A 70,397-nucleotide genomic window follows, 5' to 3' on the forward strand; every position below is an offset into this window, starting at 1 on the left:
TTATATACATTATTGATAGATCGATGATACATCATAAATACATCATTTATTATAACTTCTAAAATCAAGCTCCAACTCATAATAATTATTTTAAACAAATAATTTATAAAAGGACTGATACTTTGTAAATACATCGTCGATACATTATTTTCAATGAACAAAAATAATTCAAATATCCCTATTTAAAGGACCCATTATGACAAAACCACATCCTCAACTAATCCAAGTTTATGAGTTGTTGGAGACCTGAAATAGATTCATCCAATAATAAAAATGCAGTTTATTGCCAATTAGTGAAATTGGTTGATTAATTAACCAAATAAAATCATAAAAACTGAAATTTAGTTACAAATATGTTTTGATGCATAAGAGATACATAAAAGATACATAAATGATACATGTTTAATTAATTCGGATACGCTGACACGCGTTGACGCGTGAGTGGCATGCTTTTCTGACACGCGTGTCAGACGCGTTACTGACGCGTTTTTACAGCTGTTTGACAACTGTTCACACGTTTTTTTCACTTTTTTTTTCAATTTAAGTGTGCCATGTGTCTATTATTTAGTGGTTGGCTAGAAAATGTAAACTTTCTCCTTATTTTGTCATGAATGTAAAGAATTTGGATTTTGGCTATTTGAGTAATATTTGATCTATTTTTGAATATTTTTGTTTTTTTCCCTTTATTTTATATATAATAATGATTTTTTTTAATTTAGGAGGAAAAACACTTGTTGAAAGAATTGATGGTATGATTTAGAGATCACCAGTGACTATCACTATAAATTTAAAACAAATAAATAGATAAATTTCGGATAAATCAATAGAAGAATAATTAAAATATGCAAAAGAATTTAACTTTATTAAAAAATGAAACAAACTCAATAAAAATGGATTTTGAATTTTGAACACGAAATTTCAAAAGACTCAATCATAGGCTTACTAAGCATCACTACTAAAATTAAAGTGAAAAGTATCAATTTCGGAGATAGGGGCAGAACAGTAAAACCGCAGAGAGCGCCCGGTTGAACTGAAAAGACTGACAGTCGCGTCCTGTCAGCACTTTCTATTTTCTTTTCTTTTCTTTCTTACTGGTTACACCAAACCAAACAAGCCTCTCAACGCCTCCGCGACACGCCCGCCTTCACCGCCACCTCCACCGACGCCATTACCACAACCACCGCCACTACCACCATTGTGCACTGTACGATTTTTTTCGGCTTTTCTTTAAATGTTCAAATATTACTATTATTATTTATTATCATGTAATTTTTCTCTTTCGTATATGTTACTATTTTTAGTTAAAATTTCCGTCTTACTGCTACTCAGCTTACACTCCCTTTCACTTTGCTTCAGGTTTGGAAATGGACGATCCACCATTGAAATTGGATGAAAGTTTGCATGGAGGTCACTTTTTGTTCAATTTATGTTGCCTATATGTATACATACTGCTCCTTAACATGATTAGATTAATTTATGATAATTACAAATAGGGGAAGACATGTACTGCATTTTTTATGATGTTAATTTGGGGTTTGAAAAGTAAATACATCATTAATTATGAAATGGCATTTTGTAACAGTTTTAACATGTAGTACTTGTGTTTTTTGTTTTGGTAAATAATAAATGCATGCATTCATTGTTGAGTTCCACATTTAAAAAATTCTTTTATAAATTAAATGTGGTTTAAAAAAAAAACCATTGCTAAGTTTCAGTTTTTGCAGATTACAATCATTTTGTTTTGCTCACCAAGGATACGAAACCTATATGCCGAGCGCAGTGCTTAAATCCACCTGTTAAACTGTATGTTTGTTTTCTCTAATTATTATCATAATCATGTCCTTTTGCATTATTTAGTAAAGCTTCTAAATACCGATCAGAGAGTTTAACTATAGCTGTTCTTATTGCCATTTGTATGATTATATCATTATAACAATAACAACGACGATGGTAACAACAACATAGCCTTATTCCCAAGTTAATTGGGCTGTTTATGATGCTCATGAAAACTGATGAATAATTACCGAAAATTTATATTTCCTTCTATTATATGAAGCCTGATTTTAATGCAGTAAAATATTGCAGGTTGATGAAGGAATTTTTTTGTTACTGTTTACTTAATTAGACCATATAAACAAAATGAAAATTACCACGTGAAGTTGTCCTTTTAAATGATAGATTTTTGCACTGCACATGCTTATTTTTAAATATTCAATAGGCCTCAAAGTTGGAACTTACATGAAATTATTCCCAAAGTTGAGGCTAAGATCCCTGATGATTTACCTCATTGCTTCCTACGGCCTGCTCCTGAGTGCAGTCGTGACAAACATGAGTGGCATAGATTTTTGTCTTATCTTCAGAAGCGAAACATGGTAAATAGCTTTCTTTTAACATTCTTATTCTTGTGTCTTTTATGCATATGAATCCCTTTGCATGAACTCATTTTTCTCTTTTGACTCGCAAAAATGCAATATGAGGTTGAAATCATGCCCTTTGTTTTTCCTTTGATGATTAGATAGTAGAGAATGGTGTAGTATTATGATAAAGATATTGGGAAACATTTGTACCCTTCTCACTCTCTTTATGAATTGCTATCCTTTAATCTAGTTTTCTTTTCGTTTGGATTTTTTCATTTGATTTCATTTCTAGTTAAATGGATCCGTAAACTTTTCTTTCTGCATGATAGGAGAATCCAGATAGAGATATTGTTTATTTTGTTCTCGAAATCATTTTTTTGGTAGTGCTAATATTTATCTCTTTTGTAGGTTGGAATAGCAAGATTTGACTTCTGCAATTTCTATGTACTTCCTCCTGCTGAAGCTGACAACTTCAGTGATGTTAGAGTTGCATATCAGAGAATATCCGATAATTATGTTCATCAAAAGCATTGTGAATCAGGTGCATTATCATGTTTGTTTTAAGCCGTTTCTTTTGTTGTTATGTGGGATGGGATTAGTCTGTATATATTATTGTCATGGTAGTGCTGTATACTAGATTCAGTTTCTACTTCGTATTACCCTATCCTTTTATCTTTGATTATGGAAAGGACTTTCTCAGATTTTGTCTCTACTCTCCAATTCTGCCATCCACAGTTGTCGATAGGATTGAAGCATGTCAATTTGCTGGGGGTAACTTGGATCCAATTGAGACTTGTGGCAATAGCAGCACCATGTCTCCTCGCAATGTTGAGAAGTGTACTTCCAGGAAAGGTGTGCAAATGAAGACAACAGATCCGGGTATTGCTGAAGATAATGCTACATCTTATCTCAGGCTTCCACAGTCAGTTGATGATCACCTTCATCATGAGACAACAGTAAAACATCGGGCTCATGCAGTTAAACTGAACAAGCCATTGATGAAAAATTACGTGCGGGCAGACCCAAGCTATCTACAAACTCTTGGTCACGCGCATTCGGGCTGGATATTTGGTGCAATCGCTGAGCTTGTTGATAATTCTAGGGATGCCAAAGCAAGCAGGTAATTTAATTGAGATTCCGTTTTGGATTTTTTCCTTGCTAATCGAGTCAATGTTGTTTTATCATTACTACATTTATAGGTAGCTGTAGTTTTTTTTTCTAGTGCGCATCTTACTTGCAGTGGATGTTGACAGGTTGGATATTTCTATTGAAACAGTATTTTCAAAAAGATCTGGCAAAAAGATCCCCATGTTATCAATTATAGATGATGGTCATGGGATGACCCATCAGGAGGTCATGAGAATGACATGTTTTGGCCACAAGCAGCCTGATGCAGATGATATAGATCGCATAGGAAGATTTGGTGTTGGATTTAAGGTAGCCTCTATTCTTTTTCCAGTGCTGGATAGCAACATTCTTTTGATTGATGATGAACAATGCTATTTTGGTTGAATGATACTAGTATTATAAGTTTTTAACTATAATGTTCTATTATAGTAGTCTGTATTTATTATTTGATTATTGCATAAGCTGAATTGTTTGTCTTTGAGATGTGCCTAACTTGATTTGGATGTTGATTTGTCAGACTGGAGCGATGAAGCTTGGTAATGATGCTCTTGTCCTTACTCAGACTAGTAATTCCAGATCTATAGCCTTTCTCTCACAATCCTTAAATGAAGGAAAAGATGTATGGGTTTATGGTTTTATTATATCTTGTTTGCTATTTTTAATAAGATTCTATTGTTCTTATCATCTTTATGTTGGTTCTGTAGAATCTAGAGATTCCCATTGTAAGCTACCTTAGAAAAGGACAACTTATGGAGGTCGATACGGATATCCAATCTGAAGCTTTAGCAAAGTGCAACCTGAAATCCATTAAGGAATTTTCACATTTTGATAAGTATCTGATTGGTGAAAAAGCAGGCAAGTTCCTTGACAACTGCACCGGAACACAAATATACATATGGAACTTGGATGAATGGGGCTCAGATTACTGTCTGGATTGGACCACTGGACTGAATGGTGGAAGCACCTTTCACCAAGGTGACATCCTTATCCGTTCAAAAAGGGTCAGATCTCGTCCTGGCCAGATGACTCAAAAGGTTATGAATTAGCATCAAAGGTTTCATATAACATTTAGTGAATGCTTTCTGTATAAAAATCAAAGTTTCCGACTTCTTATGAGAAATTATTTTGTTGTTGTATGAGTAGCTTGCATAGTGTATAAACTACTGGCAAATTAAATTGAAGAAATCATATATATAATGTGTTGTAGATCAAGAAAAGGTGAGGAAACCTGTAATGTATTTATGCAGGGCAACGGTGCCTTATTCGTTGCATCCTCAAACTATGCTAGCATTATAACTAGTAATTATTTAAGAAGATTGACATTCTTTATGGTCTCGTTTATTTTTATTATCACACTTACATTTCATATTTCTCTGGTTTCAGGTGCCCTTAGATTATTCACTCAGATCTTATCTGGAAGTCATCTTTTCAGTTCCACGAATGAGAATTTATGTTCAAGGTTCCTTGGTAATTGTCAATTTTTATGAAAGTGATATAATATTTTTTGTTTTCGGCTTGTATGTTTTATATTTAGGGTAAGCCCTTGAACAGGTTAAAAGTCGACCATTGGCAAAATCCTTAAATATGACTTGTGAAGCGACAGATTATATCCTGGGAAAACCTGTTCATTTAACGCTCGGTCGTAGTCAATTAGAGTACGAACAAGCAAACTGTGGGATATTTTTATATTGGCATGGCCGCTTAATTGAGGTAAAGCTGCATCATGATATGATTTTATCTGTCAATGTCTATTGCTGCTTCTATTTAATTTCTACTCTTTCCTCTTTGATATTTATCATTTTCAATCTCATTGCGGCCCTTGGTAAATGCTTAAGCTTCCTGTAATTTTTCCTTTGTGTATTTGTTTGTGAAATTCTTTACTTAGATCATTGTGATGTGCATGCTTATTAGTTTGTTCAAGCTTAAATAGTTGTCAGCCCTTAGCTTTATGTACTTTGGATTGAAGTTACTAATTAAGTAATCTCTTCTTCATTTAAATTTTTTTCTTTCTTGTTCTTGACCGGTTTATACAAACCATGTATTAGTAAACCATCTCAGTGACCTTCTATAAATTAGTTTTGAGTTACACTTTTGAAACAGGTTTTACTTATGATAGGTGGATTCATAGGAAGTGTGCAGTCTAGAAAGTATGTATAGAACATAGTATCTATAATTGTATGGCCTTCCCTTTTTGGCAAGTCGCATACTTTTTGGAGCTTGGCTTTTAAATTAAGGCTCTTGTGTCCCTTTGACTTGTGTTTTATCATACCATATTGATCTGCTACGCATACATCTTTTTCCCTTTGTTAGGCTTACAAAAGAGCTGGTGGCATGGTGCATGGAGAGGCGGGACGAGGCGTGATTGGTGTCATAGATGTTACTGATCTAATGGTGGGCATGTGTGTTTTGATTAGGTGTTTATCTATTTTATTTAGGCACAATTCTATCTGGCAACAAGATTTTTCAAACAGAAGCTATACATGCTTTTAAGATACAAATTACTATTTCATCTTAAAAAAGGTTAAGCATTCCTTTTTCTATTTGTTCAAATCTTAAAGGAATGTGCTTGTTATCACTTATCACTAAAATCAGTACAGCTGGCTTTAACACTTGTTGTACATGGATACAACTTGAACTATACTTTAAAGCTCATGTTTCATTGCATTTTAACCTTTGGCTACTATTCCAGTATGGATATGTTATATATTAAAAGGTTTCAAGTGTTAAAATGATCTTTCTGTCTGGAGATTACATTTTAAACTGTTTGGTAGAATAGATCATTTTCAGATGTGATTACAGATACGAGATTTTATTCGAGGTCTATTGAAAATATTATGCCAAAATATTTAGAATGTGCCTCTATGGAATTGTTACTTGTATTGGACAAAAATTAAAATGTGCAATTTTTTCAACAATATGTATCAGCAAGTCAAGTGAAGAATGCACCGTCTAGCTAGTTACAAGTCTACTAAAGTTGCAAACCTTTAATACAAAGAAATGCTACTTAATTTCAAAAATTCAAAGCTACTTATGTTGAACTAACGCTGCATTTTTACCTTCTTTTGTAGGATAATGGGACTGGACGTGTTTGGGTACATAGTAACAAGCAAGGTTTTCAGGATTGCGAGCCATATGTTCTACTGGAGAATTGGCTAGGGAAAAAGGTTGATGAATATTGTGATAAAAATTTGGATCCGGTGCAGCTGGTAAGACCCTTCATTTGCTATTTTCCACGAGATCATAATTTTTTTAATGCAAGGTTAATTTGCAGCTTTTAAGTAAATGTTTAATTGGTATTTTCCTTGTTAATGACTCAAAACTAAAGGACAACTTAATCGATGAGTCATTTGAAATTCCGGCCACATATTATGTGCCAATTTTCAGCAATAACTATGTCCGCCATTCACTTTTAGAAAACAGAAAAGAATCTTAAGTTTAATGGACTGTGTTTTACCGTCTCCTCAAGTTAAGTTCTTTATTTTGGCAGAAAAAATGCGGTGTCCTGTACAAGCCTGATCATGAGTGGGTTCAGTGTGACAAGTGTAGAAAGTGGAGGATGTTGAGACCTGAATATGATATCAAGGATTTACCTCTAGAATGGTATATATACTTGATGACCTTCTCATACTACTGCTTATTTGTGCTCTTTTTATCTGTCATTTTCCATCAACTGCATCTTTGCTTTTATGGTATTTCTCCCGTAGTATTTACAATGCTGTAGTTTAAGCTATTGCTGTTGGATTTTTGTATGTACTTGTTCAATGAAGCATTAATTTTAGATATCTTCGACAAGTTGAGATAATTATCCAGCAATATTTCCTGCACTTCATATGAGGAATGCCTGCATTGTTAATGCTATTCTGTGTCTTGTCTACTTTGTATTATATTTAAGGATTGTTTGATTATGCCCTTATCATTTCAGGTTTTGTTATATGGAACCTTTCAAAGGATCATGTGAAACACTTGAGCAAAAGGTTGAACGCGGGGTGATTACAGTGTCCACAAAACGGTCTGGATATGATAGAGAAGATACCGAAGATGATGCGATAATTACATCTGAAGGTATCTATCAGAGTCTGTTAAGCGTAATAACTATACAAACACATGAACAAGATTTTACTAGTAGTCGTGATAGGGTGTGCAAAACTGAATAACCAATGAAAAAAAAAGTTAGTTCGGTTTTAGAATTAAGGCTATGTTTGGTTCATGGAATAGATCCGGAATAGAATAGTCATTCCGTACAAAATAACTATCCGTTGCTCTGTTTAATGGAATAGTAACTCTATGGAATTGTTATTCCATGATTTTATGGAATAACTACTCCTCTCAAAAGTAAAGAATAACTATTCCATTCCTCATGGGATAGCTATTCCATTCCTCATGGAAGCTATTTCATTCCATGAATCAAACATAGCCTAAGTTTAATTTACCTTCGGTACAAGCCAAACCGACTGGTCTTATCTGATTTGAAATATTTAAGTTTTTTGTAAAATTGGTTCAGTTTGGTTTTGAAAAAAAATATATGGTTTGGTTTGGTTCGAATGCACACCCCTAGTTGTGAACGTTTCCTACTATTGTTTTGGTGATTTGCCTTGTAGGAAATAGTGATGAAGATAATGAGCAGAAAAAGAAGATTGTGAAGCAAGGGTTAAAGAGGAATAGAAAGGGACATCCTAGAGCTTGTAAGAAGGTATAGATTAATTGAAGGATATGAATTGCAAATTTTAAACTTTTTGTTGCATTTGTAAATAGGGAAGATTACTTAAACAACTCTTCAAAAGTAGCTATGCATCCATTTACCAAAAACAGATGGCATATATCACTAATTAAATGCTTCCAACAGATGAAGGCTTCATATCATTTGGCAAAGGTAAATATTAAAAGAACAACATTGTTAAGCTCAAGTTCTACTAATTTTATTCTTGAATTCCGTTAATAATATTTTTGATTAAAAAAATAGAGGATTGTAAATAACTTGTTAACATTCATATTATGTGTCTTTTAAAAAAGAAATAGATATGATTTTCTTGATAAAAAAGGACTTGGATATTATAAGCAAGGGGAAAATAAATTTATGTCTATATGTTTACATAATTGAGAGAATTAAAGAAACATTCTTGAGTTTTGACTTTGAATAAACTATTTATTTACTTTTTCTTATTAAAAGAATTATTAATAAATAATTCTCATTAGTATCCAATTTTTATAAGCTACTTATCTATATATTTGTCTAATTTAGTATTTTGACTTGTGTTTTTTTCCTTGAAAGTTAAACGAGAGTTTTAATTAGCTAGTTATAGACATCGTATTTATTAATTAACAATTCAAAATGACTTGACTATCAATATTTTATGGTTAGCTATTAAAAAAATAAAATGTTTGATTGTTAAGTAAAATTTTAACTCACATCTCTTTTACTTTTATGATATTACATAGATTTCAAAATTTTGATATAAAAAGATCTCTTTAATTTTTATTTTAACATATCAGTATTTTAAACTAATAAATTTAATCAAAAATAAGTCTAATTTATAAAAAATTAAGTTACAATTCATTATAATTTTTAATAAAATAAAAGGTACTGTAGTAATTATTAATACATTAAATTAAGTGATTATAATTTATGTTGAAAAAAAAAGAGAAAAATTAATAAGTACCCTACATGACTATAATTAATTAGATTTTTACTGTTAACTAAAAAAAAGTTGATGACATACTTTTTAAGTTTCTAAATTGCACAAATAACTTTATGATATTTGAGGATTACTGTCAACTATAAAAAAGGAAGGAAGTGGTTATAAGAATTAAAATCTCCTATAAAATCTCAAAGCATAAATATATAGCAATTAATATTCAAGAATCTTTAATAATCCTTAATTATAGCAACTGATAATTTAAATTATATGCCATAAATGGCAAAAGGGAAACCAAAAAAATAAAATGATTAAAAAAATGAAAACAACAAGAATTTGAGAAACAAAAAAATTCCAGCAAAACAAAAAATTCATCAACTCGTCATAAACAATCAACAAATATAAATACATAATATAAATTCATTTCTTTGTAAAAAAACTGATATACTAGTTTACATGTAGTTAACCATTAATAAATTAAATTTAATAAAAAAACTATTAACATCATAAAATTATTTTTAGATAAATCTAACAATAATATATCCTAAAATTAACAGTACACCAAATTAGTTAACTGTCAGTTAACCAGTAGTCACTTGTTAGTTAACTTTAACTAATAAAAAAAATAATTAATATTATGTATTCATATTTTTAGATAACCAACACAAGTATAGTTAACTAATAGTTAACTGTTAGGAAACATATAATTACCCCGTAATTATTTTCAAAATTATTCAAATATTACAAAAAAACAACTGAACATCAAATTTCAATTATTTTAAAAATAATCATACGTATAAAAATAACTGTTAGTTAACTATTAGTCACATATTAGTTAACTGTAATTAAAAAAAAATCATCAATATATATTCATGTTTTATATAAATCATACAAAGTTAGTTAACTATTAATTGACCATTAGAAAACATATAGTTAACCTTAATTATTTTTACATCATTGCTAATATTCTAATTACAATAAAAAAAGACAACAGCTGTCAGCCGCCGCGCCTTCGTTCATTGTTCGCCTATCTTCATCCCACTCCAACGACTGATTTCTTCGTTCAACTCAAACCGCCTTCGTTTATCGTTTTTTTCATCAGTTTGACAGAAAAAAACTGCAATAAAAAAAATAACAAAGACGATTCAAAACTTTAGAAATGCTTGCAGAATTAAAGTTTCTGTTATAAGTTAACTAATAGTGTACTAATAGTTACCTAATGGTTAACTAACATGGATACTGACAGTAATTCTTTTTAAAAAATGCAGCAGTGCCAACGTTGAAGGTTGTTGTTTATTATAAGATCAAAGGAATTTTAATTAAAGACGATGCGGAATTCTGAACTCTAAAAACAATAACATAAAAGGAATTTTTAGAACAATTACCTTGATATAAACGGGCGGAGGAGCAATCGGTTTGTTCTTTTTCATGACATTGACAGTGAAATTCTCGAAATCACTGCCACTCCCTTCTTCTTCTACATGAACTTCAATATAAAAAAATAAAGACGATTCAAAAACTTTAAAAATGAATTGTAGAAGAAGAAAAACCACCACCACGACCTCCCGCAGACCGCCACGACCGGCATCATCTTTCTCTTCTTAGAGATTTCGTTGAGTTGGTTGGGCTCCAGCGGCGGCGGCTTCAAATGTGGTTGAGGTAGAAAAATGAAAGAAATGATAAAGAAAAAGGACAAGCAAATTTAAATTCAAACAAAAATGGAAAAATATTTGGTTAGTGAGAGAATAATTAAAGTCAGCAAGAATCTTGGGGAAATCTAAAAGAAATAGGAAAGTGCTTGATGATTGTAGGTGTTACCAAATTAACAGATTTGTATGTTGTCAAATTCAAAAGTTTATTTGTGTAAAACATAAAGTTATAATTCAAAATTAAAAGTTTTCAACCGTATAAGTCAAATTTAATTTTTGAAACAGTAAAAATCTAAATATTTTAACCCAAGACAGTATCTGAGCTAATTTTCTCAAAAAAAAGTGATTATAATTTATGAGGTAATGTAAAGTCAAAACACTCCACTTTATTAAGAGCCCATAGGATGGCAGCATGGTTGTTGGGAGCTCTATAAGGCAACTGTCTCTCCATGGATTATAAATAAAATAAATTGATTTATAATTATAATAAATTTAATTAACTGGTGAATAGTACGTAATAGATAATTTGTCAAATAAAAGTTGTTATTTAAACAAAAGGTCAAATGTTGTAAAACGGCCAAATCTTTCACAAAAGTTTTACAAAAGTTCTGACCTTTCAATTTTGTCGATTTTGGCCAAAAACTGATTATTTAGTTTCACAAAAGTCCTGACCTTTCAATTTTGTCGATTTTGGCCAAAAATGAATTATTTGATTTCATAAAAGTCCTAACCTTTCAATATTTGGCATGCCACATAGGCGTCACATAGACTCCACATAGGCAAACTGAAATCAAATTGAGAGTTGGCCACAATTGAAACCAAATAATTTATTTTTGGCCAAAATCGACAAAATTGAAAGGTAGGAACTTTTGTGAAATTTTTATGAAAGATTTGGCCTTTTTAAGACATTTGGCCTAAACAAAAAGGGATAAAATGCTACATTTCATGGTTATTTTAACTTATATCAACAAAATAATGCGCAACATAAAATCTTATTACCTAATAAAACATCCAAAGTCTAAGTAACAACTTATGAATTAACTAATTTAATAAATTAACTACTGTATATATTAATTTATTAAATAACTATAATTTATTATAATTTTATTCTATATTTTAAAATTTTAGACTATATTAATATTTTAATATTCTTTGAGAGTTTAATAAATTCAAATGATTACTCTACATGTAATTTCAAATAAAAAGAACAACATTCATTTGATAAAATTTATCAGTTGTTCGAATAACCTACTTCAACGGATAGAATAACCCTCTAGTTGATCGTACTATCTGAATGTGATCTAAAATACGTTACTATAAAATTTATTAAAGGACACAAAGTAAATAAAAGTGGATTTATTTCACTATAAATGATGGATAAATAGGTTAAAATGATTTTATAATATGATATATATTCTTTAGAGTATGATGAGTTTAATAGTTATTAATTTTTAGAAAAACTATTAATTTTAATTTTGTATATCAATAATAAGTAATTTAACTAATTACAAAGTGATCATTTTTAATTTAATTATTAACCAAAAGGAACTATTTTAATTACTTCATAAAATAAATTAATATCAGTATAAGAAAATTATACAACATAACGGTTGTTCTATGTTATTCGTGAAATAACCAATAACAATAAATAACAATTAGTGATTTAAACACTTATAAATATATTACACTTGAATTAACTTTTTCATAAATAAAATTATCTAATTTTTTTAGTAATTAATAATAACATGCCATACTAACAATGCAAAATAAAAGAAAATTTATTTAAATTTTTGAATTTATTATTTTATTACTTAATAAAATAAACTATTACTGATACTTCAATGTAACAATTAGATTAAAATTTTGCTATAAAATGAGATAAATAAATTTTAATCAACTATCTACATGAACTCATTATTTGAATAAACATAAAAATTAATTAAATAATAAATATACGTTGAGAAATTAAATTAGAGTCAGCATTTAAAAATATTAATATTAAATTATTTGTTGTGTGAAACAAAATATTAGATTTCAATAAAATAGATTTAATATGAGAAAAAATAAGTAAAAGAAAGTTAGAGCTCATAAAGCACGCTCCTATGAAAGCCGGTGCCAAGTTGGACAGGAGCTTGTTCTCTTCTAATTGGTGCGTGTCTATCAAACTTCTTATCCTTTGCTTGGGTTTGTAGTCTTGCCCTAGATAACAAATTAGTTTAAAGAAAGGGAAAATCACCAAATAAAAAGAAAAAAGAAAATCGAGCAGAGGCACTTTTCGAAAATTAAAAAATTAAATAAAGAAATAAAGAAAAACCCTAATTTTCTCTGCTGTATTTTATTTGCAGGCGGCTGCCAAATTTCACTACCACCCTCACAAATTTGGTAAGAGTATTTCACTTTACGAACTTTTTTCTTGAATTTTTTTTGTTAAATGTTTATGAATATAATAATAATATCAAAATTTCTGTAGCTTTCTTGTTAAATTTTTTATCCATTAGTTTAATTAAAGATAAAAAGGAATTTTTAATTTTATTGTTTTTTGTTTAATTTCACAGCTGAATTATATAATATACTCTACATATCGTAATAAAATAAATAAAAAGGTTTCTGTTTAGAAATTAGGGTTGAGGGGAGAATCAATTTGAAGGAAATAATTAGGGTTTTGTGGAGTGACGAATTTTACTTATGATTGAAACAATGGCAGGCAGAAGAGTTTATCTGTTCGGAGAAGAAAACAAAACTAAGCAAGATTTAACACATGTCAATATCCGGAAGAGAACCCTACGGCGGAGGCGGTGGAGAATTAGACCGGAACCAGCAACAGAGTCCAACATCTAATAGCTTAGCATTTAGAACCGTCGCGGCGGCGGCGGACGGAAGCGTATACAAGCCTATTATGCCACCGTCTATCAGTATTCCTAATATTAATAATAACAACGACGATGGAAATCCCTTTCATCATGTTGCATTACAACACCACCACCACCACCATCAGCAAGAGCTGGTGGCTCTAGGCGGAGGAGTTGGTGTAGGGTACGGCGTTGATGGACTGAATAATATGAATAACACCGAACCTATTAAGCGGAAACGGGGACGGCCGAGAAAGTACTCTCCGCCACCGCATAATAATATGGGCATTGACCTAACAACGCCACCTCAGCAATCTCCTCTTTTATATAATAATAATCAGAATAATAACAGTAATAGTAATCAGTGTGGTGGTGGTGGTGGTGGTGATAGATTTCAATCTTCATCTTCTCCTACTGCTAAGAAAGCTAGAGGCAGACCTCCTGGTTCTTCTTCTCGAAAAAATCATGTTGGTACGTCCCATTCTTTCCTATATTCTCGGCTATCAATATTTTGTAAGTGATTGTTTATGGATCCCACTGCACTAATTTGTTTAATAAAGAATATAATGGGCAGTTTTATATTTTAACTCTTTATTGAAATATAGTTTTAGTTGATAAAATATAGTTTTAGTTAATAAAATATTACATGTTGTCAGTCAGATGTTTTGTTTCTTTGAAAAGAATAGATAGAAAAGAGTAATTCATTGTTTTTTATTTTTAATTTTTTTCCCCTTCCTTGTTTGTTTGGATGCATTATTTTATAAACATTGAACAACAAAAATAGTAAGGTTGCATCCATTCTATTGCGACGAGGGAGAATTTTTTTAGATTTTGTCTTCGAATGCATCTAATCAAACGATTAACGAAGTCTTAGAAAGTCATCTAAATATGTTTTTCCTAATATATGTAATTAACGGTTTTTGCATATTGTTAGGAACAGGAGGAACTGGATTCACACCGCATCTTATCACTGTAAAGCCTGGAGAGGTTCCTTCCTCTTTCCTCACTTTTTTAGTGCCAACTGCATGCAATGTTTAATTTACTAAGTACAACATTTTTTTATATAAGTTGCAAATTAATTGATGAATGAATTACTTCTGTTTTATCACATGTTCAACTAATATAAAGTTTGTGCTCAAACTTTGTTAATTCCTCAGACTAATGCTGCTGTAGTTGCACATCAATGGTTACTGATAGACTTTAGACCATGTTTTGTTCATGGAATAGAATAGCATGGAATAGAATAGTTATTCCATAAAGAATGGAATAGCCATTCTTTAGTTTTTTAGAGGAGTGTTTATTCCACAAAATCATGAAATAGCAATTCTTTAGAATACATATTCCATGAACCAAAGCAAAGAATTGTCATTCTATACGGAATAGTTATTCCATTCCGTACCTATTCCATGAACCAAACATGGCCATAATGTAATAGACGTGTATTGTGAGTCTTGAAGGATAAGCACACTTACACTAATTCTTGCCTTCTTATATTCAGCTTAGTTGCTTAGATATTATTGGACAAAGGTGATGTAAATGAGTCTGAACTATGTAGCACAACTATCTGCCTAATAGTTTTGATCAGAATACATGTCACATAATTATGGCTGCAAGGAATTTTTTCATCATTTATATATGTAGTTAATTGCTGTTTAAGCATATGCTATAGCTTGAATCTGTAAATTCGCTTTCTCTCTCTCTCTCTTTGGCACCAATAAGTGAAGGTAGTAATGAACTAATAAATAAAAAAAAATCATTATGCAAGTTGTTGGTTGAAAATTGAAGGCTTTGCAACTATAATATCTTTATCTCAGAAGAATTGTATATGATATGATTTTTTTTTTGAACAGGATGTCTTACTGAAAATAATGTCATTTTCCCAAAATGGCCCGAGAGGTGTCTGCATTTTGTCAGCATATGGTACGATATCTAATGTAACACTTCGTCAAGCTGCAACTTCAGGTGGAACTGTGACTTACGAGGTGTGTTTGAAATCCTAATTACTTAATGTTCATGCATTTATAATGTCACACAGGAAAAACAAATTTTCTGTTTTTTGTCTTGCTATATTGTTGTAGTATGGAGCAACACAGTTTGCACTTTGCTAGGATAAATGATTTTATATACTAGGGAAAGTGAAATTTTTGCTTACTGTGATCTTTTGGTAATGTAGCCTTGTGCATTTTTTATATCTTATTTTTGTGATTTATTTTTCATCATCTGCGTTGAGTCTGGTCGTAACTAAAGCCTAAAGTATGTTTATTCTGAAAGATGACAGAGGAGTTAAAAAAATAATTGTTTAACCTTGTGTTTAATTTTACAGGGATGTTTCGAGATTTTGTCAATTTCTGGTTCCTTTCTGCTTTCAGAGAATAGTGGGCAGCGCAGCAGAACAGGCGGTTTGAGTGTTTTATTATCTGGACCAGATGGGCGTGTTCTGGGTGGCGGTGTGGCAGGCCTCCTGACAGCAGCATCTTCTGTTCAGGTTATTTAGTTTGCAATTCTCACTAGTATTCTTTCCCTGCATCTAGTGCTGTGATATACACTTGCACAAACACTAGCATTGGGATCTATTAGAAGCACTTAAATGTGCTAATCTTTTTTATCAACTTATTTTTGTTTTTCCTGTCATTTAGCATTTACAAAAGATTTTCTTGGCTCTAGCTTCTGAGGTGTTTGTTTTTGCAGGTTATTGTGGGTAGTTTTATATCAGAAGAAAGCAAAGGGTCAAAACAGTGGATTAGCCAACCTGAAACAATGTCTGCTCCTGGTGTATCAGTAGCCGGAAGCCCACCATCCCGTGGAACTTTTAGCGAGTCATCTGGCGGACCTGGAAGCCCTCCCAACCAGAGCACTGGAGCCTGCAATCCACAGGGCATGCCGAATTTGGCTTGGAAATAGGCTTTAGTGTTTTAACATTTTATAGTTTGCACAGTTACATTAAGTAGGTTAGGTACAATCTTATCGGGAATTGACCAGTGTACTTTGTGGTTAACAGTCAGAGTTTTAACCTCGAAGTACCTAGATAATGTCCCTTGGAATTAGTTAGGATAATGCCCTTTCTTTCTCTAACTCTTTCATGTTTGGTTCCGGTGATATGTTATTTTCCTTAATTTTAGTTATAAAAATCATTTGCTAGTTCTGTTTCTATTTTCTGTTTTCTCTGAATTTGTGATACGGGATTAGCCTTTTGTTTTAGTGCATGGCGCCCTCACAATTCTTGCATTGATGATCGGTCTTTTGAGTTTGCGCAAAACCATGACCATGGTTTGCTTGTGTCGCTTTGGTAAACCTTTACTTGTGTCGGTTGCAGTCTGTATTCAGCTAACACAGAACATTAGAACACATCTAACAAAGAGAACATTGATGATTGAACTTTCTACTCTCTTCTGTAACAACATTTCTTCATTTGATTAGACTTTATCTGGATTAAGCCAATTAGGTTTGAAGTTTAACGTATACTATATTCCCTATACTCGATTACCCCACTTTATGTGAATAGCTTAAAATATAACTATATATACGGAGTAATAAATAAGTATACACATATAATGGATGTAGATTTCTTAGGATGTAGATTTCTTAAAGAATCCAGATTGTGTTTAACTCCAGTTATTTGTTCCCTTTTTATAGATTTGTAAGGCAAATCTACGACTAAGTCGCTTATATTTATAGCATAGGCCACTTTTTTTTATCAGATTTACAGATTTACCCTAAATCTTACATTATAATTGCTTTTGTTCTGAGTTTATACAAAGATCCATAAGTTGACTTCAAAAAAAAAATACACACAATGCGTAATTCATTAACAAACAAAAGAAGTAAGGCTTCAAGAGTTGAAATGGAATGTATTTAGCAAACAACAAAGGGAATCCCGATCTATTCTTTATCCTGACCATGTTAACTAAAGGAAGAGTTCCCTTTGCCATTGATGATGATACTTCCTCAGCATATTTTTTTGTTACACGATGGTAATCGATTGCTGGAATTATAGAAGTTAGTAATTAGATATTTAATTATCAGTGGCACTCCACATGTGTCTCTTAAGTGGGACTCCACATGTGTCCTTTAAAAGATTTATTTTTGGCTTAATTACTTAAAAACCACCCACCTTAAATTTTTTTTTCGTTTATACCCTGACCTAGGAAAAAATTCATTTATACACTGACGTATGTGTTTATATTTCACCTCTATCCTAAATTTCAAAAAAAAAAGATGATTTATTGAAAACAATTAAATATAAGGATTATTTCATACTTTTTTCTATTAAAAAAATTCAAAGAAATCATTGTTTCACCTCTATCCTGACGTATTTTAAATTTTTTTCTAAATGAAAAGAGGTTAATTTAGCGCCTCGGGATAGAGGTGAAACATAAACACATACGTCATGGTATAAATGAATTTTTTTCTAGGTCAGGGTATAAATAAAAAAAAATTCAAGGTGGGTGGTTGTCACGACCCAAAATATTGAGCCGCAACCGGCGCTAGGGAACGGGAGTGGTAGCTCCGGAACCCGTAGCAAGCCTCAAACCACTATTAATTTTTCGCAAATAATATAAACAAATAGTATCAAACAACGGCAGCAATTGCATATATAACATATATAAACATTTATATTAACTATTTACACCTCGCGGGCTCTAGTTACCGTACCTCGTACGAACTAGCCTCGCGGTACTATATACATCAGTTAATGTCTCAAAACATCTCACTGGCATCTGGGGCCGTGAATCATATACCAAACACGTAGCCTATCAAAAAGCATATAAAACAATGACAGCAATTAATATATACAATCAAAAATGAATTGCTATCTAGGCTACTATTCTGTTGACGCAGGATCACTACTGCAGCATTCACAGAAGTCATAAACTAACATATACAGATGACTTCTGCACTTCAAAATTGGCCTCTAGCTAAGTCCACAAGCTAAGCACCTGAAAGACATCAAAGGTGAGAGATCATTATTTGGGGAAATACTGAGTGAGTTTGCATTTACTAACGGTATTATCATAAAAACATAGCATCGCATTTTAAGAAACAATGGTATAAAACATATAAACATGTATTTGATCCGTATGAAACTAATAACCTAGCATGCGACACATTTCTCGAATAATCATCATCATTCATCCCAATCATAAATATCAATTGCGAGTTTAACTCGCTGGTGGCCCAGCCACTAGATACGGGGACTCCAGACTACACCTTAGCCGAGTACTCACTCGTATCAGAAACCCAATCGTAAATATCAATCGCGAGTCTAACTCGCTGGTGGCCCAGCCACACAAATTTTATAATCATCAACAGCTCCCAGATGTGTCAAGTCATTTCTCAAATGCAAATATACTAGACTGACTCGATACTGGTGATCACACAGCCTATTGACACCCAATAGGTAGCTAGTTTCTTTGGATCGCATACTAGTTCACGTATATAAAAATTAATAAAACATATAAACATTTTAATCCATTATATATATTGCGATGCATGTAAACAGTATATATATATATATATATATATATATATATATATATATATATATATATATATATATATATATATAAAATAACTTTAATATATAATACGTGAAAGTAAAATACAACTCACAGTGACCGCAATCCAAGAAATGATATGATCGATCTGATAGTATGCTCTCGCTAGTCCGCTCTTACCGACTCCACTACTCGCTGACACGTCTGATAAATCGTTTGATAGTTAGACGTGAATCTCGTATTTCTATACGTATAATACTTTTAAGTTTTAGGATTTAGTTTCCTTTTATACTTATTTACGTATTCAATAACTTTAGTCGTGTAAACGATTTAGCGAATACTATTTCTCATAATTGAGAATCGTTTAACGTTCTCGACGTTTTCTATTATTATTAATTATCTAAAACGTCGAGCTAACCTCGAGATTAATGATTCTCAAAGTCCGAAACCCATCCTTTAGAGTCAAATTACTCAAAACGTCAGATACCTAAGTCAAATACAGTTCGCATACACGTGGAGGCAAGTCGGGGTGCACGGGCGTGCCCTTCGGTGGGTGCACGATCGTGCAACCAAGTGCACGTTCGTGCACCTCAGGGGTACACGTTCGTGCACGCTGAAGAGTGCACGTTCGTGCACCTTGCTAGGTGCACGTTCGTGCACCCGTGGTGCACGGTCGTGCACCACGTGCACAGCCCCCCGGAAGTCGATTTCCGGGGTTTCACCACCATCTCGACGTGCCTCACACACCCACGCTCAATACCCATATCACGGTTTCTTCAAAAACGCTATACTAACCTCGAAAACGTCAAATTCAAACCAATACGCTATAAAACTTAAAAAAGCCATTTACTATCGATTTTAGCACTGAATTCCAAGAACTTTACCTCGAAATGAAGCTTAGGATCGATAGAGGACCATATTCTAAAGAGATTGCCGCTTGAATCGCTTGAATCAGACGTCGAATGGAGAAACGGCGGCGAAACAATCGTGATCGAAGGTTTTCTCTCAAACTCTTTCGCTCTCTCTGGAAGTCTCTCTTCCATTCTTTCATATTTCATTCCTTATATATATTAAGGTTAAAGGCTCACTTTGGTCCTTGTTCTTTTTGTTTCTTATCATTTATCCTTTAAACTTTTCTTTCCTACGATTTAGTCCATAGCTAAATCGATAAACTTTTTTATTACGACTTATACGTATTATTTATATCTTATAAATAATACAAAGCCCGATATTAACACTTTCCCGTCAAAATCCAATATTTCTATTTTCGACACAAAGTGGCTAAATTACCACTTTAGTCCATGTACCTTATTTTGGACTTTTCTTAACATTTTTCCTTTTAATTCCAATTCTAACTTTAGAATTGAAATATAATATTAAATTCTTTGCTATTATGTTTCCCAAAACCGACCTACTAAAAGTTATTTATCTTAATTTTATCAGAAACTTTCCGATAACGCCACTCTGGCGAGTCAAAATTGGACACGTGGTCCAATTAGCTAATTAAATATTTTGGGGTATTACAGTGGTTTTTAAGTAATTAAGCGTGGAGGCTTGAACCCAAGACCTCCACACTATAAAAAAAAGTTTTCACACTAGATCACAGCACCTTGTTAAAAGTCTCATATTGATGAGATATAAAAAAGACATTTAACTTGTTGAATAAGAGTGATACTCTCTCAATTTAGGACTAAGCATATACTCCCTCCGTCCCAATAGAATTGTCCACTTTGAGAAATTTTTTTATTCCAAAACTCTTGTCTACTTTAAAAAAGTAGCTAACTTTTATACTCAATTTTCCTATATTATCCCTATTTAAAATCCAATAAATAAAATGAAAGTAAATTGCATGTGGACCCTATATTAAATAGAGGTATTATAAGAAAAGTAAATAAAATTTTATAAAATCTATACATAATAATTACTTTTTTTAAACTGTGGGATTAAGGCAAAGTGGACAACTCTATTGGGACTGAGGGAGTATTACTTATTGGGATCAACGTCTTCTTAACTTAGCACAAAATATCAAAAAAATTGTACTTTCGTATTAAAAAGCTCTTTCCTCACTCTTATCCAAACAAGTGAGGTACACTCTTCGTAAAAAAAAATAGAAAAAGTTAAATTTTTTATTTATCTATTAAATTTATTTTTAATATTTTTTAAATTTAACTTATGTCTTTATAATTTTAAAAATTTACTAATTATTTTAATTTTTAATAAAAATTTAAAGATTTTTTTTCCTTTCCCCTTTTTTCTTCCTCTCATTTTTTCTTCCTATTTTTTTTCTCCGGCCTTTGTTCATCCTCCACCAGACTATCTGCCTTCACCCACCAGCGTACCATCATCGTTCGGAGTTTGAGACGAGGGGTTGCTCCTCCTCGTTGCTCCTCTAATACGAGGAGGAACATGTCGTCTTTTCAGACTCTGAGAAGACGACGAGTTTGGTCGTTTTACCTAAGAAGATAACCGGAGGCGGCAGTTTGGTAACAGTGAGTGATTCGGGTTGGTGGGCGGTGGTCGATGGTTTGAATGTGTTGATTTGGTTTGATTTTTTTATTTTTAATTAAATTCTAATAGATGTAGGGGTGTTTTGGGTGTTTCAATTTTTTTTAGATATTTGGCCAGGTGTCAGCTGACATGTGGCGCTTTTTTTTTAGAATTATAGCCGTCAAAAAAGACAATATTAGAGGTATTTTTGTCAATAAGGGCCGTGAATGAGCGCCACTATTTGGGAGATCTAGAGACCGTTTTAGAAGTTTGGGAGCTTAGTGAAATTTAGGGTAAAAATCAGGAGGATGGGTGGTTATTGGGCAATGAAGAGGAGGGAAGTAGGGAAGGGAACAAGAACAGGCAAACTTACCTGATGAGAGCAAATGGGTTTGTTGGAATCTAAAATAGAACTGCCACTGTGGGCCGCCATTTCTATAAATCATTGAACTACACAGCCTGTTTCAAGTTGTCCTTTTCATATTATTTTTAATTTTTTTTCATAATCCCAACTTACATTTTTCAATTTTATTATGCTTCTGCCTTCTTCTATCTGCGTGCATATAAAAACAAAAACAAATCTATTAATGCACTCGAATTCAATTTGTGTCTGTAGTTATAGTGTTACGTGTGACCCCATTTTTCATAAGGGACTACTTTTTTTTTATCAATTAGAGTGAGTGCTTTTTTCTTTTAATAATTAGAAAGAGTAGGGTGTTTGTGGAAGGAGTTAAATCCACAATTTTAAAATTTTACTATCAAATACTTGTATCATTTGAGTTATAATTCGTTAGTACCATCAAAATGCTTCTAACTTAAATGAATTGTCAAAGTTAATATATGCAGAAGTAGAAAATTTACATGTAGTCTGATAACTTTCTTTATATTTTATGAAATCAATTTACGTAACTTGAAAATATTAATATAATTATTAAATAGATATAAATTAAATTAATCTACAAAAATAAAATATAGGAAAAACTAATTCAAAATCATTTGAAAACAAAAAGATTAGAAACTTATTAGAATTAATAGTTTTCAATTGAAGATCTTAGTTTGACTTTAAAAGATAATATTTAGGTTAAACAATTTGAGTAATTAAGTTAGAGAACTGGGAAATTATTTTTTTAATGATTAGGTAAGAAATTTTTTTGTAATTCTAGATAGATTTTTGTTGTCAATTGGACAAAATTGAAAAACAAAATAAAAAAATTTAGGTAGATAAGTATAACTTTGAAACAAATTTAGAGCATTTCCAATGCAATGTTAAAATGAAGTGCTAATGCTATAATTTAGCATTTAATCTTAAAATGCATCTCAAATGCAGTGCTATAGTTTGTGCTAAATTTAGCATATGCTATATCACGTGCTAAATTTAACACATAGTATAGCATATGCTAAAATATAACAACCAATAGCAATTCACTATTAATTACAATTTTACCACGGTTATTTTTTGCATTTATTATTTTAACCTACTTTTTTATTTTATTTTTATTTTTTTTCATTTTAAATTTGGTGCTTCTATTTAATTTTACAACATCGATTTGATTTTTTAATAGTAGATCATACATCAATATAATAAAAAAATTAAATAATTTATTTTTATATAATTCATCGATTCTTTTAATTATATCTTTTGAAAAGCTCATTATTAAATTAATAAAAATATTACATAACTTTTAGTTTAAAATATTTAATTAAAAAAAATTATTAAATAATTAGTAATTAATAAAATTAAGAGATAATAATCTTAATAAATAATTATAACACTTCTTTTTAACTTTGTGTATTGGAGTAAAATTTGAAATGCTATGCTATTTATAGCATTTTATCACTTTTTCATGCTAAATTTAGCATAAAAAATAGCATTCTATTGGAGATGCGTTTTACTCTTACTGAAACAAAAAAAGGATAGCTAAATTAATTACCCACCATACGATCCATACCTTATGTATGCCTATGAAATTGTTCATTATGCTGATACTGCTGATTTGTCACTTAAAATAGTGATTCAAGACTTATTTGAAGATATAATTTAGGAAATCCGTTCTTCCTAACATTCGAATTTTCTATTACCATAATTTCTAAATTTCATTTTCGGTCTATAAAAATCCTGAGTTTTAATTTCACTGTCTGTAAAGTTCTTTCTTCAAAAAATGACTAAAATACCCCCAAATCAATATAAAATCTAACCAAATTCAACCCAATAAAATCAAACCAAAAAACAGCCAATCAAACCTAATATACAACCATGTTATTTTTAGGCCAAATGTTGTAAAAAGGCCAAAACTTTCACAAAAGTCTTGACCTTTCAATTTTGTTGATTTTGGCCAAAAAATGATTATTTGGTTTCACAAAAGGTCTGACCTTTCAAATTTGTCGATTTTGGCAAAAATGGATTATTTGGTTTCACAAAGGTCCTGACCTTTCAATATTTGGCATGCCACGTAGGCGTCACATAGGCTCCACATAGGCAAATTGAAATCAAATTGAGAGTTGGCCACAATTGAAACCAAATAATTTGTGTTTAGCCAAAATCGACAAAATTGAAAGGTCAAGACTTTTGTGAAACTTTTATAAAAGGTTTGGCATTTTTAAGACATTTGACCTTATTTTTATATATTATTAACAATTATTGCTGAATATTGTTTAATTATCAAGTCTAATCAAGTAATCATTATGCATGCTATAAAAATATTATACTTATGAATACAAAATTATACTCCATATATGTAGCCAGGAGCTTAGAGAGAGCTAATTATATAAAAAAATCAATTCTAGAAGTCTCTTTCATAAAGAAAGTTTAAAAGGATCGACTTAAAAAATCAAAATTTTAAAAATCTTTTTATTAAAGAAGGTTTTGGGGGAGGTTGTTTCCTAATCCTCTAAGATACTTCTGTCTCTGTATATATAAAAGCAGTACATTTTTTTTTATTTGAATATACTGGGCATGAAATTGAATGAGTGTTTTATATTTTGATATTTACCCTTTTAATGCAGTTCTCTTGGTTTACAAAAAATTGAAATTATTGTTATTTAAAAATAGAGAAATTTAATATTTTTAGATGGTTGATTTTCTATTTTATAATATTTTATGAATAAATATATTGTGTTATGTTTGTTAAACTTTATTAGCATGTATTTATCCTCTAACTATTTCAATAATATTTATTATTTAAAAGAGGTTAAATTATTCAAAAATATTCCATCTTTTTTATTTTTTCGTTTATGAATTACCTTCAAACAAGAAGCAATAAAATGGGTAAAAGTCTATTTAATAATATATAATCCATTAATATATGGATAAGGACGAGGGAAAGGAAGGATCCTAAGGTTTTTTTTGGGTTTAAAAGTGGAAAGGCTCCTAAGAGTCTTGCTGTTGTAGCAACTGTGCGAGTCTCTATCAGCATCACCCAACGAGCTGATTGATGCCTATGGTAAGGGACACCTGTTCCTCACTGCACGTGATTCCCACCTCTCCGATTTACAGTTATGGCGACGACAGCTGGTTACAGTTAGAGAATGAAACACAGAATTGAACCTCAACACGTGTCCGTCGTTCCAATGCCGGACATGTGGACAGCTGCATTTACTCTTCCCACACCCCCTCACTTTTCTGTTCAACAAAATCACGGCCCCTCATCCCCTTTTACCTTTTTACCCCTCTACTCTTATAATAAAAGCCCATTCCGCTCCTTAAACTTATGACTCGGAACTTAAATTCATGTTCACGATCTACACCGTTCAAAATGAACAGTGTAGATAATAATATTAAATAAATTAATCTACACCGTTTATTTTATAATGAACCATATCATAAATATGACCCTCTTAAATTCAAATGAACTTGAAAAAATCCTAATCTTATAGGTATATTTACATGTATTTGGTTCTATTTACTTAACTTAGTTTATACAATTAACAAAATCAAGTTAATTGATTATTAATAAACTTTTATAAAATTAGTTATAATTATAGTTTTTCATTTTAATTTAACACAAATTTTCAAGTAATCTTTCATTTTAAACTATATTAATAAAAATAATTATTAATAATATTGATTTAGTTAAAGACAAGAAATAAATAGAGATTTTTTAAAATCAAAACCTTTTCAATTGATTATATTCATTTCTTAAAATTTTAAAAGTCATAATCGGTCCTAACTCATGCATCCGGTTTTTACATTCTATTTTTGAATATAGTTTTGATAATTTAGATATTTCTTTAGGTTAGTGAAAAAATAAAATAAATTTTAAATATATTCGTATATTAATTTTTTTGTTGAAAATGTATATTTAAAGAGTAAATACTTAGATTTTTTTTAAAGAATAGGTGTTTGTTTTATAGTATAAAAGATGCTCTATAAAATGAAATAAAAGATCATTTTTAACAATTTTAGAGGTGCTAATTATAAATAAAATTTCATAGAATTATTTATGAATTATTGATTGTTAACTTAATTTTTTAAGTTTTTTTCATATGAAAATCATAACAAGTACTAAATATAAAAATAATTATTTTTAGATTAGAACTAAAATAAAACAAATAGAAGAAATTATTTTTAGATAGAAAATAATACATTTTATAAAATGAACTTCATATATTTAAAAAAAATAAAATCCATAGAGTTCCTTAATTTCTACAATTACTATTTATGTTAGTTTTTAACAATATGCAGTTGAAGAACATAATTAGATTGCTCAATCCATTGAGATGAAAAAAGAGGGGGTAAATTTGAGATAATAATAATCATTGGTTTATTTTGTTTTTTTATGAACGGATATTATGAACAAAAAATGATTAAAAAAACTTTTAGAATTCATTCACTTTTTTTTTGTTTTACTTTCTATCCACCAAAAATGGCGAAATTTCTTAATCAATTTAAATTTTTTCATTTCTAGATATAAAAATCAGAACCAGCCAAACCAGTAGCAGAAGAAGGAGAGAGATACAGTTATACATTCATGGGATTAGCAATTACACGAACCAGATTCTGAATTTTAAGTTCCAACTCAACCGAAGAAGATTAAGGTACTTCCTTATTTTAGATTTTTTAATTTTTTAATTTTTGTTTCTTAGATTCAACTTTTTAAGATTACTTGCTTGATTTTTGGAATCTCGAAGGGAAAAGTACGAAAATGGACGGAACGGCGTCGTCTTGTGCACAATCCATCGATCGGGTGGTGGAGGAGATCATGAGAATTCACAGATTGTTGCCGGCGAGGCCGGCAATTGACGAAGTAGAAGCGGCGCAGGCATTGATTCTGAACGTGGACAAAGAAGACCAAGCGAGAATGGAAGTAATCGTCAAACAAACAAAGAGTCCCGATGTTCCTGAAGAGCTGTTCTCAATCTTGTTAGAGATGCAAAAGAATTTAGTTTATTTTCAAGGCGCAGAGCAGAAGCGAGAGGCTCTGAAATTGCTTGATCTTGAAAATATTCATTTTCTGTTTGATGAATATATTCAGAGAGCTTCTAGATGCTTGCCGTCTTCCAATTCTAATGGCCCGGCTTCTACAGCAAGTTTCTCCAATGTTACTGCCCCTGCATCTGTTAATAATTCATCATCCAACTTGTATTACAGTGAGCAGAAGCCTTTGAAGAGTAGTTCTGAATTGTTCACTAGAGATGACAGCTATGTCACCAAGGTGAAGCCGTCTCTCTATTCGGAGGGAATTGGCGGTCGTGTTGGAGGCGGTGTTTCTGTGACGCCTAGGATTGTTGACTCCTCTCTAAAAACCACTGCTACGGCTTCAGGCAAGTTTTGTTTATATTGTTAATGTTGTTTGATATGTTAGGGTTGAATGTTGATTTTATATGTTTTTTGTTGTGTAGGTCAAGATGGCGAAAAGTTGAGTCTGATTAAGCTTGCTAGTTTGATTGAAGTGTCGAAGAAGAAAGGCGCGAAAGATCTGAACCTCCAAAATAAGTTGATGGATCAGATTGAATGGCTGCCTGACTCGTTAGGCAAGCTGTCCAGCTTGGTTTCGTTGGACTTGTCCGAGAACAGGATTGTGGCGTTGCCGTCCACGATTGGTGGCCTTTCGTCGTTGACCAAATTGGATTTGCATGCTAATAAAATTGCTCAACTTCCTGATTCCATTGGAGATCTTTTCAGCCTAGTTGTTTTGGATGTGAGGGGTAATCAGTTAATGTCTTTGCCTGCTACATGTAGCAGATTGGTACGTCTTCAGGAGCTTGATTTGAGCGCTAATAGCCTCTTGTCTCTCCCTGAATTTATTGGTTCGCTCATTAGCTTGAAGATTTTGAATGTGGAGACCAATAACATTGAAGAGATTCCGCATAGTATTGGTAAGTGTTCGTCACTAAAGGAGCTTCGTGCAGATTATAACAGGCTTAAGGCTCTCCCAGAAGCTGTTGGAAAGATAGAAACGCTGGAGGTTCTGTCTCTTCGTTATAACAACATCAAACAGCTACCTACAACTATGTCATCGCTATCAAACTTGAAAGAGCTCAATGTGAGTTTCAATGAGCTCGAGTCACTGCCTGAGAGTTTGTGTTTTGCTACCTCACTTGTCAAGATTAATATAGGAAACAATTTTGCTGATATGCAATATCTACCGAGGTCTATTGGGAACCTGGAGAATCTTGAAGAGCTTGACATTAGCAATAACCAGATACGCTTCCTTCCCGACTCTTTCAGGATGCTATCCAAACTACGCGTCCTACGCGCTGAAGAAAACCCTTTGGAAGTGCCACCTAGACATATAGCTGAAAAGGGTGCTCAGGTTAGACCTCTCATCCGTTGGTGATTAAATAGCTTGTATTTTATCTGTTTTCTGAATATCATATCTCGGTTTCTTCAGGCTGTTGTTCAGTACATGACTGAACTTGTTGAGAAGAGGGATGTGAAAGTACAGCCCGTAAAGCAAAAAAAAAGTTGGGCTCAAATATGTTTCTTTTCAAAGTCTAACAAAAGGAAGCGCAGTGGCATGGACTATGTGAAAGCTTGAATTTCAGCATTTGAAACAAATAGTATGATGCAACTTTGATGTTTGGTAAGTAGCTAGATATTTTTACATTAGATTCAATTTATTTAAATTGTTTGATGTAGGACAGGTTTGGCAAGCTGGTGTAGGTTTAAATTACGAGTAATTTGTGAGTCGTGACTGAATTGCAGATCACATTTACTTAAATGTTAGACCTGAAATAATAAGAAAAGAAGGAAAGTAAAGAAAACTTCTAAAAGTCACAATTAGAAGGTCCACGAGTCGCACTTTATGAATCGCACTTAGAAGGCGCAAAAGTCGCATCTCGAGAATTTAGTTACACAATTCTTTTCCAAAAGATTGTGAAATACCGAAATATTTGATTATGAAAATTGAACTGATTTAAACTTATACTTAAAGGATTTGGAATATCAACATAGAAATACGACACCGATAAAGAACTTTTAAATAATAAAAGTAAAACGACGGAATTTCTCCTACAGCAATGTTGGCTCTACAGAAATGAAAAATTGTCAAAATACCCTTGCAACTAATAATAAAAAAATCTAAAGTTAATAGAACCAAATATGACTCCTAAACACACAATTATAAAAATAAAACAGTTGGATTTCTGCTACTGCAATGCTATCCCTGTAGTCTGAAATTGCCAGAATATCTATGCAGCTAATGATAAAAATATTTTGCCATTCCACCATTCCTTCATCCGCATATTTCAGACTAGTGCTTGCATGTTAGAATAATTATTAGCACGCCATTTATTATACTTGTTTCCAACGGCTCAATCAGAGTTACAATTATACAATCCTATGGAAAACTACGGATAAGGAATTTTTGCAAAAGATTTGGTGTTAACCCCGTCTTTTCTTATCTCTCAGTAAACGACTGGGCTAATTTGTGAGAATGGGGGTGGGGCACAATCTGTGATTTTTGTAAAGGACTGATGTTCTTTATCCTGTCTTTGCAGGACTTTTAGCAGTTTCTAAAGCAGTTATATCTGCTCGACAAAGAAAAATCACTACAAGAAGCTGCCGACTCGTTTTGTAAAACATGGATCTTACACTTGCTCCTCAAATTGTAGATGTACGTTCTCTTTTTTCTGGTTCATTACATAATTGTTTTGATTTTTGGTTTCTCTGTATCTGTTGTTGTTAAAGTGTAATGAGGTGTATAAATCAGCAGGCAGATAGGAAGGGAAGAGTAGACTGTCATCTGTGTTCATCATTGTTGTTTGAACTTTGACTTTACTCTTCTTACCACGTCAATAGAATCTTTCATTTGGACAATTTTAGATTCAACACAATCTAGAATCTATCGTCTTAGTAAAATTGCAATTATGTTTCATGTATATGGTCATATTTGAATTGTAGATCAATGACTTTCTCCTTGCCACATCTGTTTTTTTGTATTATTCAAACGTACTGAAATAAGCTGTGATTTTTTTATTTTTTTTTACGGGAAGCTGTGAAATTGTTCACAATGAATTTGTTATTCATTTCTTATGCTTTACTGGCCATTAAGATTTTCCTATGCTGCTAGAAGATTCAGAGAGCAGCGAAAAAAAAGAAAGAACCAAAGCTATGTTTGGTTTATGGAATAAGTGCGGAATGGAATAGCTATTCCGTATAGAATAGTTATTCTTTCCTTTGGTTTATGGAGTAGTTGTTCCTTCGAAATTTGGAATTTATTCTATAATTTTGTGTAAAAAGTAAAAAATAGCTATTCCATTCCTTATGGAATAACCATTTCATTTTATACAACTCAATTCCATTCCATGAATCAAACATGGCCAAGAGTTATTGGAACGCTCATTTTGTTCAGAGGTTAATTGACTTAAAATGTAAAAGTATTCTCTAAAATTGATTAAAATTAATTGATCAGGATGCACAAGTTCAAGACTGCAATGATCCTTTGCTCCAAAAAGAAAGTTGATCTGTTTTTTTCAGGTCCAACAATTTTTTTTATAGGAACTTCGCTTTCTCTTTTTGTTTTTTGGTTACAATATTAAGTTTTTCCTCTGCTGATTCAGATATTATTCGGTCGCCTACAGATATAAAATAGAGCAGCGCATTATTTGGTTCTCTAGTTTTATATGCTAGTAAAAGCTCGCTAGTGAACCCGTTGGATATAAATATTAATTTAAATACTAAATGCAACATGTTAGGTTTTTAAAATTGACATATTCTTAGTCAATTTTTTTTCTTTTTTCATTAAGACAAACAATCATTTAATATTAATTCACACTTAAATTAAGATAATATTAGTTTCGATAACATTAGAATATCATTTAGATTACAAAACTATCCTATAAAATTACTTAATTTATAAAAATATGTATTTAGCTAAAAAAAAATCAACTGTATCTAAAAATAAAAAAAATTACATAATTTACGTATCTTTTTTTACTATAAAAAATACACATATAATATATTATCAATACTTCTTTGATAGGGTACGTAAAAAGTGAAAATCTATTCCGTATTTTTGTAAATTTTTTAGGTATGAAATGTAAACTTTATAAGAAATTCATATTTATGTAATTTTCTGTATTTTAATATATATATTTTTTGTAATTTTTTTTCCTATCATTTTCATATGCGGAACTAAAATTTCCAACTCAATCAGTCATTGCCCAAATTACAACTTTATAGCCAACATTACTCATACATTATCAGAAACAAATCAAAAAATAGTAACGAAACTTATCTTTAAACTTCAAAATACATCTTTCGAACATTTTTGTAATAATAATAAAAATTGCGTGGTACTTTTTTGTCAGTTTAAAGTTCCAACTTTATGCCATCTTCATTACTTATACCCATACTACCCCAAAAATTAAAAAAAAAGATGGAAAAATAATTTTAAAATGACTTTTAAATTACAAATACAAAATCAAATCCAAATAGAAAAATCAAATTAAGGACTTCTGCTGTCTGGAGTTCATTCTCTGGTGCTCTTCAAGCAAATCAAACTAAAATTATGCTAACAAGAAAAAAAAGATTATTATTATGAAGGTTTACAGGCTGAAAAACTATCGATCTTTTTTTTTTTTCAATAGCACCCGACCTTGTAAAAAGCTCAATTTTACCCTAATCGTATTTTTAACTTTCTATAGCACCCCGATCTTATAAAACGATCAATTTTATCCTATTTTGTATTTTTAATTTTTAATAATACCCTAAATCATCAAATTGTACTCATTTATTTATAATTTATTTGAATTTTTTAAGTTAAAGTATTTGTTTGAATTTGTCCAAGTGAAAATATATGATATGACCATTAAATTTAGTTTTTTTTTTAAATATTTTTATTCTTATAGTAATAAATTCATCTAATTTTTCCAATTCAAGATGCTATTGAAATTCAAAAATACGAAATAGAGTAAAATTTACCATTTTACAAGTTCAAGTTGCTATTGAGAAAAGGTAAATTTGGTAGTTTTTCAGCCTATTATGAACTATCTTCACATTTTGTATTATTTTCAGTTTGAGCACAATTTACCAAACGTCTTATTTCATATTTTAACCTTTTCAAATTTTTCATTTTATAGCCCGATGTTGTTTTGTGCGTTATTATCCGTAAAAACGCTATAGTTTTGGCCGTTTTAAAGACCAAAACAATATCATATAAGAGATTTAGGCTGCAAATATCAGAAAATAAAAGGTCATATTTTTTTATATTAAAAAATAAAGGTTAAAATATATGGTGCCACAATTAGTTGATGGTGCCTAAATAAAAATAATAATAATACGAAAATAGAGATATTTTATGACAATAACTCAAGATAAAATGGCAATAAAAGATCAAAATAAAATGTTAAAATTAAGATGTTAACATATAAATTGTCACTTCGTCAGTGATTTCTAAAAATTAACTGTTTGAATTTTCACTAGTCTTTAAATAATGTTAAAGAAGGTCCGATTCATGTCAAATAAATAAGAAAAGAACTCAAAAAAATAAAATCAGTACTGAACTACATAAAATATCTAAAAATCAAAATAAATTGACATTTAAATATAATTAAATTATTATAAACTTGGACCCCAAGTTTATTGATAAACTTGGACCCCAAATTTATTGGTACCAAGTTTATCAAAAAAACTTGCACACCAAGTTTATCGTGTGGTGCAATAGTCAAACTATAACATCGACTTTACCAAAAAAGAATTAAAAATATAGATGTTTACTGTAAACAAAAGAGGAAATAAGTGCTTTAAAACAATTATAATGTGGATATAGAGAAATGTGCACATTACCTCATGTATGAATAAATTGTCATATTCTAATAAATCATTTCACGAAACTGGTAGTATGATTTTTTTTAAATATCTATCAATTTCATTATAATTTTAAATATTATTAATTTATTTTATCAATAATGAAAGAGTTTATAATTTCATCAACAAGAGATGATTTATGAAACTGCCAATTTGTGTTGTATCACTTGATTCACATTATAATATCTGTATAATAAAACAAGGGAAATTCTTATAAAAAATTAGAAAAATACATTAAATGTTCCAACACAATATTTAAATGGTTTTCCTATCACCATCATACTGTCATTTATATTCATTTTAATTAATATTAAAATAAAAAAATTAAGTCAATAAATGTATATAAATCAATATTATAATAATACTAACGATAAAAAATTCAATATAATTACCTTTAAAAGTTCAAAGAAATGATTTCATTTGAAATCTGGTCCGGTTCTACCTTTTGATAGAACGAAACCGGCGGCTCGATTTGGCTTCGTGACCATGAGTTATGACTCATGGTTTAGTAATCCAGTTTTTTATAGGTTTAATACATAGTTTGACCCCTGAACTTGTACCCTTTTACCCATCTAACCTCTAAACTTAACGTCTCACCTATCGAACCTCTGAACTTGTTAAATAATCCGATTTGATCCCTGAACTTGATAAATATGTAAATATTGAACCCTTCGTGTCCACCTGTCACTTGAAACATTCTAGAAAAAATTGTATACGGAGGGGTTCAATGTTTACGTATTTATCAAGTTCGGGGGTCAAATCGGGTTATTTAACAAGTTCAGAGGTTCGATAGGTGAGACGTTAAGTTTGGGGGTTAGATGGGTAAAAGGGTACAAGTTCAGGGGTCAAACTATGTATTAAGCCGTTTTTTTATATGGTGCATTTGCGTTTAGGGATATAAATTGGAATAAGACATGAAAATTGAGGGTATATATGGAAAACAAAAAAGATACGCCTCCTTGAAAGAAGACCTGATTCTTACTCTTTTGAAACGAAGCGGTAGCATATTTGCTGATCATTACAAAAACCCTAATCCTTATCTGCAACTTATATTTTACAAACCCTAATTAATCTCTTCATTTCTCTCTATCAGGAACAGGTATAAATCTTGTTCATCGTCATTTTTGAATCCGATTAACTTGAGATTTTTAAACGAATTTGAGAGTTTAATCACAGCCTCTGTTTTCTTGCAGATTCTCCTTTTAGTTTTCTGTTTATTGCTTAATCATGGCGACCAGTAAGTTTCCTTTTATTATTTCATTTATTTGAATTAAAATCATGAATTTCTTTAATTCCTTTTGTTTTAGTTTGTTTAGTAAGTTCTTAATTTGTGTTTAGGGCTTATGTTTGAGAACTCATGTGAGGTTGGAGTTTTTTCTAAGCTCACTAATGCTTACTGCTTGGTTGCCATTGGTGGCTCTGAAAGCTTTTACAGGTTTGTTCCCTCTTTTTTTGTTTGCTTCCATTGTAGTTCTGTAATCTTGTGTTTTATTTCAAGATTGTTGAATGTTTATTGCTTGTTTATGTAGTACATTTGAGACCGAGTTAGCAGATGTGATCCCTGTGGTTAAGACTTCCATTGGTGGCACTAGGATTATTGGCCGTCTTTGTGCTGGTACAGTTTTGTACTTCTCTTCCATATTTGTATATTAATGTAATCATTATGTTTCTTGTTGAAAATGGACTTCTAATTTCTCATGTCTCTCTATCTGTTATTGTAGGAAATAAAAATGGGCTTCTTTTGCCTCATACCACCACTGACCAAGGTAAATTATTTTCGTGTTTGTAATATTTTAATCTGAATTCCTTGAATTTTTTTTTGGTGAAGCAAATAATGTGATTGTGGAATTTACATCTTTATGATACTTAGTAGATGTTTAGTAAACTGATATTTGAAATGCTGTGTACACTTGATTCCTGACTTCATTTTATTGATGCATTTTTCTTTCTGAAATTGGCACCAACTTCATCTTCCACCAATTAAGTAAATTTATTAAATAATGTGCTATACTTCCCTTTCTTTCATATTTCCAATTATGTGCCCATTGTTATAAGTTGAGATGATAACGTTTGTTGGTTCTAGTGGGAAATTATAGTTTTAGATATTTCCTCCTTTTTCTATTTTTTAAATAGAGTTTGAATTGCATCCACCATTACTGTCATCTCATGCTCACACGACCATATACATCTGAGAAACATATTTATTCACACTTCACCAAGTCTATTGTTTAAGTTCATGAGTATTAATACACTAAACAATTATATAACTATTCTGGATTTTTCATTGGCATGCTTAACATATTTGATTATCTACATTTGACCATTTTATGTGCTTTTCCTTGTTGACCACATTTTCTTACGATTTTTCTTTTACCCCTTATTATTGAAGAACTTCAGCACCTGAGAAACAGTCTCCCCGATAATGTTGTGGTACAGCGCATTGAAGAGAGACTATCTGCCCTGGGAAATTGCATTGCCTGCAATGATCATGTTGCTCTTACACACACTGATCTTGACAAGGTATGGCTTTATTTCCGTCCGCATTATTCAGTCTATTGTTTATGCTTTTGATGACAGGTTGCTTTGCTACCATGTGGCTGCATAATTGTCTCTGAATTTTGCTGTGTTCTTTCTCTTTTTCTTTTTAAACAGATATAGTTTGTATCTTAATGATCAACTCCTTTATGTCTGCTTAGATAACTCTCTCTTCAAAATTAGGACTCTTGAAATTGATTATCGTGTTAATTGGATGTTAGTGGGAAAAGAAGCAAAATTTTATGGAGAATTTCAGTTATGTTTATTTATAGGAGTCACTTGTTCCTTTCTGACAGAACTTACTGGAGATGGATGTCTTGCCGGTGTACATAATTATTGTTTCTTTTTTTGAATATTTTGCATCTCTTGGGCAGGAAACGGAGGAAATGATTGCAGATGTTCTTGGTGTAGAAGTTTTTAGGCAGACAATTGCTGGTAACATTCTTGTGGGGAGCTACTGTGCCTTCTCCAACCAAGGTGGCCTGGTAAGTGTTTTTGCTTCGTCTACTAGGAAATACCAAGTATATGCCTAATTTTTACTCATCAAATGACTTTGCTGGAGCAGGTTCATCCTCATACCTCTATAGAAGATTTAGATGAGCTGTCTACCCTCCTACAAGTGCCTTTAGTTGCTGGGACAGTAAATCGCGGTAGTGAAGTGATTGCTGCCGGCATGACTGTGAATGATTGGACTGCTTTCTGCGGGTCAGATACTACAGCTACTGAATTGTCTGTGATCGAGAGCGTTTTCAAGCTCAGGGAAGCTCAACCTAGTGCAATAGTTGATGAGATGAGGAAATCATTGATCGACAGCTATGTTTAAACTGTTAATGGTATTTGATTTGACATATATAAAGTGTAAGCAATATTCTTCATGTATGTCTATGTTTAAGGATTACATCTTTTGTGAGCTTATGAGAAACAGTAAAAGTTATAGATTCCTATCATTTTCAGTTTTTTCATTTCATGTATTGTTATCCTTGTAGGGTTTGAGGAATGATAGGTTTCAAAGTTGTAACATTTCCTGCTAACATCAAAAGGATGAATGTGTAAGGTTGGGTACCAGAGTTGTACCAATATGGTGGAAAGAGTTGAATTTGTGCTCTCTTAGGTTTATATATTTAACTTGAGTTTCAAAATTTTAAAGTCGAACAAATAGAATAAATTGATTACTTTTGTAAGCTGATAAAGTTTAAAACAATTATAAAATCCCTAACTGAACTGACTAAATAAATTGAAGTTTTAAGTATTCAAAACTGAATAGACCGTCAATTTGGTTAATTCTGTTAAACCGACGAAATTATAAACAATTACGATTATAAAAGCCTTAACCAAATTGAACTGATTGAATTATCCAAATAAACCGAAAGTCTTTAACTAAATTAATTGAAATAACATCTGTTAATTTTGGTTTGTTAGTATTTGATCCACCTAAAAATAACTGTCTAGTCGGCTGGCCATTTTGATTCTAGTGGCAATGCATCTCCAAGAGGAATAATCGTATAGCAAGCTAATGAGACATTTGCAATGTTAGGATATTTAGGGATATTAGCTTATCTCAAAAATGATATGGTACAACCATTGCGCGGGATGATCACTCCTCAAAGACTGGTTCATAGAATGAAATTGACAACATTCTTTACTTTAGAAAATTACGGAATAACAGTTTCATGGAATTATTGAAATCTAAGTTTTTTTTTTCTCGGAGAGGAGCTTTAGCTTACACAGAATATTGAGTAATTTAAGTAGAAACTCCTCGATGCACACAATGCATGGGATGGTTCAAGTAGCAAACAACAGGCAGACTGAACTCGACTCAAAACTCTCTATCAGTAAATATTTTCATGACCAAGACGCAAAACAATTCTCTATAAAATCATTTGTCTTGTTGTATGTACAAATATATAGGTACCAACTGATACAACTGTCTCTGTGTATGTACCGAAAGAATGATTGATATCCCGGTGTCCGCTAGAATTCATAATTGACAATGATGGTATGGCACAAATAAAGCTACCATCCGAATATAGTTGCATTTTCTGGAATACGAAAATGTATTATAGGCGGTAGTTGCTTATTCAGAAGTATATTAGCTGCATATCCCTTATTTTAGTTTGCTCCATCTATTTCTACTTCACTTCTAACTTCTCCGCTGGCAGATCTGTGACATTAATTCCAAAGTAAAAAATGACATATTATTTCACAACAAAGCAGAGGATTAATTTCTCTAATATTATTTGAGTATTATTTAACACAAATATAATAATGGATTTCAGGCATTCCAAACTAACTCTATGCATCAAATGAAAGCCAAACGCATTGTCCAGTTCAAGTGTTATAAAAAAATTCCATGCAAGAAACAATCATCACAATTCAACTATGACTGATCAATACTAGTAGTAATTATTTCCTTTGACTATTATTATACCTATCTGTGCATCTCATGCTTCCGTTACTCATCTAACTCTACAGAGGCTGTAATTAATTCACATAAAAGCCTCCAAAATGAAACTTATTCGCATTGTTTTTTTAGAAACACAAGCAACAAGAAGAATAAAATTTGCCATTGCAGCATATACAAGATTACAACTGTGAAGTTCAGGGAAATTTTCGTTACGTCACCCTCTCAAATTTAACCTTCTAAATTAGTCTTTTCTCATTCTAGAGCGTATTGTACTTTCATTGGTAAATTATGAGAAAAACTCTTCCAACAATAAGTCCAATATTTACTCCGAAACATTCTCTGTAAAGAAGTTGCAAATATTTACTCCAAAATAGTCTAAACATTAGCTACTATTTTAACCTCTGTAAAGAAGTTGTAAATGCAATTGATATCGGCGAGGGGTGAACTAAGGAAAAAAAGAGAGGAATGGCAAGTGATTCAACAATCTATCAGCTTTAGGGAGGGACAACTGCTAGAAAGGGACAGGATGGGAGGGATGGGAGGAGTGTGTTGGATTGGTGTAGAAAATGATACACTTAAGGAGCTTTGAGGACTTGAGGAACCTTAAATCTAAAAGATTAAAACATTAATGAAAATCTTTCCATCATACAATCTGTCACGTGAATTTGACCTTGCAACTCTACTAAAATTTCAAAGGAGATCAATTTAGCAATGGGAAATAGACTCTACTAAAAGATTTTTATAAACTAAATTTTCAATGGTCCAACTAGCACTAACTAGTTGAGTTCAAGAAAAAGCAAGGAGCAATTACTCAATATTTATCATCATTATTATTATCGGTTAAAGAGGCAAGTAAAGACATGCGTTATAGAAATGACAGAAGAAAAGTGAGGAAAAATACACTTACAGTCCACTAAAAACTTTGAAAGTGTCATAAAATAGCCACTGCAAGGTCACAGCAGGTCCGACTAGCATTATTCTGATAGGAAGGCTTCTTGTGAATAAGTTGGAAATTCCAATTTTCTTGATAGCCTGATTTTGAGAGGCGAAAAGTAATTTAGTGGAATCCTCTTACAACCTAGGAAAGCATCCAAGAGAAATAGTAGCAACAAAAAATGATACCATAATAACGTTATCAGCTTTGCCATTATAAAGGCACGAGACAATGTTGTCGGCAGGATTAGAAACAAAGCTACCAACAGAACCAGCAGCATATCCAGCCATACAAGTGACACCCAGCTGTTGAGCTTTTGTGCAGTCCTCCTTCCTTCTTTGCATGACTTTACGATATAGAAGATCCGCGGAATGCTCGAACGTTGAGAACATCACCGTACAGACTGCAGAGTAAGAGTTGGACAACACATATGTAACTAGAGCATTGAACAACAGTCAAGAACTATGTAGCACGAAAAATGCTGAAACGGAAAGTGTCAAAACAGAGAACAAGAAAACGATGTTTTTTAAAAGAATATGTTGTAAATGTAGAGTTTTAAAGTTTCAAAAAACGTTTCTAGAAATGGAAACGAAATGCCGAAACCTAGGACTAAGAAAAGTTTCCATTCAATATAGGTGAAGAATATAGTCAAACTAGGCTTGATTGGAGAAGCATAAGTCATCTAGAATTTAAGTTCATACATACATGAGGTAATCAAACATGTGCTTTGGTATTCTCTCTCACTGGTCCTATTATTAAGGTTAAGCTAGAAGACTATTTTGAGGAAGATTACGGATATTTGCAATTTATTATCTCAAGTTTTCAACTTATAATGATTTGTTAACTAGTGTTTTAATCAGTAATCAAACTTAAGAATCAATAGATGCCCTCAACACCTGAATCAAAATGAAGCATTCATGCATATAATAACAATTGAAACCCCCCCTATAAAGGTAGATACTTGAAAGTATAAGGACTGCACACTTACATGGAAGATTTCGACCGAAAAGTGGAACAAGCCCTCTGTAAAAGCTGCAATAAGAAGTAAAAATGACTCTTTCAGAGGTAGAATAAACGAAACAAGAAACACATTCATGAACACCTAAACGGAATTTAGATTCGGGTTGTGAATGATCATACCCAAAAAGTCCTTCTGAAGCATAAAGCCTAGGAAATCCATCAGACAATCCCTTGGCAAAATGGGGTTGAGCTTGGACTTTAACTTTAATAGCTTCAAAAGGGCAGAGACCCAAATTGGCAAACACTTCAGCTGAAGCACTGCTGATAAAGAAGATCAAACTCCTGTTGGTGTGAGGCAGTACATTAGAATAAAGGCTCTTGAAGTATTCATATAAGCCAAATCTGCAACCACCTTGAACCCCATATCCAATGAACTTCCCTGCCCAACCCCTCCAAAAAGCAGACGGCCCATGCTCTCTCAGAAGAGTCTTATAACTGGAGCATATGCTGTTATACTTGACAGGGTTCACCTATGTACAAGTTAATCCAAAAATGAGCACAACCTGTTCGATAAAAGTCCCTAACGAAGAACGAAACAATTGTATTACCTGCATATTGACTTTCAAGACATCAAGAGGAGTCATGACGAGGTGGGTGGTGCCAGCACTGAGCATTCCACCAACAGCACAGAATCCAAAATAATATTTAGCAGTAGCAGCTGCGTTGTAATTGTAATCTTCATTGATTCTCAAAGGTTGTTGTTCCAGTGTAACCATGGTGCCGCTTCTGTTGTTGATTGATCCTTAAATCAATGTGAATAGGTGCAGCAACCTGGTTTTATCAAGAAAAAAAGAATACCCATCTGCTGATTTGCACTCATTATATGTATATAAGATTTTTGGATGCAAATTTCAGTGATCCATTTTCAGGCAGAAAATGTTGCTGGGTTATGGGAGGAGAATAGAATCCTTAAACCCTTTATTTGTTGGCTTGTGTAGAAAAGTCGGACTTTCTTGTGGCAGGGATACAAATCTGAGGCTTGGTCCAATTGCATACACGTTACATTTCTTCTTTTTTAAAGTGAGTCCCTTGGTGCAAAAATACATCACAAACGTGGACTAATCTTATTTTTGGAACTTCAAAAGTTGCATTTTTGTTAGCTTCTTTGATCTCTATAATTAAAGAGGCAATGGTAATTGTTTTTCTATGTAATTTTGTGAATTTGAGAATATAATTAATTATGTGAGAGGAGAGTGTTTGTGGGAGTAATTGAACTCGTAACCTAATACATTGATGTCAAACGCTTATCGCTATAACTTATTACGAAAATTAACAACGAAGCTAACACAAAAGCTAATAAAATATAACTTTTTATTCCATATTTTATTACTAATTGGATGTATGTATTATAATTCACAAAAGTGACTGAGCAATCAAAATTAAGAGAATAGCTTCATGCAAGTCCAAAATCTAAATACAATAGTAAAAAAATTATTATATTAGATTACAATTTGTTAATGTGTGGTCCATTTAAGTGTACTCGATCAATTTTGTTATAATTATTGATATTTTGGTCAATTTATTGTCATAATTATACATATAATTATTTATGATTAAAGTATGGGTACCAAATTGAAACACATGGTAAAGATATGATACCACCCAAGCTTTTAACCCATATTAATCAGTGCAACACATCGCACAAATTGTGCATGCAATATATAGTATATCTATTTCACATCTTGTACCGTAACCATCGTCAAGTGTTCTTTTATGGGTGGTTGTTAAATGCACATTCCTCTGATTTGGTCATGATTTTATTACCATTCATGGTTTTTCTCAAACATATTATATTTCTCCCATCTGAAAAGGGTCTCTTCATATATATATTTCATTTTGGTCGTCGTGATTAAAAATTTCTTAAAGGTAAGAAGAGATTTTGAAGATTCACCTGAGAGAGGATGAGGGGAGCTGTTCTAGTCGCCCTTGCTGCGGCGGTGGGGAATATGTTGCAAGGATGGGACAATTCTACCATTGCAGGTTTCTCTTTTGATCCTTATAGTTTTGCATTGTTTTGATTATGATCTAGGTAGCACGAACACAAACACAGGGTACTTGGATAGGATTTGGTGTTCGAAACGCCAAGTGTCAGATATGTTTTTGAAACCGAAAAGGTTGATCGGGTGAAGTGTCCGTGCTATCTAGATGAAAGAAATGACGATGATAAGAATTGCACATAAAGTGGACCATGAAAATGCCAAATCTTTGCCTATATTTGTTATATGCAGGGTCCCTCCTTTACATCAAGAGAGAATTCAATTTGCAGACACAGCCGGCCATGGAAGGGCTAATAGCCGCCATGTCCTTGATTGGAGCCACCATTATCACAACAATTTCAGGGCCTGTATCAGATATAGTGGGAAGGCGTCCATTGATGATAGTATCTGCAGTTTTGTATTTCATTAGCGGCCTAGTCATGATTTGGGCTCCTAATGTATATATTCTTCTTTTAGGAAGATTATTAGATGGATTTGGGGCTGGTCTTGCTGTAACTCTGGTTCCGGTCTATATTTCTGAAACAGCTCCGTCAGAAATTAGGGGACAGTTGAATACATTTCCCCAGTTCTTGGGTTCTGCTGGAATGTTTGTTTCCTACTGCTTGGTGTTTGGATTGTCTTTGTCGGATACTCCGAACTGGAGATTCATGCTTGGCCTTCTTTCAATTCCTTCTCTTGCTTATCTTGCATTTACAATTCTTTACTTGCCTGAATCCCCACGCTGGCTCGTCAGTAAAGGAAGGATGCACGAGGCTAAACAGATTTTGCAGAGACTTCGCGCCAGGGAAGATGTTTCAGGCATGTCCTTATCTTATGTTGAACACAAACTTATCGAGTCAACTTTTTTGCCAATTATGTGTTTTATTGATGCGATCTTTAATCTACAGGTGAGTTGGCATTGCTAGTTGAAGGTCTCGGAGTTGGGCGAGAAGGATGTATAGAAGAGTACATCATTGGACCAGCAAATGATGGTGAAGCTGTAGATAAAGGTCAAGTGAAATTGTATGGTACTGAGGAAGGAGTGTCGTGGATGGCTAAACCTGTCACCGGACAGAGTTCTCTTGGGATGGTATCTCGTCATGGAAGCATGGCGAACCAAAGTGTACCTTTTATGGATCCTCTTGTTACTCTCTTTGGAAGTGTTCATGAGAATCTCTCTTCTCTGGGAATGGGAAGCATGCGGAGTATGATTCTTCCGAGCACAAGCAGCATGTTGAACATAATTGGAAGAAATGAACATTGGGACGATGAGAGCCTGAGGGATAATGAGGACTCTGCTGCTTTAGAAGCTGATAATGGTGATTCTGATGATAATCTGCAAACCCCTTTGATGTCACGCCAAGAGTCCAGCGCAGAAAGGGATCCATCCCGTGCCACCAACAGCAGCACGTTAGGATTTACTAGGAATAGCAGCCTGTTCAGCGCAGGCGGTGAAGAAGGCAATGTGGGTATTGGCGGTGGTTGGCAACTTGCGTATAAATATTCTGACAAAACAGGTAAAGATGGCAAACAAGAAGGAGGGCTCCAAAGGATATATCTGAAACACGAAGGCGTTGTCCCTTCTCGGGGAGGATCAGTCCTTTCGATTGCTGGTGCTGATATCCCTGAAGACAGTGAGTATGTGCAAGCTTCTGCTCTAGTAAGCCAAGCTGCTGTTCGATCTAGGGAACCAGCAGGGATTCAAACATCAGATAAAGGGCCAAGCTATGCTGATCTTTTCGAACCTGGTGTCAAGCGTGCATTGATTGTTGGCGTAGGCCTTCAGTTGCTTCAACAGGTTATTTATTTTTCTCCGTCAAATTTCTGCAAGTTGGCTTGACATTGAGGTGATGTATGCATTTTGGTGGTTTTGCAGGTGTCAGGAATAAATGGAGTTCTGTACTACACTCCTCAAATCTTGGAGCAAGCAGGTGTGGCGGTTCTTCTATCAAATATGGGACTGAAATCGGACTCTGCATCTCTCTTCATAAGTCTTCTCACAGCATTCTCTATGCTTCCTTGCATAATTGTTGCCATGAGGCTGATGGATGTGGCAGGCAGAAGGTAATTAAGCTTCACCTCGTTAATTATGTTGCACGGAAACTTGTCGGAACCAAAAGATAACTCGATAATATGTTGGTGCAGGTCAATAATGCTGTACACAATTCCTGTATTGATAGTGTCACTCGTCGCTTTAGTGGTGAGCAACATTGTCGATGTTGGGGCAGTGTTACACGCAGTAATCTCGACAGCAAGCGTGATGGTGTATATAAGCTTTTTCGTGATGGGATTTGGGGCAATTCCAAACATAATCTGTTCGGAAATATTCCCAACAAGGGTGCGCGGACTTTGCATCACAATCTGTGCTCTTACGTATTGGCTTGGAGACATAACAATCACTTACTTACTGCCTGTGATGCTCAACTCTATCGGCCTTTCCGGAGTATTCGCTATCTTCGCCATTTGGTGCGTTCTCTCGTGGATATTTGTTTTCTTGAAGGTTCCTGAGACAAAGGGCATGCCTCTTGAAGTTATTTCTGACTTCTTTGCTGCTGGCGCATCTGCAATTCCTAATACTCACTGATCAATTTTGGTTTCAACTTTAGATTTGTGGAATTTACCAACATTATTTCCTGCTGGTTACCAACATTATGGTTTAAGGAAATTGAAATGGGAATTAAGTCATAAACTATTGTAGAGTTTTCAGCAACTTAAAAATGGTCAGTTACTTAATAATTTTATATCTATCACCTAGTAGTATGGACGAACCGGCTGCCACGTCCGCATAAATTGGCCGGATTCCATTAAAAAATTCCCGGGGTTATTAAAATTATAGTACAGTAACCAATTTGTAATATTCTGGAAATTCCGTGACCAAACTGCACAACAGAAAAAGTATGGTACCCTTCACAATCAAATACCCAACTAGTCATGCGCATCTCCATAAAAGAAAAAGTACGGTAACCCTCACAATCAATTACCCAACTAGTTATTCTAGGAAATAACAAAATTTCGTGTTTTTTTTTATTTTCTCATTTACCAGATTATTCAAATCTGGAAGAAAGAACAGTTGAATTAGTTGCACTTTTCAGCCAAACAAAATTGTATTGTCATAAACAATTTGTAATTTTTCAGGGGTATTATGTAATTTTCAGATAGAAATAGAATAAGTAGGATTTGCAAAATCCAATTATGAAACAATGTTTTTGACAAAATCATTGATTTAGGGTCTGTTGTAATAAAACAGTGAGACACTGCAAAAGCTTGAGCAACAAAGTAATGGTTAAATATTTTTACGGTTACGAAATTACGGTTATTTTTTCTTAAACTGTGTGATAAAGGCAAAGTGGACAACTCTATTGGAACGGAGAGAGTATAAAAAATTAGAAAATAATTATTAAATTTATAAAAAATTATAAAAAGGTTATCGAATTATAATTTTATTATAAAACAGTTACCAAATTAATAAATATTTTTATATTATTAATAGAATTTAATATGAATAAAAGGAAAAGCGAAAAGGTTAAAAATATGAAAAAACTTATATCAGCCGCACAAAGAGGAGAGGTGAAATACGCGCACTTAATTTTTAACAAAACATCCCAAAGCAATTTACAAGAAATCAGCTGAACTAAAAAGACTCATATTTCTTTTAATTTTGTATTACAATTACAGGTAAAGCAACAGTTATCAGCAGATGCCATTCGTTGACACTCAGCGCTCAGTAATTTGATTGAAAAAGAAGAACGATGACCGAAGAAATGGAAGCTACCTCTCTAGAGAACCGACCCGGAATCTTCATGATCGGATCTTCCAACGTTGGCAAACGGACTCTTCTCTCCCGTAATTCTTTTTCTTCCTTATCCTAATTCCATTCATTGAATTTTGTTAACCTAAAATTAGCTTTGGGCAATCTCTTTGTAGCTGATTACATACATTATACTTTACTTAAGGTTGATTTAATTCACAATCGAAAGAAATATTGTGGCTGTAGCAATTTAAGCTGTCTATGGTGTTGCAGGATTATTATCAGTTGATTTTGAAGATGCTTCTGATTCATCACCTGAATTGCTTGCCCGCGCGTGAGTATTTTCACCTATGCTGAATCATCGATTATTCATTCATTTTCCGCTCTAAATTTGTCTAAATGCCTACTTGTTATGTTTGTTAACAGGTGGACTATCGATACTAAGTATTATACAGCTGATGTTTCTGTATGGATGGCTCATCTTCACGACGGATTTTCCATTAAGTCTCTCCCGATTTATAATAACCTTGCTGCTTTGCTGATGGTGTTCGACATGAATGATGTTAGTCGCTCCTCATTTTATACTTCTGATTGTCAATAAATGAATTCCCATTTTGATTGTCATTTTCCGTCCTTCGTTGCATGCTGATTAAGTCTAGTTCTGCCTTTAATGGCTTATTGTGCAGCTATCATCTTTCGTTGCACTTCAGGATTGGGTATCTCGCATTGATATTCACAAGTTTGAGATATTATTATGCATTGGAAACAAAGTTGATCTTATTCCAGGTCATCCCATCCATGCTGAATATAGAAGACGCCTAATGAAACTCGACGAGTCTTCTTCTGATACTTATTCAGACTTTTCTGAATTTGGGATATCTGAAACGGAAGGAAGTAGTCTATTGGGTGGTGAGGAGCCAAATTTGGAGATCAAGAAGTCATGTATTGAGTGGTGTAGCGAGCACAATATTGAGTATATCGAAGCATGTGCCTCTAATGTTGATTTTGACAAATGTAAGACCAACTCTTCATCTCCAATTTTAGCTAACTAAGTAAAGACTATGCACTTCATTTTTTGTGACCCATGTATGCCAATTTGATGAATGCATTAGAGACACGTTGCAGCAACAAAAGTTTTCTTACAGAAAAATTAAGTTTCAGCCTAAATTTTAATACGATCTCAAATCATAGGTACTAATTAGAAATTGAAATTTCAATACCTTTACTGAGATTATGTTAGGACTAAATCAGTTTTATAGTTTGAAAGGATCAGCTAGGAAAATGGCCCATCTGTAATATGTGAAATTTGGAAACCCCTAGATAAAAAGTCGTCCTTCCTTGACAGGTTTATCAGCTGACGGTGATTTACAAGGAGTTGAACGTCTATTTGGTGCTCTTTCTGCTCATATGTGGCCTGGAATGATTTTAAAATCTGGCAACAGCATAACTCAGCCAACATTTCCTAATAAAGAAGGTTTTGTATACTGCCATTTATCTCTTCTTCCTCCTAAAATGGGATAAGGGTTCTAATGTTCTCATATGCCTTTTACAGACCTGTCGGAAGAAGACTCTGATTATGACTTTGAGTATGAAGCTCTCTCTGCGGGATCGGCTGAACCATGGGACGACACAAATGGAGGATGGGTTTCTGCAAATGGTACTAGTGCTGTTTTAGACATAGGAGGATTAGTTGAGCAAAATTATCATGGTAGAGACCAAGGTCTTGAGGTTTGGGAAAAATTTGATGAGCAGCCGTCTACATCAACGGTAGAGTTGCAGGATGACAAAAAAGTGATAACCAGCACAGAAGATCCTAGCAAAAGCACAGAAACAAATGAGGTTACGCCTTTTGAATTTGAGGATTTAGATCAGTTGATGTCTGAAATTGGAAATACTCGTGACAACTTGAGGTTTATGCCTGATTTTCAAAGGAGAGAAATGGCAGCAAAAGTGGCCATGAAAATGGCTGCCATGTTCGGTGGCGGCAGTGACAATGAAGAGGAAATTAATGAATAAAATAGATGTCAATTTTTGGACTCAGTACTTTGATATTTATAGTCTTTAAATCACATTATCTGTGATTTTGGATGTTTTAGATCAGTTCATTCTTTATACAGGGTAAAAGAATGAGCTTTATCTGTTAATTTTGCCTTCTTCACCTTTAGTATAAGAGGTGGTTGATGTACACCTAATGCCTGTAGTTTTGTGCTCAATCGTTTTAATATATTCGTTACTGAATTTTTTTTCAATACATGTTGAAACACTGGAAAATGCAATGTTGTCTTCTGTCAATCGACTCTTTTATTGCTCATAAATCTGTGTATCACATAAGAAAAGGGAAAAGAGTTACCTGTGTTAACACGTTAATCGACTAACTTAAGCTGCCATTGCATTTCCTGCAGCTGATTGCATATTTATCTTGTTTTGACTCTATAGAGGCCTGAAGAACTAGTTGGTGTCTGTATCATGTACATGTGCATATCATATCTAGAGTAGGCAGGATTATATGAGTGATAGGTATTTTACTTTTACTGCTGCTCTTTTGTTAGTGATTTTTTGTTATAGCACATAGACTAACAAGTTGGCGCAGGAGGTGATGGCTTTGATTGGATATCAGGGAAGTTAGGAAATATTGGCAAAACAGCACTATATTGATCAGTCAATAATAACAAGCCATGCAGCACATATTGTGAAGAGGACTGGCGCAAAATCTGGAATTGTTTATATACACTTGGTGCATTCAGATATATTTTTTAACAGGTAGAAAACGTATGTCCTTTTAGTGCCCTTGTATTGTAATCATGCTTGGTTGGAAAAGGGCAAAAATATCTATACTGATATTTAATTTTTTAAATTTTTAGTGTAAGGCAGGATAACCTCGGATGTGTGGTGGACCTTGACGTGAGCTTTGAAGAAACGGTAAAAAATAATCACTCTTTTGCTTTCTGTAGTATAAAGAGCTATCAGTCTTATCACTTTTTAAATATCACCACTTTGCAGTTATTATCTCTTAAAATCCATTAGATTGGATAATTTTGAAAACACAACAGCAGAGCATCTTCCCTTTTTGTTATCCTTTGCATTTTCGGTTCTTTATCTTTTTCTTTTTGTATTCATTTGCTTTATGATTCCATTTATGTTTATGCATGTGACTATGTGAGCCGTTGGATGGAAATTTTTAAATTCCCATTTTTTCTGTAATGTACTAATGTGTCTACTAATGTAAATTTTAAAATTCCCGTTTTCCTTGGTTTAGAATGGAAGGGGGATATGAACAGTGAATGACACATTTCTATAATTGTAAAGCGCAAAAGCAAAAGTGCACTATAGAGGATCGAATACAGTACTTAGGGGTTAGGAATAAAAGAATTGCGTAGTCTAAGTGGCTTTACATGAATGTGGGAACTATAAAGCAGATTAGGAGTGGCGATTCATTTATTCTGCTTGAATTTAGTCATTTCATTGGGAGCCTCTCTAATGGGGCCAACAAGCTATAGAGTAATCAATTGATTAGCAATAGAAAATACAGACTTCCATTTGAAGAAGAAGAAACGTAGGGCTAATATAATTAAGAAACAAACTTATATATACAAGTCTTGCTGACTCATAAAAGACAGTTTTTGTTCATTAGACTTGACTCGGACTGCAATTAGCTCTGGTCTGAGGGCTGAGGCTAAGGAAACCTCTGTTCAGCTATACAATGCGTAAATGGGCAAATAAAAAAACAATCCTCGTATTGGAATTGTCAAGGCAAGAAGCCAGTAATAATAGTATGGTGTTGATTATTATTAGCACTGGTGTTACTGATACTAATACTTTCGCTGGCCTTGCTATGTGTTTGAAGCGCACATGAGGAGGAAGAAGGGGACGACATAGCAGGAAAGTGGCCACATTTCTGACATCTAGCCACCGCAACCAAGATCTGGCGGCAAGAAGGACACGAAGAGTGGGATGCTAGCCAAGTGTCTATGCATCCAACATGAAACCCATGTCCGCACTGTGGCAGCACCCTAACTTCATCACCCTCTGCAAATTCGGCTAAGCAGATTGCACACTCAGTTGATGTAAACTTACACGAATCTGCTGCTGCAGCAGCAGCAGAGGCGTAAGTGAACTTGGGGAGAGATTGCAGGATCTTCTTCTTTACACCCTTATTAGCAGCAGCAGGAGCAGCAGCGTGAGATGGAGAAGTAGAAGCAATTCCGCTGCGGCGGAGCCAGGCGCATCTAGCTACTGCAATGAGGGCCACCACACATATGAGTGCACATAAAAGAGCTGCCATAATGACCACAAAATCTGACTCGACGTAGACAGATTCAGGTGCATCGGCTGCCGGAGTGGAGTCAAAACCAGTGAGTTGTCTTGTAAAGCTAGCCATACTGAGATTCAAGAATTGGGTATGTGGAGTGGTTTAAAGGTGAGAGATGATGAAGAAGAATTGTACTTGTAAGAGGCAGGTTCCTCTTCTCATCTATCTCTATCTTTATATTATGGATGAAGGCCCCACTTTTCACACTCTCTAGTGTGGACAAAGCCAACAAAATTTTGTCTCTTTTACAATTGCCTTTTCCCTTTCCTTTTCTTTTTTTCCCCTCCCAAGTTATATTCACACCCTCAAGAGTGTTTATCCTAGACAACGGATGTGCCACATCATTTTTATAACAAGCCAATAATCATTTGCGATAGAGAATCTATATTTATTGCTTACTTTTTTATCATTAATTTTTTAAAAAAAGAGATAAAATCCATTACGATAGATAAAACTTCATATTGAAAAGATTTATTGAAAGAAAGATTAAAAGTATAGCATATTTATTATTGGGTTAATTACATATAAAAGCACCACCTTTACACGAACTTGTAAAAATAACACGACCTTTAAAACGTGGCAATTCAGGGCACCACCTTTCATTTCTTTTTAAAAACAACATGAGCATATTTTTAGTGGCGTTTTTGCTGACGTGGCATGACACGTGGCACTCCCATTGAGTATCCAAGTCAGCAAAATTTTATCTAAAAACGTACCCATGTTGTTTTTGAAAAGAAATGAAAGGTGATGTCCTGAATTGACACGTTTTAAAGGTCGTGTTATTTTTGAAAATTCGTGTAAAGGTGGTAATTTTACATGTAATTAACCCTTTATTATTTATGGGCGGAGAGGAGGTGATTTCCGATTGAAATTGGAAAATCACCTTCTCCCACCCTTTAAAGGATGAAAATGAAGAGTTCTTTTAGAAAAAGGGAGAGCAACAAATTTAAAAGAGAGTTGGTTTCATATATTCTGAGAATGCTGTTATTTGCTATATTTTCAATTTAGTTTAATTGTTATTTTTATGTATAAAACCAATCTAAAATTGAAATATTCTTCATTCGATTTTTGCACATCCATGCTACTGCTACAACCTTTATACGTCTCTCTTTCTGTGTATGAACAAAGTTTAATTTTTTAAATAATTTTTGTTTTGTTATTTACATATAAATTCAACAACTTTATACGTTTTGTGATAAGAGATTTGTCATTCATATGGTCCTATTCTTTTCGAATTCGTATCAGGCGGCACTTCATAATTTCGAGTCCTATGCTATGTAGCACGGAAACGGAAACGGGAAACGGAAACGACACGAAACGGACACGGAGAAACGGCGAATTTTTAAAATGAAGGATACGAAACGTGGGGGAAACGTGTAAATAATAAAAATATAAGAATATATTTATAATATTGGAAATTATAAAATTCTATATATATAAAATTTTATTTATATATTTATGCCAATTAATAAAATAAATCAAACATAATTAAATCCAACAAAAATAAGAAAATAAGCTATATTATAGATAAAGTAAATAATAAAAATTGTAGGTAATTGATTCATAAAAATTATTTATTAAGGATTTTTTAGGTTTTTTTTATAATTATATATTTTTTTTTATTTATAGAAACGGCCCGAAACGTTTCCTTATGAGTTTCCGAGAGTTTCTGAAAGTTTCCGGTTTCTGAAACGTTTCCGAAACGGGACACGCAACTTTGTCGAAGTTTCCGTGCTTCATAGGTCCTATGCGTATAGAGTTGTGTTCAAATTAGGTAAGACGGTGTTTGTCCTTTTAATTAGCGTCTAATATGGTGGTCGGATTTGAGATGGCTAATTTGAAAGAAAATTATTGTATAAGAATGGATAGCAAAACAAAAGATCCTTTTTACTCCTTTAGAGGGTTTCACATTCTATTATAAATGGCCGATTTTAGGAATTTAAAATTGTATTTGGGGTTGATATTTTCCAAGTTTTTATTGTTGATAATAAATAAATTCCTTTGCTTGCATTTGAACGAAATCTAGAAAGAAAATGGATAATTAGATATTTGTGTCCATAATTAATCTTTTCCTAATATGTGTTTAATTATATTTAGAGAGATTCTTAGGTAGACTCAGTCCACCACGTCATCTGTGGACTAAGCCTATCACATAATGACACGTCATTAAAATGATGGCAATTTTGTAAATTCGTTTATTATTTATTTACACTTTTGAATAGTAATATTACAAGATTATTATTATTTTAATGACGTGTCATTATGTGATAGGTTTAGTCTATGAATGATGTGGTGGACTGAGTCTACCTAAGAATAGAATCCACTGGTACTAAGAATAGTATAATTCTAAACTTTTTTTCAGCCTGTTCTAGAAAAAGAAAAATGTATTATTCTTACTTCTTCTTCCATTAAATTTGGACAAAAATTAGGAAAAATCATACCATTAGTTTAGTCCTAAGTAACGTCGATTGGTCCTTCCATGGCCTCTTTTTAATACAGAAAAAAAGTAAGGTGAAAGTACAATTAGAAACTTAAATAGATTATTTTTATTTAATTCAAGAATACATATTTAAACCTAACTCTTTCTATATAGTATAATCTTTTAAATATATATGATTGATAAATACGACAAAAAATTGTGGAAAGGGGAAAGAAAGTACAATTCAAAACTTGAATATAATTTTTTATGTAATCCAAGTAAATATATTTACTTATTCATCAAAAAATATATATACATATTTAAGCATAATTTTTTCTATATATAATTTTTTAAAAATATACATTGATAAATACGAGTAATTGAAAATAATAAACTTTTGTGATTCTATAAAATTCTCTACTATTAAGATAAAACATGACTGATTTAAAAATAATACTCCATCCGATCCAACCCAATAGAATTGTTCATTTTGCCTTTATCATACAGTTTAAGAAAAGTAATTATTGTTTATGAATTTTATAAAAATTTTCTTACTTTTCTTGTCATACCTCTATTTAATATAGGATCCACTCGCAATTTACTTTTAATTTACTCATAAATGAATTTTAAATAGCAATAATATAGAAGAATTGAATGTAAAAGTTAGTTATTTTTTAAAAGTGAACAAATATTTTGGGATGAAAAAATTTCTCAAAGTGGATAATTTTATTGGGACGGAGGAAGTATAAAACATGAGTAGGACCGCAAGTTATGGATAAAATTAAATGGAAAATGTGACATTGAAATGGCTAGTTGGGAGCAATCAGACAGAAGGATGACAATTCTATTAATCTTGGTTTGTTCTGCCGTAGGATTTGATGAAGTTGATGATAGGCTTGATAACAATAACCAACTCTATCACCTCCACTTCATCTTTCTATAGCCATCAGAGATTATAAATTACTTATTTTTTCTTATTGTCATAAAAATTTACTATTTTTATAAAAAAATATTATAAAAATTCACCAATTTTATATATTTTTCAATTTACTCACATCTTTTAAAATTTATCATTAAAATATATCAGCTTTTTTTTTTTTTTAAAATTCATACATGATGTGGTGATGCCACTCATTTATTGGTTTAATTTGTTAAGGGAGGGGTATCACGTCAACACTGTATATAAAATTGAAAATAAAAATAAAAATTGATGTATCATTATAACAAGTTTAAAAAGTGCATGTAATTAAATTTAAAAAATATATAAAATTAATAAATTTTTATAACATCGATTTTATTTTTTAGCCATAAAATATTACCACTTCAATTGAAGGCTTCAGTGGTGTTAATAAAATATTTGCCTATAACATATTAATTGCATAAGTCCAATCTCTTGTAAATAAAAATATCATTAAACCATCTCAAATAATATAAATATTGAATAACATCTAAGTTCAATTTCTCCTATAAATACTTTTTTTCAATAATTTTAAAAACTTAAAATTAAAATCTTTTAAATTCCATAACAAAGAAAGAGACGTGTATTTTTATAAAGACAAATAAATCTCCATCTACAAAAATAAAATCAAAAAATCACAATTAATCAAAATATTAATTAAAACATACATATCTAATCATATATTTTTATTTTATCGTTAATACGGGATAATCTATTCCTTATAAATGAAGCTCTTTTAATTATAACAAATACGTAAAAATATGAAGATAATTTAATTTTATTAGATTAAAAAATTGAGAATAAAATTGAAATTAGAATTGGCTACGTTCTTTCTTTCAAAAAAAAAAAAGAATTGGCTACGTTAATTAGGGGTGAGCATTAAACGGTCAAAACCGAATAACCGAACCGAACCGAACCGAATTAATCAAACCGAAATATAATTTGAAAATATGGTTTGGTTACGGTCCGAATTTTTAAAATTTTGACTATTCGGTTCGGTTTACGGTTTTTACAAAAAAATAACCGTAATAACCGAACCGACCGTATCTAAAAATTACATTGTTTTAAACTTTCATATACTCACATTTATATATTAAACTTGTTTAATTTTATAGTTTTATAATAAAAAAAGATAAATATAGATTTAATTTAAAGCACATGCACTCTCTAGGTTAAATTTTTCCATTTTTTTTATTTATTTTTTAAAAAACTGTTTTTTTTTTCTTTCTAAAAACCATACAAAAAATATTACGGTTTTCGACCGAACCGAACCGAACCGAACCGTAATATTTCGGTTTGATTAATACGGTTTTGATATAATTTGGTTAATACGGTTCGGTGACCGAAATTTTTAAAAAACCGAACGGTTTTGAATTTTTGGACGGTTCGATGACCGAACCGACCGTTGCTCACCCCTAACGTTAATGACAAAAAACCAATAGAGGAAATTGATTATCAATTTATTGATAGATCAAAGTGTAAGACTAAAAACAAATTATAAGCAGCTGTTTTTTTAATTATTTGCAAAATATTTGTTTTTCTCAAAGTATTTACACAACTTTTAGCCGTCTTTCCCTTATTTTCTACGCTATCTATTTTTATAATTTATTTATAAAAAATACCCATTATATATAGTAACTTTATTTCATTTTAAGTTAAATTTTTACATATCCATTTTTTTTCTCTCTTCTCTCTCAGAATTCTCTCTTCTAATCTTTTTTTTTTATTTTCAGTTTGTCTCTTCCGATTGCTTTTTTGTTCGTCTTTTCCGTTCGCTTTTTCGTTCGCGCTTTTGTTTGCTTTTCCGTTCGTCGCTTTCGTTCGCTTTTCTTTTCCGTTCGTCGCTTCCGTTCGTTTGTCTTTTATGTTCGCGCTTCTGTTTGCCTTTTTTTTCCGTTCGCGCTTCCATTTGTCTATTTCCGATGGAATTCTCGTCGTTTCCGGTCGTATTCTCGTTCATCTCTTCCGTTCGCGCTAGTCTGTTCGTCTCTTCCGTTCGCGCTTCCGTTCTACTTCCGATGGATTTCTCGTCGTTTCCGGTCGTATTCTCGTTCGTCTCTTCCGTTCGCGCTAATCTGTTCGTCTCTTCCGTTCGCGCTATGAATCGACATCATTTTTAAATTTGTGTAATTTTTTATGTTTTTTGTGATGATTTAAATATTTTGTAAATAAAATAATGTAGATTTGTAATTTTTTTTTATAAGATTGTTCTATTATTCATATAATTATTTTGTCTTTCTCTTATTCATAGATTTGTTTATTGCTTTTGATTTTGAAAAAAAAAACAAATTGATTTATGGTGTATTTGTAGTGATTTTATAATATATTTACGTTATAGTGTATATTTTGTGTATTTATAGTGTATTTCTGGTGTTTTTCGGAAAATCTATGTTTTTTGGTGTATTTCTGGTGTTTTTCGGAAAATCTATATTTTTTGGTGTATTTCTGCCGTTTTTTTAGTATCTATGGCGCATTTTCAGTGTTTATGGTGTATTTGCAGTGTTTTGTGGTATACACCACAAAAACACTACAAAAATCCATAAATACACTATATATACACTATATATACATTATTCTTACACTATAAAAACACCATAAAAACACGATATATACTCTTTTGTTACACTATAAAAACACGATAAAAAAATAGAAAAAATAGAAAAAAAATCTATAAAAAAAGAGAATAAATTATTTTAAACTGAAGGGCCGTGCAAACGATCGGTTCGGTCGGTTCAGTTGACTGAACTAAAAAAACCGAAAAACCAAAATTGGGTGAAAACCCAAAACTGAAAGAAGGTATTTGTAAAATTTAAAAAAAGGTATTTTTTGTAAATAAAAAAAGTCAAAAAAGAAAAGTCAAAAACTGCCATTTAAAAGTGTAAATAAATTACTGAAACATGTATTTTAAGAAATTACCACTTTTTTGTGTAGAGAATAAAATTTCAAAATTTAATAAATGAATTTATGAGTCAATTTATAACGCATTTATGAACTAATAGAATTATATTTGTATTTATTTTTACTATTTAAGACAAAATGCCCACTATTTTAATATGTATAATTTTAATTAAATGGACAATTAAATAAAAACGGAAAGAGTACTTTTATGTATACACGTGTAAAATCAAAATTTCAAAATTATCAATTTAATTAACACTGTATTTCATAGAACGATTTAAAAATCTAAATATGTCATCTCGTCTCACCATAATATAGAAACCATATTTCAAACAATAGTATGTATCATAAATTTTTATTGATCATCCAATATCCAATATGCAATCATTATATTATTGAGGATTTTGAATTAAGATCACATGAGCAACCAAACTCTTCCACCAAACTTTTGAAGTTGACGTATCATGCATGCTCAGAACAACTTATAAATCAATAAAGGCTCAGTTTACCCCGAGCTTGAAACAAAAAAATTAATTCAGGCCAAATAATTGATTTAAATAAAATTCAAAATTTAATATTTTTGGTTGTTTTATGTTTTTAAGATTGAGTTGTCAGAAAATAATTGATGTATAACATACAAATTAGAGTTAATATGTCGAATTATTATTGGACAATTTAAAGCTAAAAAGGATAAAACGAGTTAAAATGCCAAATTCGAGGTGTTTTCTTCCCTAAAACTATACATTTGACCTTAATTGATAAGTTGAATCTTTATAAGAAAGAAGGGTCAGTCGTCTCTCAGACTTATTTTCGAGATCAAATAAATTATTTTTTGTGTTTTGGGTCAAATAAATTATTTTTGATTTTTCTAGTCAATTATATCCTTAACTTTATACCTCGAGGTCAAATAAATCATACATTTAAAGTATACATACAAAGGGTTATTTGTTCCCGACACATAAATTTTAAGATATAGAAGTTAAAATTTATTTATTTAATTTCAAAATATGAATTTTAAATTTTAATTGACTAAAAATATTAAATAAAAAATATTTAATTCCGAAATATAAGTTCGAAAGTCGGATTGAACTCTTGATTCAAAGTTTTGACATTGATGTGCGGTGCAAAAAGGACGAGCCATACCCAAACCAAGATGTCACCTCTACACTCCATTAGATTGGAACTATCCAAAAAGGTTGCGTTTGTGGTAGGCTATTTCTTCAAAAATGATAGCAACGCCTCCAACAAAACATTGTATTAATTTTTCTTGAATTTAATTTTCAGAATTTTTAAATAACTATTTGAAAAAAAAGTGGTGATTTTTTTTGACACTTTAAAAACGTGATTAAAATGAAAAAAACGTGTAAAAATAGTGACTTTATATAGAATTAACCCTTAATTTTTTTTAAACTAATCAACAATTTTTATTTAATTATATTTAATTAATAAATTAAATTTGCAATTGCCTTTTTTTTTTGATAATTGGGAGGGGGAGCGCTTGTGGGAGGAATCGAATCCACGACCTAGCAGTTTGCTGCTTAGCGCTTATACCATTTGAGCTATAACTAATTGGTATTTGCAATTGCATTTTATATTAACTAATTCAACTATAATATCATTCTCAAGAAAATAATTAAAATAACATTATTAGAATTATAGTGTTTAAATTACAAAAAAAAATAATACTAAAAGAATTGAAATTACTTAATTTCATCTGCGTAATGCACGAGCATCAACCTAGTATATTTATATATACTCTCACTATACATCATTGAAAACAGCATTTAAAAATTTGCGGTAACAGAAGTGAAATATGACTCTAGGACTAAGGCAATATGTCAATAATTGATCCAATAAAATATGCTCTTACGTTGAACTAACTGTATACAAATATAATGTTTTGCCAGAACTAGAACATGTACAATTGGTGCAGCAATGGTAATATGGTATATACAACCTCAGGTTCCTTTTAATGGAGCCGCCTTGGCGAAAGAGAAGTCGTCTTCGTTGCCGGTTTCTTCGCCGCGGTGAGTTTCGCTTATTTCAGTAGCTTGATTATCCGGACTCATTGTTATCAGCAAGTCGGTCGGTGGCGGTGTGAGTGACAACGGTTCAACTTCCATATCTGACAATTCCTGATCCTCCAAGGTATATGACCGGGTTGAATGGCCAGTGGTTTTGAATCGGTGCAGCGTATGTCCAGCGGAGGTTGAGACTGGACTTGTACTTCCACTTCCACCCAAGGTTCGGGTTGGAGTTTTGCTTCCTTTTCCATGCCTCTTCTTTGCAGCCATGTGCCATTTCTTAAGAGCTTTGCTAGTTTGTTCATCAAAGATGGACTTCTTCATATTTGAACCCATCTGAAATCATTCCCCAACCACACATTTCAATTCTTTATTTAAAAACACAACTAACTAGTAGATCATTTTTTACATCAGCAGCATCTGAACTTCTCTAAATCTACTATTTTTCAGCGTCTCAATTTTTATTTCTTTTAAATTAATATTTTGACTTTTAAAAATATATATAACAAGTGATTTTAGACATTTTTCGGTCATATCTGTGTTAAAAAAACAAAGTAAGCCTCGTATTTGCTTTACGATCTGTTGACATATTAGATGAAAATGATGACAGTGTGTGCAAATGATACAATGGTCTATGTGGAGTTATGACAAATATATAAGCAAATTTTAAATATATTTTTGACATTGTTAGTTGTCCGGTTATTAAAAAATGACTAAAAACACTCCTTGCTATACTTTTAAAAAGTTAAAACACTAACTTAATATGAATAATAGTTCAGAGACCAGTTAAATAAATTTCTCCAAAAAAAAAAAAGAACTTCATTAAGTATTTGTGTAATGTAGTCCATGCAAAAACTTTTAATATTCAAATGTTATCGATGTTAAAAGCCTGGTTTGGTAACATCTGAGCCATCCGAAGTTGTATCGTTGGTTACATTTTCTACTTCTATTGTCTTTCAGCTCAATTCTAATAGACAGTAATGCAAAAGTTGTAACAGATGAAGTTACCTGAGTTACAAGTGCATATAGTGGAAGTGTAATATAGCTGCACATAAGTAGAACCGCAACCCTGCAAATTCACCAACTAATTTCAATCCAGCATTTCAATTTAAAACAAAAATTAAATGTCTAAAAGTAAAACAGCCTTTTCTGGAATCATTGAGCAATTTTCCAAATTGAACTGTTGAGTAGAAGTGTGTAAAAAGCAAACCAAACCGAATAACGGAACCAAAAAAAATGGCTAAGGCTCACCCTAAAACAAGCTTAATTACTGCAAGCTTGAAATTGTCATGGAAGCAAGAATTTAGGCCGAATGAGTACTGCATTTAAGAAAAACAGTTAGCAAGTGCTTGAGGAGGAAAGACGCTGACTAATGAAGTTGGTGAGTAACAGTTCTTTACCCATATCCACAGGAAGTACGTTATTTGAAAAGCATTCTGCATGTTCCATAAAACAAGATGATTAAATTCCATGCAAATCTCGATAATTACTTAACAAATGAGCTATTTTAACATTAAGTAAAGGTGCTAGACAAAAGAGAAGTCGAAAACAGAAAAATTATAAAATGGTAGTATAGTCAAAACGACGGAGGATTATTTCAGTTGGAACTGCTGTTAATCTAGAGTATGCAAGCATGATGCATTAAGAATTTGCAGGTCCAAAATCTCATTCAATATGTCTTATAATCATTCCATTACTAATGTGTTGTACGAAAACAGAAATGCTGAAATGGAAAATATCAAAACAAAAATGGCGAAACGATAAATTTTACTAGAGTAGGTTAAAAGTATAATATTTTCGAGTTTCAGAAGATTTTTTAGAAAAGGAAACGAGACACATAAACATAGGATTCGACAAGTTTTCATGCAGCATAGCATTTTAGTAATGTGATTATATGGCTTCGAAGAGAGTCTCGGCTAATACCTGAAATAAAGCAAAATGGATAAGATAAAGAACTAATTGAGGCCGACCGAACCAGAAATATTTGTTTGAGCCTTGCACAAGCGGCATCCCTTGTACTACAGCATGTCTTTCTACAATTTCAAGAGCCATTTGTGTGAGAACAGACTGAAGCTCTGTTCCAACAGCTAAGATTATCTGCAACCATTTCAACGGTTAGAATGACATGCAATTTTTCCTTTTAATCTAGGAAATAGTAATTGCCAGTGAAGTCTTACAATTACAGGGACTAGAGAAGCCCAAAATAATGCTTGCCATCCTGAAGAGCATACAATCGCATCGTTAGACTCCGTTATCTCTCAAATTCAATTTTACAAGTGCTTATTTTTTCCAGCATGTTTCTTCAAAATGGTGAGAGCCTTACCTTTAACATTTATGAGCAGGTAAATGACAAATGATGTCCACAAAATAGGGCTGTCAAGAACATATAATATATTAGTTGACTGATGTGCATAATGCACCTGAAGGTAGTGAAATGAATAAGATAATCTATTACCTTACTCCGACAACGAACTTAAAATCATCCTCTAACGACCTCTTTATGTACTTTTGGAAGTTAAACTTACTTCCAGGAGCTAAATGTACCTACATAAATTGCTGTGTCAATTGATAGCCGCCAGTACAACGCCAGAAAATGAAAACAGTGCAGTTAAAAACTCACAGTGATAAATCCATTGCGCAATGTTAAGTAATCAGCCTTGCTAACAGACCTAAAGAACTGTCGGAAGAAGCACCCCTGCATGGGATTATAGAGAAAATTATATCATTAACTGAACTATTTAAAGCTTAAATAGACACTGATTGAAACTATCAATGATTAGCTGGTGTTGTTCTTCAGCTAAATTGTTTTCTACTATTTGTTCAAGGTACAGGTTCTTTTGAAAATATGATCCTTATCAGCTTTTCATTTAGGATTCTTAAGATAAGAGTTGAAAATTTACTAGAGCGACTTGTATCTCCATAATCTAGTAACTTAAAAAGAAAAAGAAATATATCTTACAACATAAAAGAAGAATGGAATTCTAGTCCAGAAACTAGTATGTGATCTCACGAAAGATGTCTCATGAGTAAGCCTGAATCTTGAAGGATCTGCATGCAACAAATTCATCCCATTTAGCATATTAGATTATATGCAGATTCAGCTATTAAAAATAACTCTTGACCATTATTATTTAGATTAAAAGCTGGAGAAGTTAGATTCATTTGCAATTTACCATGTGAAAACTCAAAATCATGGGTTGAAGTCTCCTGCTCCCATGCCTTCCAACCACGAATCTACACGAATTAACTTTGTTGGTTACTAAAACTTCAATTATGTATCATAATGAATCTTCATGTGTATGCTTAGCATATCATGATAAATCAGTACAATGCAGGACTGTCAATAAGTGTGCTTGTCTACTTTGATATAACTATAAATGGGTGCTTCTAGCTAATTCACTACTACTTATTCTGAATATTTTCATCTCTACGATAGAGAATATTCTATGCTTGCTACATATGTTGTACCGAAACCTGTCGAATCTTACCTTTTGATGTTCCAATTTTATTTTCAGAAACGCTTTAGAAACTCCAAAATTTTATATTTATAACCTATTTTTGTAAAAATAACCATTTCCGTTTCAGCGTTTTTATTTCCATGCAACATAGCTTGCTATGCCGATTATGAAGAATGAAAAACATAGGAAGTACACTAAAATTAAATACATACCTTTAGTCTTCCAAGCATCATGGTTGTTAAGCTATATAGCACATGAAAGACTGCTAAGAAGAATATGAGGATGTGTAACTGATGCAACCCATCAACTGATATAAGTGGTACATGCCCCTGTAGAATAAATGAAAATAACTCACTTCAGCAAGATTGTATTCCATGTCATTAGCTTATATAGAAACAACCATATCATCAGAAACTAACTGATGTAATGACTTTATTTGGCTTCGAAAATTATTTCAAGTGCTGGCACTGATATTGCATGAGAACTTGCAAAGTCCTACATTTTAGTGTTCCATTTTCATTTCCGAAAATTACCATGAAACTCTAAAATTTCATAAAAATAACCTACTTTTATAAAAGACATTATTTTGTTGGTTTTAGATTTATCATTTCCGTATCAGCATTTCAGTTTCCAGCAACATAAGTGGCAACTAAGCAACAAATATCTGTAAGGTGAAAACAGTAAGCCTTAATCAGATTTTAAGATAGTGATCATCAAGTATCACACTATTAAGTAAAATAGCTCAAACAAATGATAAAGAGAATGAGTAGAGTTGAACAAATAGTGGCCTGCTCCAATTGCGCTTTTCTAGGACACTGAGCAACTAAAAGTGAGATAAAATACTACTGTTTGATTCTTAATTTAAGCGTACAGCTTGATGATTTGTCATTCACCAATCAAATAGCTCTGAGGTTCAATTCGATGATAGAATTCATTTTATTTACAAATGATTTCACTTAGTAATTCATTTGACATAGACAATAACCAATTTATAAAACTTAAACGACAGAGGTACTAAATAAATTAATAAGTAAACCGATCACAACTATATTTATTTACTATAGAATTTCACAAAATTTATGCAATCCATTTGAACCAAAACCACCATTAAACTCAATTACGAACAAAAGAATTGGTAACATATACACTCACCTCTTTGCATTTAGTAGTGCTTCCACCACCTGCAAGCAATCTGTGTTGGAGCCATAAAAGCCTCCTACGATGCTCTTTGTTACTTTCTTCAGTATCCGGTTTTTTACATGGTAACATAGTGTTTGCAACATCTTGAGAAACACATATTTTTGTAATGTATGTCTGTCCAAAAGTCAGCAGCAGCGAAATAAATCCTAGAATCATCAGCTCTGCAATTATCATTACAAAACTCAGAATGGCAACAAACATTTATTATGTTATGCTTGAAAAATCAATCCTCATCATAACCATCAAAATCATTTCTTTGGAATTGAAGACTACATCTTTTAACATTTCATTCACATGTGTCATTATGAGTACTCTATTTCATTTCAGCTTAAACTTGTCTTATCCTATGTTTCGACATTTCGTTTCTGTTTTCCAGAAACTTATATGAACTTCCAAAATTTTATGTTTATAACTTTATTATCGTTTTGTTTTCCCGTTTCCATTTCAGCGTTTCTCATTTTCGTATCAAAACAACAGAGATTACAATTTATGAGCAATGTACTTACCACATTTAACCTTATCTAAAGCTTCATATAGAGCTCTCTTGTGCCTTTCTGTCAACCACTGGATTAAAAGAAACAATTCAGTTTCAAACAAAGAAAATATCAAAGGAAAAGCTACAACTTTCCAGCAACTTGCATAAAGATTGAACTAGAAATTAAATAGATGAAGTTCTTAACAATTATAGCCTCACACATGATAGAAAATTAACATCAAAAGCCAATTAAACTCATAATAAGATGGTAATATACTGATTAATGATTGTCCAGCAACTTGCATAAAGATTGACATTTTTAAAAAAAATTCTAAAATCTATCATAAATTCTTGATACAGAATAATGGCTTAAAATCTCCCCAACCACCAAACCAATTAACAAACCAACCAACCAAAAGAATGAAAAATTATATCAAAACAAAGGAAAAAGCAAAGAACTTTACATACAGTTCCAAATTTATGAAGACCCTTCTCAAGTAAGATGGAGATAAGAATCATAACAGCACAAACTCCGGCAACCGCCCATGTGGGTGTCTGGTCAAGCTGTCTCTGAGTCCCTGAAGAATCAGAAGCCGCCATAACCACCACTCCACCACCACCACCTCCGGCAACATAAACCACCCAAAAGCAAAAAGAAACCAGCAAATTCATCTTCATTAATTCTAAAATAACCACAAAATGGAAATAACCGAACTTTAATGGTTATTTATGGGATTTTTGATGTAGTCATTATTATTATTATTATAATAGAGGTGGCTGTGAGGGTGAAGAAGTAGTCTGGTCAGATATCTACTACATTCATCAATGTACAAAAGACACGGTTTGAAATAAAAACAGCACGAGGTAATAAAAAAGATCAACTAGTTAAAGTTTAAAGAAGCTTTTCTAACTAAATTAATACAGGTTGCTCAGAAATGGGGGCGTTTCCTATATGGTGAGATAAGAGTCAACGGATAATTAATATAATGCTCTTATTTATAACTACAACACTACAGTTTCAGTTAAGTTATGAAATATATATAAAAAAAAGGGAGCAAATAGCAGAGAGACAGAGAGAGTAAATACAGAAGGAAAGCCATTTTTTTAAAGGAATGTATTGGGTTTAGAAGTATAAAAATATTTTCAAGGGTCAAATGAAATAAAAATTAATAGTCTAAGGATTTGTTGATGGGTTTGGCCAAAGTATGAGAATTAATCGAGGCAGTAATAGCGGAGGAGTTTCCCTTTCTTGTCTAAAAAAAAGACAATTTAGCCTTTAATGATTTTGGTGGTGGACCGTGTAACTTTAAATTTTAATTAGAGTAATGCTATATAATCTTCTTTTTTAACCCACCTTCTTTAACCCATCTTATGTGGCATTAAAAGAGTGGATGAAGTAAAAGTTGAAATTTAAGATATACATTTTTGGAGGTGGATTTGACGATGCTGTCACGTAAGGAGGGACAATGAAGGTGGTACAAAATGGTGGGTTAAATAGCATTTCCCTTTTAATTATTTTGTTGCACGTTGGAATTTAGTTATGTATCTGATTTGCCTAGAAAAATAGTGATGCAAATGGAAGGTAAAGCTTAGAAATTATTCCATTTCTTTCTTGTTTCCATAATTACTTCAAAATTAGATTTATACCTTCTTTACCACTATTCATATATTCCAAGTTTACTGACAGCAAATTTTATTGATTTCTTTGGACCACATGCAGAATCAATTTCTTTGCAAGATCATAAAAAACTTTCATCCTTTTCAATTCTTTAATCTTTTTACTTCCTCTGTCGAATAAATATATTATATTTTTCTTTGTCCCATTTAAAATATTCATACTAATTTTTTAATACTAATTTCTACTGAATTTCTTCTTCTATTTATTATTCTCCTTTTAACGTTAATTAATTTTCAACATAAAAATTGGAGTTTTCTTAAGTTTATTTTAACTTAAAGGGTCAAGTTCGATAGATCTACACCGTTTATTATCAAATGAATGGTATATATCAATTAGGATAAATTGAGAAAAAATAATACTAATTAATTTTTTCTTAATTTACGTGTAAAATGAATATGTCTCTTTTTAAATGAGACGGAGAAAATATTTTTTTGTCAATTTTTTTATTTGTCCATCTTCGATCATTTTTTGGGCTAATAATCTAAAAATACTCTACTTTTAGATATTTTTTAATTTTGGCTCCTATCATTTAAAATCCTTAATGGTGGCCATTTTTTAAATTATCAGTTTTATTTATAACTATTAGTTTAAACTTAGAGTAAAAAGGTTTAAATGTACCATATATATTACTTATGTTTGAATTTCTTTATGATAAAAATATGAATTAGAACGATATGAAGTAATATTAACGGCATATTTGAATATTTTTTCATTCTAATTTCAACAAATAGCTACAATTAAAACTGAAAATTGAAAAATTGACTAAAATTAAAGATTTAAAAAGGTGAAACAATAAATAAAAAACAAATCAAGAAAATGACTTATTTTGGGATGATTAAACCTTTTATTTATCGGCAATACTTAATATTAAATTTTTTGTTTAAAGTATATTTTAAGTGGTAATTTAGTAAATATTTACCACGTCTGTTATTTTTGTAAAAAAAATCTGGTTGTATTCTTATAAATAGTTTTAGAGCATATGTTATTATTGAAAAAAAAAATCCAATAAAATTAAAACTGAAAATATTTAGAGTTATTTGCAAATAAAAGTTTAACTTCTTATTTTCTAGCGACTTAAATACGATTTATAAAATTTGACAATCTATAGTACATTCTCTTTGAGTCTAACATTTTAAAATTCAACATCATTATCCGACATTATCTCATTCATTAAAAACCGGCGAAAATGGCTCGATTCTATAAGAAATGGCTAAAAAAATGATAAACAAATATCTATTAAATTTTATGAGTCATGTTTAAATTAGTAAAAGGTAAATGTTGAACTTATAGTTGCAAATAATCCACATGTTTATAGTCCAATTAGAAAATAATATTTTTTCATATCACCGAAAAACCCTAGCCGTCTCTCTCTTTTGAAAAACCTCTCAAACCCTAATAAGTTTTCTTCTTCTTGTTCATTTGGGGGGGGGGGTTGGACATTTTTAGCCAAAAATCACCCCACCAATCTCTCAAATTTAGTTTTTTTTCATAGTTTTTATCTTTAGTTTTTGAATAAAGTTTCTTTCTTGGCCAATTTTGGTCTAAATCTATAAATTATTTTCTACCATAGTATTTTAATTGAGATTAGATCTAATCTAATCGAAATTAAGAGTAATTTTTTTCATTTTTGGAGATGAAATTCTTTTTTGCGGTGCAAACGACTTGGATCTCTGAAACAATTATAGGCAGCATCTTACGACGGATTTCATCAAGAACATGTATGTTTTGCGTCAATATCGATGTTTTTGTTAATCTTCAAGAGAACAGATGTATCACAGAAGATGTGATCAGTCGTGCATTCGAAATTAGACTTCCTTAAAACGTTTAATAAATCTAGATTTTATTATTAGATCTAGTTTTAGTCTACAAATTTGGGTGACCCTTGGTGGTTAGTTTAGCCCTAGTCGATGACTGTATTTTTACAGCTCTCATCATCTTTTCTAGAATAGTTGACTCAGTATGTTGAGAAACCGTTCATGTAATTTTCGTTATTATTAATGGAAATTTTAGCATTTGGTAAAAAAAAAAGATCAGATGACCAAAAAGTTGATCATTCAAAAAAAAGTACAAACACATATTCATAAAAAAAAAAAAAAAGTACAAACACATGGCTGAATTAGTAATTCCTTATTATATAAATTCATATTAGGGATTTAAATCAAGAAAGGAAAATTTTATCAGGTCATATCTGGATAGCTCATATTTTTGTAATCTTCTATTTCAGTTGCCTTTGTACAGATATGTAATCCATCATTAAGGCTGCTAAACAAGTGGATAATAAGAACAAAAACTCCATAATATACCCATGAGAATATATTATACTATTATATAATTATAGTATATTAGTGGGAGTGAGAAGGAACAACTTTTCTTGAAAGAGACAAACAGACAGAAGATTAAAGGGATTAATTATTATTATTGTCAATATCAACAAGAATAAATGCATATTTTTGTTACTTTTTCTCAAGTAAAGTGGTAAAGTTGAGATAAAAATAAAAGACACATGAGACTCATAAATATATATTTACTTTACTGTTGTATATTAAAAATCATTGAGAAAATTGCATTCACAAAATATATAGAAATAAAAATTACTTATTCTTAATCTTTTACGTGAATCAATTTTATTTGTATTTAAAAAAAACATTTTTCACTCAATAAACAATAGATAAAACTTTCATTTTTTTTATTATATAAGTATAAATTTGTAATAATTTATGATAATCATAATAAATAATAAAATTTATTTGTATTTTCTAAATTTAAAATAATAAAATACATACATTACATCGTTAATTAATAAATCTAGTACATTGCTGGAGGACCTATATAGAACATGTGATGGATAAGTATTCATCTTTTAAATTTATATTTTTAAATGATATCATTTATATAGATTTAATAGCATAATATTTATACCTTCAATTTTTATTTTATCTGCATTAGATTATTATTTTATTTACAATTATAAAATTATAATAAAATATACTATTATTTTACCGTTTTGCTCATTTTATCAAAATAAAAAATTGAAGTCGTCACAGAATACACATGATTCACTATCACATACATCCTCAATACTCCCTCCAGAGTATTTTACTATAACTGAATTTATTATAATCAAAAACAAAATATTAAATTCGATTTTGAAAGGACAAAATATGAAATTTAATTGGCTCAATATATTGTACCTATTAATTCATCTAATCTCTTCTTATCTTCCAGTTTCATCTAAATAACGCTTAAATTTATAAATTTTATTTGTTTAATTTTTTGGAAAAAAAGTGGAATACAAATGCATTGATGTGTCAAATATTGATTGGCCGCCATTCACCATGATTCATCACTAAAAATAAATGGTCAAATGAGTTAAATTTAAAGGATTCAAACAATTATAAAAATGCAATTTTAAAATAAGTAAAATTTATAAATTGAGATATTAAATAATTTAAATTGAAAAATAAAAAATCAAATAAATTAATAAATACTAATTCAAAAGTCCAAAGATTTATTTAACCAAATTTAGTTAAAATATGCCATGGCATCCACATATGTCTTATACAGTTTGTTCACCAAATCGTGGCAAAACCCTTATGGAGACTTTTATAATTTACTGTTTTTGTTTGAGAGGCCTTTACTTCAAAAAAATTCACATTCATATTTCTGTACTTAGCATAATCCAATTTTCAAATTCTTGCATGGACAAAAATTGTCAAGTGTACCTCACTTTCGTCATGTGAGAGTGTGCAAAAAATTTATTCTAACTTTTGTAATTTTTTATCCTCATAAATAATATGTAAAATACATATAAAGTATAAGGACCTCTAATTATATTTTATCATCTTCTACCTCTAGACCTCTATCTATATTTTGCCACAATCTTCTTCCCACTAATTATTTTAAGAAAAAATCAGTTACACATTACAACTATTATAACAAATTAACAACATAGCTTCAACAATTTAAATTAATTAGAGTTTTTTGGATTAAACTATAAAACTTTTAATTTGATATTTCACCTATATTGACACAAATAAGAATTTTCTCTTCAACAGTTTTAATTAATTATAATGTTACGGAAGAGCGACGGATGTCCGAATGGCTGGAATGAGAATGACTTTGGGCTTGTGAAGGAGGTATGAACTTGTAGGGATATTATGCTCTCATACGATAATTAAAATGTTTCTCTCACAGTTGCTTCCATTTCCACTGGAATCTACAAGTCCTGTTGAAATCCCAAATTCATACACCAACCAAAACTTATAGGAAGAAGAACAAAAAAAAGGTTGAAAATGCACATACTAACCTTTTAATTGTTCTGAATCAGTATTACCATTTCTATACCAAAATAAAAAGGGTTAATTGCAAATTAATACACAAACTTTACCCCAATTTGCAATTACAACACGAACTTTAAAACTTGGCAAATTGGTACACCGATTTTCATGTTTTGGCGAATTGATACACCGAACTGGAAAAACACTAACGTGGACATTGTCATATACAGCCACGTGTTGTTGTATGATTGGTCGGTGTACTAATTTGCCAAAAAAATGAAAGTTGGTGTATTAAATTGCCAAGTTTCGAAGTTCGTGTTGTAATTGCAAATTACGGTAAAGTTCGTGTATTAATTTGCAATTAACCCAAATAAAAATAACAAAATTTGGCGATACCTAAAAAAAGAGAAACAACAAACAAATCAAAAATCAAAAAAATTAGATAAGTTTACCCCATAAAAGCAAGAAAGTGACGGATCCAAACTGTAATTGATATGTTCAATATCACCAGTTAAAATTAGTCACTTTTTTTAGGTTTTCAATATATTTATATGAATTTTTTTTCATGCTGCTCAATTCAAGAGGAGACCTCAACTTCTCTAGCAACGATAATGGAAATTTGGTTCCATCAAGAGGAATACTTCTCTCTTCTACTTCGTTTTTCAGCAAAAATAACTCAAAAAAATGAGCCGCCATTAGCAAGGTAGTGATGAAGAAAAATGAAGTTGTAATTGTTTAAAGAGGAAGATGATGGCAAAAGTATTATTTTTTCATTAAAATTATTATGTTCTATCCTTTTTTTATTAAATAGTAATTTTGTATAGGATAACTCTTTAAGTTGTGATGCCACATAGACCTTAATATATAGAAAAGAATGCCATGTCACATACTTATGTTAATTAACGGAGAGTGAAATATACTTGTTAATTTCCGTCCGCGTCAAGATGTGAAAATTAGATTTTGCTAAGTACAGAAATTTGAACGTGAACAATTTTAAGATAGGGGTCTCTCGAACAAAAATAATAATGTACAAGGGCCTCCGTATGCGTTTTGCCCCAAATAACTACTATCATATCATCATTGGTATTAATAAATATTACTAATAGTAAGAGCATCTCCAATGATGCTCTTTATTTTAAAGAGCATCTCTAATGATACTCTTTATTTTAAGGCCTAATTATTTAAAATCCCCAAATCTTTAACCCATTTTACAATATATCCCAACGTAGGAATTTCTC

At 31.8% G+C, this 70,397-nt stretch overlaps 9 protein-coding genes across 11 annotated transcripts; 6 read left to right on the plus strand and 3 right to left on the minus strand.

Annotated features, from left to right (window-relative positions):
- Positions 1-1,029: 1,029 nt before the first annotated feature.
- Positions 1,030-8,383, plus strand: LOC126678530 (uncharacterized; the record flags this gene model as incomplete). Its single annotated transcript, XM_050373423.2, has 16 exons — positions 1,030-1,204; positions 1,357-1,407; positions 1,725-1,803; positions 2,219-2,372; positions 2,766-2,898; positions 3,093-3,477; positions 3,611-3,794; positions 4,003-4,104; positions 4,190-4,519; positions 4,869-4,952; positions 5,037-5,195; positions 5,796-5,876; positions 6,554-6,691; positions 6,973-7,085; positions 7,408-7,547; positions 8,084-8,383. Coding segments are annotated over 16 exons (2,406 nt in total), but the record flags the coding sequence as incomplete, so codon positions are not given.
- A 4,640-nt stretch (positions 8,384-13,023) lies between these two features.
- On the plus strand, positions 13,024-16,764 carry LOC126677150 (AT-hook motif nuclear-localized protein 10-like). Of its 2 annotated transcripts, none has more exons than XM_050371633.2 (6): positions 13,024-13,149; positions 13,472-14,087; positions 14,551-14,603; positions 15,467-15,598; positions 15,940-16,101; positions 16,305-16,764. In XM_050371633.2, exons 2-6 carry the CDS (start codon positions 13,526-13,528, stop codon positions 16,515-16,517), a joined length of 1,122 nt encoding a protein of 373 aa, XP_050227590.1. In that variant the 5' UTR covers positions 13,024-13,149; positions 13,472-13,525; the 3' UTR covers positions 16,518-16,764. The 2 variants fall into 2 exon arrangements, with proteins under 2 accessions (XP_050227590.1, XP_050227591.1); XM_050371634.2 differs by having other exon boundaries at positions 14,557-14,603.
- A 9,640-nt stretch (positions 16,765-26,404) lies between these two features.
- Positions 26,405-30,014, plus strand: LOC126677701 (plant intracellular Ras-group-related LRR protein 4-like). Its single transcript, XM_050372464.2, has 5 exons — positions 26,405-26,632; positions 26,726-27,358; positions 27,437-28,350; positions 28,429-28,620; positions 29,537-30,014. Exons 2-4 carry the CDS (start codon positions 26,740-26,742, stop codon positions 28,573-28,575), a joined length of 1,680 nt encoding a protein of 559 aa, XP_050228421.1. The 5' UTR covers positions 26,405-26,632; positions 26,726-26,739; the 3' UTR covers positions 28,576-28,620; positions 29,537-30,014.
- Positions 30,015-33,815: 3,801 nt separating this feature from the next.
- LOC126678935 (eukaryotic translation initiation factor 6-2) lies at positions 33,816-36,343 on the plus strand. The gene is made up of 8 exons (XM_050373851.2): positions 33,816-33,945; positions 34,040-34,083; positions 34,185-34,281; positions 34,376-34,461; positions 34,568-34,612; positions 35,236-35,366; positions 35,756-35,866; positions 35,947-36,343. Exons 2-8 carry the CDS (start codon positions 34,074-34,076, stop codon positions 36,202-36,204), a joined length of 738 nt encoding a protein of 245 aa, XP_050229808.1. The 5' UTR covers positions 33,816-33,945; positions 34,040-34,073; the 3' UTR covers positions 36,205-36,343.
- Positions 36,344-37,101: 758 nt separating this feature from the next.
- Positions 37,102-40,737, minus strand: LOC126676211 (mitochondrial phosphate carrier protein 1, mitochondrial). Of its 2 annotated transcripts, XM_050370369.2 has the most exons (6): positions 40,288-40,731; positions 39,860-40,209; positions 39,708-39,751; positions 38,908-39,122; positions 38,693-38,817; positions 37,102-37,542 (listed from the first exon to the last, which is right to left on the minus strand). In XM_050370369.2, exons 1-6 carry the CDS (start codon positions 40,453-40,455, stop codon positions 37,491-37,493), a joined length of 954 nt encoding a protein of 317 aa, XP_050226326.1. In that variant the 5' UTR covers positions 40,456-40,731; the 3' UTR covers positions 37,102-37,490. The 2 variants fall into 2 exon arrangements, with proteins under 2 accessions (XP_050226326.1, XP_050226325.1); XM_050370368.2 differs by having other exon boundaries at positions 39,708-40,209; positions 40,288-40,737.
- Positions 40,738-41,420: 683 nt separating this feature from the next.
- On the plus strand, positions 41,421-44,404 carry LOC126676535 (monosaccharide-sensing protein 2-like). The gene is made up of 5 exons (XM_050370756.2): positions 41,421-41,719; positions 41,968-42,534; positions 42,624-43,513; positions 43,592-43,779; positions 43,861-44,404. The coding sequence occupies exons 1-5, from the start codon at positions 41,641-41,643 to the stop codon at positions 44,297-44,299; spliced, it is 2,163 nt and encodes a 720-aa protein (XP_050226713.1). The 5' UTR covers positions 41,421-41,640; the 3' UTR covers positions 44,300-44,404.
- Positions 44,405-45,305: 901 nt separating this feature from the next.
- Positions 45,306-47,712, plus strand: LOC126677583 (uncharacterized). The gene is made up of 6 exons (XM_050372271.1): positions 45,306-45,558; positions 45,737-45,797; positions 45,890-46,025; positions 46,150-46,477; positions 46,809-46,937; positions 47,016-47,712. The coding sequence occupies exons 1-6, from the start codon at positions 45,465-45,467 to the stop codon at positions 47,477-47,479; spliced, it is 1,212 nt and encodes a 403-aa protein (XP_050228228.1). The 5' UTR covers positions 45,306-45,464; the 3' UTR covers positions 47,480-47,712.
- A 1,243-nt stretch (positions 47,713-48,955) lies between these two features.
- LOC126677584 (RING-H2 finger protein ATL8-like) lies at positions 48,956-50,000 on the minus strand. The gene has a single exon (XM_050372272.2). The coding sequence runs from the start codon at positions 49,839-49,841 to the stop codon at positions 49,209-49,211; it is 633 nt and encodes a 210-aa protein (XP_050228229.1). The 5' UTR covers positions 49,842-50,000; the 3' UTR covers positions 48,956-49,208.
- Positions 50,001-57,873: 7,873 nt separating this feature from the next.
- LOC126677940 (MLO-like protein 10) lies at positions 57,874-64,271 on the minus strand. Its single transcript, XM_050372755.2, has 15 exons — positions 63,673-64,271; positions 63,236-63,293; positions 62,682-62,890; positions 61,742-61,858; positions 61,245-61,305; positions 61,031-61,119; positions 60,692-60,766; positions 60,527-60,615; positions 60,395-60,444; positions 60,249-60,289; positions 59,995-60,168; positions 59,472-59,507; positions 59,323-59,390; positions 59,080-59,140; positions 57,874-58,407 (listed from the first exon to the last, which is right to left on the minus strand). Exons 1-15 carry the CDS (start codon positions 63,880-63,882, stop codon positions 58,006-58,008), a joined length of 1,740 nt encoding a protein of 579 aa, XP_050228712.1. The 5' UTR covers positions 63,883-64,271; the 3' UTR covers positions 57,874-58,005.
- Positions 64,272-70,397: the final 6,126 nt, after the last annotated feature.

This window comes from Mercurialis annua, linkage group LG4 (genome assembly GCF_937616625.2).
Source record: "Mercurialis annua linkage group LG4, ddMerAnnu1.2, whole genome shotgun sequence".
In the NCBI taxonomy this organism is placed as follows: Eukaryota; Viridiplantae; Streptophyta; class Magnoliopsida; order Malpighiales; family Euphorbiaceae; genus Mercurialis; species Mercurialis annua.

Coding starts and splice junctions, on each gene's coding strand:
- LOC126677150 (XM_050371633.2), top strand. CDS start 13,526: ATGTCAATATCCGGAAGAGAACCCTACGGCGGAGGCGGTGGAGAATTA. Junction 14,088..14,550: donor TTCTCGAAAAAATCATGTTG/GTACGTCCCATT, acceptor GCATATTGTTAG/GAACAGGAGGAACTGGATTC. Junction 15,599..15,939: donor GTGGAACTGTGACTTACGAG/GTGTGTTTGAAA, acceptor TTAATTTTACAG/GGATGTTTCGAGATTTTGTC.
- LOC126677701 (XM_050372464.2), top strand. CDS start 26,740: ATGGACGGAACGGCGTCGTCTTGTGCACAATCCATCGATCGGGTGGTG. Junction 27,359..27,436: donor AACCACTGCTACGGCTTCAG/GCAAGTTTTGTT, acceptor TTTGTTGTGTAG/GTCAAGATGGCGAAAAGTTG. Junction 28,351..28,428: donor TAGCTGAAAAGGGTGCTCAG/GTTAGACCTCTC, acceptor CGGTTTCTTCAG/GCTGTTGTTCAGTACATGAC.
- LOC126678935 (XM_050373851.2), top strand. Junction 34,462..34,567: donor TATTGGCCGTCTTTGTGCTG/GTACAGTTTTGT, acceptor CTGTTATTGTAG/GAAATAAAAATGGGCTTCTT. Junction 34,613..35,235: donor TCATACCACCACTGACCAAG/GTAAATTATTTT, acceptor TTATTATTGAAG/AACTTCAGCACCTGAGAAAC.
- LOC126676211 (XM_050370368.2), bottom strand. CDS start 40,455: ATGGTTACACTGGAACAACAACCTTTGAGAATCAATGAAGATTACAAT. Junction 40,210..40,287: donor TCTTGAAAGTCAATATGCAG/GTAATACAATTG, acceptor ACTTGTACATAG/GTGAACCCTGTCAAGTATAA. Junction 39,123..39,707: donor TTTCGGTCGAAATCTTCCAT/GTAAGTGTGCAG, acceptor CTTACTCTGCAG/TCTGTACGGTGATGTTCTCA.
- LOC126676535 (XM_050370756.2), top strand. CDS start 41,641: ATGAGGGGAGCTGTTCTAGTCGCCCTTGCTGCGGCGGTGGGGAATATG. Junction 42,535..42,623: donor CGCCAGGGAAGATGTTTCAG/GCATGTCCTTAT, acceptor TTTAATCTACAG/GTGAGTTGGCATTGCTAGTT. Junction 43,780..43,860: donor ATGGATGTGGCAGGCAGAAG/GTAATTAAGCTT, acceptor ATGTTGGTGCAG/GTCAATAATGCTGTACACAA.
- LOC126677583 (XM_050372271.1), top strand. CDS start 45,465: ATGACCGAAGAAATGGAAGCTACCTCTCTAGAGAACCGACCCGGAATC. Junction 45,798..45,889: donor CCTGAATTGCTTGCCCGCGC/GTGAGTATTTTC, acceptor GTTTGTTAACAG/GTGGACTATCGATACTAAGT. Junction 46,026..46,149: donor TGGTGTTCGACATGAATGAT/GTTAGTCGCTCC, acceptor CTTATTGTGCAG/CTATCATCTTTCGTTGCACT.
- LOC126677584 (XM_050372272.2), bottom strand. CDS start 49,841: ATGGCTAGCTTTACAAGACAACTCACTGGTTTTGACTCCACTCCGGCA.
- LOC126677940 (XM_050372755.2), bottom strand. CDS start 63,882: ATGAAGATGAATTTGCTGGTTTCTTTTTGCTTTTGGGTGGTTTATGTT. Junction 61,120..61,244: donor TGATTTTGAGTTTTCACATG/GTAAATTGCAAA, acceptor TGTTGCATGCAG/ATCCTTCAAGATTCAGGCTT. Junction 59,508..59,994: donor TCCATTTTGCTTTATTTCAG/GTATTAGCCGAG, acceptor TGGAACATGCAG/AATGCTTTTCAAATAACGTA.